This window comes from Humulus lupulus, chromosome 5, assembly GCF_963169125.1.
Source record: "Humulus lupulus chromosome 5, drHumLupu1.1, whole genome shotgun sequence".
NCBI lineage: Eukaryota > Viridiplantae > Streptophyta > Magnoliopsida > Rosales > Cannabaceae > Humulus > Humulus lupulus.
In genome coordinates, this window is record NC_084797.1 from 184,395,152 (window position 1) to 184,467,240 (window position 72,089).

The 72,089-nt window shown below is 37.4% G+C and overlaps 1 protein-coding gene across 1 annotated transcript; it reads left to right on the plus strand.

The window, feature by feature from the left end:
• The first annotated feature begins 172 nt into the window (after positions 1-172).
• On the plus strand, positions 173-1,674 carry LOC133779756 (uncharacterized). The gene is made up of 3 exons (XM_062219673.1): positions 173-728; positions 836-1,035; positions 1,132-1,674. Exons 1-3 carry the CDS (start codon positions 173-175, stop codon positions 1,672-1,674), a joined length of 1,299 nt encoding a protein of 432 aa, XP_062075657.1.
• The last annotated feature ends 70,415 nt before the right edge of the window (positions 1,675-72,089 follow it).

The following is a 72,089-nucleotide window of genomic DNA, read 5'->3' on the forward strand; positions in this document are numbered from 1 at the left end:
TGTTGTTTTAGAAAATGCTTATTCAAATGCGTCATATACATCGCCCGATATTCGAAAGGAGATTCTTTATGTATTCTTTAACAAGGTTAAGAAATAGATTCGCCAAGAAATTGGACACTCAAAATTTTGCATCATAGTAGACGAAACACGTGATGAGTCCAAAAGAGAACAAATGGCTCTTGTTTTGAGATTTGTAGATAAAGAAGGGTTCATTCGTGAAAGATTTTTTTGTGTTGTTCATGTACGTGACACTATGACATTGACTTTGAAAGAAGGTATATTTTTTGCTCTATCTCAACATAATTTAGCTATTTCTAACATACGCGGACAGGGGTACGATGGAGCTAGTAACATGAGAGGTGAATGGAATGGCTTGCAAGCTTTAATTTGTAATGAATGTCCATATGCATATTACATCCATTGTTTAGCCCATTACCTCGAACTTTCTTTAGTTGCAGCTTCTCGAGAAGTAACTTCAGTTCATCATTTTTGCTCTAACTTGGTTTTCATTATCAATATTGCTATTGCATCTTGCAAGCGTAATGATGAACTCAAGGAGGCTCAAGTTGTTGAACTTGCTACTAAGATTGCTAATGATGAAATTGAATCAGAGAGAGGGCTCAATCAAATCGGCACCTTAAAGCGAGCTGGAGATACTCGTTGGGGTTCTCATTTGGATTCTATTTCTAGCTTGCTCAAAATGTTTAATTCAACTTATGTGGTTTTGAGTAAAATTACAAATGAAAGAGTTTCATATTCTCAACGGGAGATGCAGACTTCGCTTGCAATCAATTATTATCTTTTGAGTTTGTTTTCATATTGCATCTTATGAAAGAAATTTTGGAAATTACTCGTATGCTTTGTGTAGCATTACAATGCCAATCACAAGATATTTTGAATGATATGCATCTTATTTCAAGCACAAAAAGGCTACTTAAGAACTTTCGAGATTCAGGATGGGATGCTTTCTTTATAAAGGTTAAATCATTTTGTGAGCAACATCAAGTTGATATTCCAGATATGAATGCTCAATATGTTGCAGGGCGTGGAAGATCTCGAAATCAATAAGATAAGATTAATGTTATGCATTATTATCGAGTTGATATCTTTATTACTGCACTTGATTATCAGTTGCAAAAATTAAACTATAGATTCAATGAACATTCAGTAGAGTTACTTGTTCTTAGCACTGCTTTTGATCCTAGAGATGGATTTAAATGGTTCAAGATTGATGATATTTGCAAACTTGCAAAGAAGTTCTATCCTGATGATTTCTCAGAGCAAGAGTTGGCGGTACATCTAAGAATTGAGCTTCAACATTTTGAGCTTGACATTCCAAATCATCCTGAATTGAAAAATTTATCTGGTATTCATGAATTATGCCAAGGCTTGGTGAAAAGAAAAAAAGCATCTGTATATCCTCTTATTGACAGGTTAATTAGGCTTGTTCTAACTCTTCCTGTATCAACAGCAACTACAGAGCGAGCATTTTCAATTATGAAAATTATCAAGACAAAGCTCAGAAACAAGATGGAAGACAATTTTCTAAGTGATTGCTTAACAATTTGTATTGAGAAAGAAATTGCTGCAAAATTTAGTAGTGACTCCATTATAGATGATTTTGCATCTATGAAGAATCGTCCAGTACAACTTACTTTTAATAAAAATAATTGAAGTTTTCAGGTATATATGAATTTAACATAATTATCATTTCTTCTATTAAGACCATTATAATATTATTCGAAAGGTTATAATTTTTTGTTTTCCTTTACTTTCACGTTTTATTATATACATGATATACTTGGATCTTCAAGATGAATTATTATAAATAATAATTGTATTACAATGTGATTATACTGAACAATTTTTATTATATAAACAAAATTGCCCCCATCTCGATAATTCCTGGCTTGGTCACTGTTTATTACTGTTATGTAATTCTACTCGCTTCCAATTATGAGTGATCCGACTTCTTCTTGTATGAGCGAACAAGATGTTAATTGAACCTTCACATTTCTACGTTGTTCGCCTATATTAGAGGCATATACATGAATAGGCTGACAAACTCATTTCACACATCATATTCACTAAAGAATTTTCACATATAAAAATTAACCCATCCATTTATACCTGGCATACTTGCCTTTTGATATACCCACATATTCCATACATATTTATTTCTTGTCTTATCCTTAATAATACACATGTCTACCCTTACATATATATATATATACATTATCCTACATATATAGGTAATAAATGCGAACAGATACTCATCTAAATTTTTCTATCAATGAGCGAGCATACAGTTTGGAGCAGACATAATATCATTTAAATGAGCGAACAGACAATTTGGAGCAGACATAATATTCTTTAAATGAGCAAACAAACACTTCCTTTTGCCACGACCTTTTAGATAATTATAGTGTCATGAGTGCAGCATTTATTTAGCGATTATAATACATGCCAATGATCTCCACCCAAATGGAGACTTGAAAATGAGTTTATTGCCTCCATATAAAGGTGTCGCTTCCTATTTGTAGTATGAAGGCATGAACGAATAGACATATTTAAGTAGCATGTGGCTGTTAAATGCTTTCTTGTAGCCCTTCATACACTTTACTTGTTCGCTCCATGCATAAGGAAGTTGGTTTTTAAATATCGTCTTTGCATGTCTCTCACTTATCAAGGGCGAACAGGGTATGCTTTGTACACCATACATGATCAAATCTGTTTTTTTTTTCTGTGTAAACTTTTCACAAACATACACTTTGGCTCGAAAGGTCCCAAGAAAAATTCTTTCCTCTTTTGTTCGCCTATCACAGGGGACTATTTTAGTGAACTTCCATAACTTCATATGGTCGAGCATACCTCTGTACTTCTGTTCACCTAGCCTAGCCCACGTTGAGCAAACAAGAATCCTTTTGTACTCTTTTCCTTATGCTTGTCTATTATGAGCGAGTTTACTTTCTTCTATAGAGTATAGATTCATTTGCAACTAGCTCATTCATGCATTTTAGCTCAATTATGGTTCTATTCGCCCTAGTGGTACACTTATGGGCGAACAAGCTTCATATTGTGTATATGCGAACAAAACCGTACCCTTTTCTCTCATTTTAAATTACTTGGTTTGCATGATTTATGAGGTGTCCGATTTCTTTTATGATCTTGTTAGGCCTCATTCTCCAAAGTAAATAGGAATTTGTTCGTCCTTATTTGCTTCTTATATGCAACCAGGCCCGTGTCTCCTAAAAAGTCAAGAGCTTTGAGGAAGAGGAAGGAGGTTGATTATATCGAAAAAGAGCTCGAAGAAATATTTAGTTTGGAAGGTTTCGTGACACTAAAATCCATTTGTTTTGCTAGTGATCTTTCCCATGCAATCGATAGATATGGACTTATTGGCGAGCTTGGACATAACCTCCCTGTTGATGATAAGAGAGAAGACTCCCCACCAGATGGATATACTGCTTGGAGTCCCATGCATTGCCAAGGAGGTGCTTTCCTTCCAATTTACACATATTTTGTGGAAATGTGTGATTATTTTGGAACAGCCCCATTTCAGCTTACACCGTATAGTTATTGACTATTGGTACTGCTACACATTTTATATAGAGTGTTGGATTATCCTTCGCCTGATGCTTTAGAGGTTCATTACTTATTCAACATTAGGTCTAATCATGCACCAGGTTATGAAGTATTATATCACTATAGTAGTTATTCTAGTGGAGATGTTCTCAGAAGTGGTGTTTCCAATCCTGGTCGTTATTTTAGTCAATAATTTTTCACTAATGCCATTGAGTTTGAGCATAAATCATTTCATGACATCGATAAATTTCTAGCTGTTTTCCTTTGATAAAGTTTTATGCTCGCTTCCCTTGTTGTATGCTTACTCTGCTTGCATACTTTGTTGTTTTAGGCTGCTATAGGAAACAACTCCATCCTCTGAGATTCAAGAGTGTCTTTCTCAGTTGAGGTGAATGAGTGATAAGTATAGGAATGCTTATTTCCTCATCAACGATGACAATTTGCAATTAGTTTATCTGCTTGAAGCACACCACTCATTGGATCGACTATCTCCTCCTCTGGTCCTTCAGAGTTTGACTATGTTTCCTTTTCTGAGGTTTGAGAGCCTATACATTAAGAGGGAACATAGGGGGTTCATGATCCTGTTCGCAATGATCATGTTATTGTTGTCCCATCTTCTGCTTGTGACGAGCAAGAGTCGGTGCGTTTTGATATTTTACCAACTCGCTCTGTACTGAGCAATTTTTGTTCTGCGTTGCCCAAGTGTCCATAGTTGGATTTATCGCATGTGTCTCTACCTTAAGATTCTTTTAATAATGTGGGAGCCTTTAGTTTATTCCCTGAGAATGGAGAACTACCTTTTCCTGATTGGGTGGATGAATATCTTTTGGAGAGTGATTATGTACCAATGGGAACTTCCAACGACCATGAAATATCAAGTTTGAGTTCTGATAGTCCTTCTGGTACATTTTTCTTCTTCAATGCATTGTGATTGCTACTTTTTTACTTATATTTTATCTGACCATTTTTCTTTGACAAGAGACATGAATGCTCGAGCTTTGTTTGGTGGCCCTGAAGTTATAGGTGCGAGAGCTAACAAGAAGAGAAAGCAATCAACAAACAAGGATAAAAGGACCCTTCCAGAGTCATATGATGCTTGTCGAGGCCTAAATCGGCCTCCTGTTGGGGTTACACCACCAACTGCTACAATGATTGCTAGTGAGGTCCCCATGACCAGGTCCTTAGCCTCTTCTCTGCCTACTTGTGTTCAAATTTTGGTGCCCTAATTTGAGGAGGTCGTTTAGAGTGATCATGTATAAGTAGAATAGTTGTTCTCTGGAGCTAGAGTGTTCCCAATGAGATCATTCACCATTCAATTGCAAAAATTATTCAAGTATGTATTTTCTCTCATTATTGTACTTGTTATTTCTCCACTTAGTTTTCTGTATTGATCTTAGGAATGGAAAAATGGGTCTATGGAGCGGGGCGGGGCGGGGCCCCGACCCGGCGGGGCATCATTGCCCCGGTAAAATCGGGGCAGATTTCGGGGCGAGGCTTTGACCCGCCCCGCCCCGATATGAATTCTGGCGGGTCGGGGCAGACCCGCCCCGATTACCTTTTTTATTTTTTTATTTTTTTTATTCCTAAGTAACTCGACTGATGAACCTCGACTGAAGTTCAGTCACTGAACTGAGCCCTTTTTCTCTTCTCCTCACGACTAGACCTCTACTCTTCCTCTGAAATCGCAGAGCTTGATGCCCTAACCAGAATCCCCAATTCCAACGGCCCGGTTTCGAAGGAAGAAGAGAATTTGTTGAAGAAGCTCAAGAATCCCGAAGTCGTGGAGCAAGCCCAAAACGAAACCCTTCTTCTCCAACCTTCTCCATCTTCTTTGCTAAGTTTTGGGTAATGGTGAGTGCTCTCTTCTCCATCTCCATCTTCTCCATCTTCTACTTATTTTTTCAGATGGGTATTGTATTATTTTTGCAAGAACTACACTGATTAGAATTTTCGGGTTAGATTAATATGATATTTAGATATATGGGTGATAATGATCTTTTATTATTGAAATTTTTGAGTTTGTGTGATGGGTATTTATGATTTCTTTAATTTGGGTCCATAGTTATGGTATGATTTGAATTCTGTTTTTGTGTTGATGAGGAATTTGGGTCCTCACTCTGACATATGTAGTTTTATGGCTATGAACCTCTCTTATTTCAGCTTCTAAAGGAACTAGTCTTTGGTTGATTTCTCTCAATCTTGACCCGGTTTCATCTAACTCAGTACCAACTTGTTTAGACTTCTGTAAGCTTGCCTTGAGTAACTGTCTAGCAGTTTCAAAATTCTGAGTGATTCCCAACTCAGCCATTGCCAAAAATGTGTCCTTTCTTTGAATTTTGCACCAGTTGATAGTATGAGATTCTGACAAACAGAGTCCCAAGTTAAGACTTACACACAAAAATATTCTGACAAACAGAGTAAGGTTTCTAGTCTCTACTTTTATATTTGGTGACTAAGGTTTCTTTGATTAGTTAAGCTGGGCCAAGGGTTTAGACTTTAGATATTGAAGTCTGGCTTTGGAAGATAGGTTGAGTATTATTGGGGCAAGTAATAAATATGATGATATGTTCAATGAGTTTATGCTTCAAAATGAGAACTCAGCATTCGGAGAGTTTCTGGCAGTTACATCTTTCACTAGTTTTGGCTGTAACATGATATAACAATTTAGTGAAAAGAGAAGGAAGAAAAATGCTCTATGCATATGGATGCTGAGCTTGTAATGTTGCAAAAAGATGAAGGTTGAAGTTGAAATGGAGTAGAAAAATTTAGGATGTTCATGTGCTCAGTACAGGTATCTTTCATATTCTGAACAAGACCAAGTTTGTGTTTTCTTGTGACTGGTGGTGACCCCAAGCTCATGTCATTTTCTTAATCTCACTTTATGGTCACAAATTCACAATGTTCTATGGATGGAATAAACTTATCTTTTCTGTAACAAGATGAAGGGAACATGTTGATAACATTACTTGGGCTTATCATCTCAGTTTAGTTTATTTCAATGTTAACAAACCAAATGAAGTCTCTTATTAGTGTAAACTACTTACCAGATTTCTTTGTCCACAACCTCCCAAGTCACAAGATGCTGCCAAATTTGTTTTTTACCATAGAAAATTTCTGATTTGTGTTCATCTTTTACAATATATGCTCTTAATAAGTAGTTCTTTTGTTAGGCTTGTGAATATTTAGATAATTTCTAATTGTAGTAATGATGTGAATATTTAGTTCATCTTTTGCTTGATATCAATAAAATACTTTACAAGGAATTCTTTCAAGTACTGTAATTCTCTTCCAGGGTCTATCGTCTTTACTGATATTTTGGTTTCTGTTTTAGCTTGTTAAATTATTTATTGGTGCTCTTGGCAAATTAATGTGAATATCCTCATAAGACATATTCCTCTAATAACAAGGAAGTTTGAGATTGAATAATATTATTATATGTGTTGGCTAAGTAAGGTTGGAGTTCATCACTACATTAATAGCTTACTGGAAAGCTACGGTTCCTTTTTGTTGAACAGGCCAGTGACTTGGTTTTGTAGGAGTTTGGAGAGGAAAACTCTTAATAATTTTGATTAATTATCAAAAAAAAAATATAGAGCTAGCTACAGGATTTATATATTATTAAACATGGAAACATATTGCTAATGTCATTTTATTAATTCATATAGCTTCTGCTATGTGTACTTTTGTTTTGTGTTTTGGTTGGGGTCATTGATAATAATAGGTTTCATGATGATTTTTCTACTCAGGGACTCCTGCGGATTGTGTTTCATTAGGACTGTCAGTGGCACTGTTTTCTTGGTCAAAGCCTTTACTGGTTAGAATTTATGTGTTGTAATCTTTAAGTTATATTTATACATATGTATAATATTTTTGGAGCCAAGCAGTTCCTAATTGTTATGTGGATTATGGATATAATGTAGGTTAGATCAAATACTAAACATGTCTACCCAAGATGTTATCGAATCTAATTTTGTCAATGATGTTGATTATGTTCAATCAACACATACACAAGAGGCACAATCTCTAGGAAATACAAGAGATGAAAATGAGAGTAGAAGTACTAAAAGAAAGAGAACATCTCCTGCATGGAATCATTTTACTTTGCAAAAAATTGATGGTGTACTGAAGGCAGTTTGTAACCATTGTGGGAGGAAATTAGGGGGAGAGAGTAGTAATGGGACTAAACATTTGCTTGCTCATGTGAAAAGATGCCCAGTAATAAAGGAACAACTTGCCATGAATCCTAATCCTAATGCAAGTCCTTCAGTCACAACTTACAATTTTGATCCTGAACTAGGGAGAAAAAAGTTAGCTCAAATGATCATTCTACATGAATACCCTTTATCGATGGTTGAGCATAGTGGTTTTATAGACTATTCAAATACTCTTTGCCCTATGTTTAAAATGTTGTCAAGGAATACAATTAGGTCTGATATTTTGAAAATGTACAAGGTTGAGAAGGAAAAATGTAGCCAAATTTTGGAGAAGAATAGAAGTAGAATAGCTATAACCACTGATATGTGGACTGCCAATCATCAAAAGAGAGGATATATGACTGTGACAGCTCATTTCATAGATGACTCTTGGAAGTTGCATAGTAGGATTATAAGTTTTAAGTATGTACCATGCCCACATGATGCTGTTACACTTACTGATACATTGAGTTCGTGTCTGTCTGAATGGAATATTGAAGACAAGATTAGTACAGTAACTGTGGATAATTGTACAACTAAGGATGCAATGATTCCACTTTTGAAGGAAAAATTTAATTATAACTGTTTCATTTTAAAAGGAAAGTTACTTCACATGCGTTGTTGTGCGCATATTTTGAATCTTATTGTCAAGGATGGCTTGTCTGTTATTGGTGATAGCATTGACAAGATTCGAGACAGTGTTGCTTATTGGTCGGGCACACCAAAGAGGTATGAGAAATTTGAGGACACTGCTCGTTCTCTTGAAGTGACATGTACTAAAAAGTTATCACTTGATTGTCAAACAAGGTGGAATTCAACATACTTGATGCTCAACATAGCTTTATTGTACAATAGAGTATTTGAACAATTAAAACTACGTGATTCAAGATATGTTAGATATGCGCCATCAGGAGATGATTGGATTAGAGCTCAAAAATTGTGTGACAAGTTGGAAGTGTTTCATGAGGTGACAGAGTTGTTTTCTGGAACCAAGTATCCTACAGCTAATCTTTTTTTCCCAAAGATGTGTCAAATTAAAATGAGAATTAAATCATGGATGACAGTGGATGAGCCCTTTATTAGGGACATGGCAACTCAAATGATGTCTAAGTTTCAATAGTATTGGGAAGAGATTCATGGGCTTATGACTGTGGCTGTTGTTTTGGATCCAAGATATAAGTTTATGTTGATCGAATATTATTTTCCTACCATTTATGGAAATGATCAATGTGAGATTGAAATTGAGAAGGTCCACAAGCTTTGTTATGAGCTACTAGAAGAGTACAGTTCTAAGTTTCCTAATCTTAGAGAAAGAAGTCAGCAAATGGATAGTGTATCAGCATCTTCTCAAACACAAATAGATGATCTATCTAACTTTGACACATATTTTAGAGTTGCATATGGTGTAGAGAATGTGAAGTCAGAGTTAGAACTCTATTTGGAAGAGAAATTGATACCTAGGACTGATGAGTTCTTTGATATATGCAATTATTGGAAAGTAACAGGACTTAAATATCCTGTGTTGAATATGATTGCCAAAGATATATTTGCTGTGCCTATTAGCACCGTTGCTTCGGAATCTACATTCAGTACTGGTGGTAGACATGTGGGTTCACACCGAGCAAGACTTCATCCTTCTACATTAGAAGCATTGATATGCACTCAAAATTGGTTGGTAAATGACAAAAAAGGTAAATATACTTATCTTTATATATATATATATATATAAATTCATATTTTATTGTATTATTTCAATATTAATTTGTTTTATTTTCTTTACAGAAGCGACTCCACTAGTCACCATGAATGATGAAGATAATGATGTAGATCCAACTATGGTACTTAATTAAGTTTTTAAATGTCATCAAATAAATTATTAACTTCTATTATTAATACATATATTTTTTTTTGTAGGAGCCATACATAGTTGATCTTGATGATTAAGGTAGCAGATCAATAAAGAAGATATTGATGACGCATCAAAAGTGGAGTGCTATGTTGCATATGATAGTTTTATTTTACTTTGTTCTCTTGAGAAACTCTCAAAAGTGGAGTACTATGTTGCATATGATAGTTTTGTTTTACTTTGTTCTATTGAGAAACTCTCAAAAGTGGAGTGCTATGTTGCATATGATAGTTTTATTTTATTTTGTTCTCTTGAGAAACTCTTATTATACTTGGCGAATTCTTGATTTAAATGATGATATAATGATATGATTTAATACAATTCTCTCATGTTACTTATATACATGTATAATATGTAAAATTGACATTTTATATGTGGTTTAGAATATCCTTAATTTTAAATAGATTTTAAGTATAAAATTTATAAAAAAAATTATTCTATAACTACTCTATGAAAGAATTGTAAATATTAAAAAATATGTTTTATTTAATTATCATTATTCTTGTAATTATTTTTGTAAATTATAAAATAAAAAATAAAATAAAATATTTGAAGGTGTAGTTGACAAGAAGGGTAAAAAATAAAGATTATAATAAAAAAATAATTTAAGTTTAAAGAGAATTCTAAAATTAAAATTTAATATTTCTTAAAAAAAAAAAAAAGCAAATGGGGCGGGGCAAACCCGCCCCGATTAAGACGGGGCGGGGCGGGGCAAAATATTAACGGGGCGGGGCGGGGCGGAAGCGGGGCGGGGCAGACCCGCCCCATTTACATGCCTAATTGATCTCTTTTTCTCTCTTGTAGATGATGATTACTTTGACCAACTTATCTTAGTTTATCGAGTTGTTGAAGAAGGACAAAGAGGATGCATGTCGTAGCCTTATGGTGGAAGTGGAGGTTGTTCGCGGTGAGAGAAAGACTTGTAGGGCTGAGCTTGAGCAACTCAAGAACTCCTCTTGTACTGAGATCAATCAACTGAAGGATGAGATTGGTTGACTCTAGAAGTCTCGTGCTACTGAGATCGAGTAGGATAAGGTTGATGCCGAAGCTGATCGCCTTCAGACTATTACAGAAAAATGAGATATCATGAATAACATGTGTTTTCCAAGTCTTGAAACACAACAACAGTGTTGATTTATCATTTATGAATGGCAGAGTGAAGTCATTAATAGAAGCTTGTTGAGGAGGAAAATACTTCTATTTGCACCCATTTAGTGCACCCAGCAGATGGAGATCTGACTTCAAGACTTGAAGATTTCGTGACCAACACTTTTGTTGACCCTTTAATGGCCCCGGGCGACTAGACCCATCAACCAGAACTTTTATCACTTAGTCCCTATTGCACCTCATGTTCGAATCTTTTGTATAGGAAAACTTTTGAGTAGCTTTATTTTTTGTTGTTGTAGTTTGTACTTGTACGCAAACGAACAAAACATAGCTTTTACTTGTGCACAAACGAACATACTATAGAGTGTCTTTTGTTATCTTCCTTTTGAATGTATGTGTGCGAACAACTTTATTTATCTATTCATTGTTCCCACATGACTTCTGTTCTCATTTTGCCTTTATGATTAGGCGAGCATACACACTTTTTCCTTCATTGTTAGAACGAATATAACACTATGGATAGGATGAGCATACACATTTTTTTGTCTTCTTTGACAGAACGAAGAGAACGCTATTTTGGAAAAAATTGTAGAAAATTTCTCTGTTGGGTTCTTTCTTATACCTTGTATGCCCCTCCAACTGATTGAGGAGTCTTGGTCCTTTATCACCTATTATGTTGTGCTTGGGTGTGAGTAAATGTTCTATTCGTTTGTTGTCAAGCGCAATAAGCTAACATAATTTCTTTTCCATGATAGTGGGCGAGCAAATCAATTATTTTGACACATGTTACTTTATAAAGTCTGAGTCAAAGAGTTATGTTCTTAATGTACACTATTAAGCGAACAAATTCTTACTTGAGGTTGCACCTGTTTGTTTATAGTTCACATGGTTATGCGAGCAGACCTACTCTTTATCTTTGCTCTTTGATGTTGCACATAGTTGGGTGAACAAACATATTTTGAGTGTTTCCTTTGTTCCTATTGGCTTATGGTGTACTTCTGTTCACAACTTATGAATGCCTTCAAGCAAACAAGATTGTGAATGATAAATGAGCAAAACTGAAAATGGTTTTCTTAATAAGTGGACGACAAGAATTAAAGATTTTCTTTTTTCTAGTGATCAGAGTTTAGAAGTTGTCTTCTTTTCTAATAGCGATAAGATTTTGAGGTTATCTTCTTTACTAATATCGCCCACAATTCGAAGTTATCCTCGATCAAAGTTTGATGTTGTCTTTTTTCGATGATGCTTCCAAGATGATTTTATTTACTCGACTCATGCCTGGTTCAACTAGGTTTAATTTCTTACTTAATAGCTACCTGTTAGTATTCAGGTTGTGTACCTGGTTAGGACCATGATTTTATTGCTTTGATTCTTCCCGTTAGTTTCTTAGTTTTATTGGGAATTATATTGATAATACATGTTGTTGTATTAGCTCGGCTTTCATTTCCCAACTTCACTTTTTGTACTAACTTAAATTTTTTCAAAGTTTGATCGCGTTACTTTAACTTCCAAGTACATCTATTTGTTTTGTTAATTCTTACAATCACTTTACATACTTATTTAAACATACAAGTATGATGAGCATAAAACTGCTCGAAACTCATACTCCTTTTTTCATAGGAGCATGGTAGGCTTAAAATATTACTTGAAATTTGGTTGCCTAAAAATTTGTAATATTGTGCCTTTTGATACTTGATTATCTCAACACTTTTAACTTTTTTCTAAAGTTCGAAACAACTATTTCTTAAAATTTTGTGTAGATTTATGTCGAGCTCATGGTATGGTTATATCCAACACCTATATGCCCCCCGAGTAACAAAGTTATAATTCTTGGGCTACTTTTAGTTTGGGTTTGAGCTGGTTTTATAACTCAGACTTCGAAGTTTATCTTCTTTTCTGATAACGATCAAAATTTGAAGTTAACCTTTTTTCATATTATGATCAGAATTCGAAGTTATCTTCTTTTCTGATTGTGACCTCTAGATAACTCCATTTTAGTGTTGTTTTAGGATATGTTTTTGTGGTAATCTTGAGTCTTTATGTTTGTTTTGTACAAGATTATGCTTTTGTTTGTCTAGTTGTAGGTTGATTCGCTGAATCATGAGCTAAATGCTAAAAGAAGAAAAAATGGGTGAAAATGGAGTTTTTGATGGTTGTTCGACTCAAATTGGTGCTAAGGATGAATTATAATAAGTTTTTGATGAAGGAGGGATGTCAAAAGGATAAAATCTAAAGAAAAGAAAATAGAACTAGAGTCGCGGCATGGGCTTAAGGGCCGCGAATCTAGCAAAGTCAGAGACTGAAGGGTTGCTTAAAGGAATTAGATTTGTTACACGGTCAATAGAGTCACATCGCTAGAAGAAGTCAGAGGCGAATCCAGGAGGTCCATGGAGAGGCAGACCGTGACTTAGGTTTAGAGGCTTGCGACACCTGGAGGGCTAACCAAATTTTGAAGAGCTTTAAAAAGACACGGGCCACGACCTAGGAAAGGCCAAGTTGCGACCCGCCTATGAAAAAAAGAGGAAATCGTGTTTTTTTGTTATAAATTCATAATTTAGGGTTTAATTAGAGGAAGGTCAGATTTTAATTACGAGTTTAGAGATTAAATTTGATTGTGAGACTAGTTTTTCTGCATTGTCATATTTTTTATTTCTTCTTCAAGTCTTTGAATTTTATGTTTCTGAATAATTATTTTGTTCTTTTAGTCATGTCTGATATGATCTAAACACTTTTATCTAGGGTTCAATGTTGTCACTTGGATTTCTAGTTAATCTTATTATGATATTCTATTGATTCTTCTTCTTTATTCTAATCTATATAATGTTTGCTTAATGCTAGTAAATACCTGATAAAAATTTGCTTGATTTATAATTTTGATTCAAAATTTGAAAGATGAGAATTGAATATGCTATCGTTATATAGACATAGGTTACATATTGGACGAAAGTACCTATACGGCTTGTGTAGTAATTAGGTTTCTATGCTTAATGTCTGCTATATGTTTAAGTTTATCACAAAGATGTAGAAAACATACATATAGGTTGAGATCTTATATCTTGAAAAAAAATAGGAACTGGTTTATTATAACCTGCTATTAGAATAGGAAGAAAGAAATTTAGAACTGATTAATAAAATTAAGGCTTATTAGGATATTTTCCCCCTCAACTATTCATGTTACTGAAATGTGGGACTTCTATCCAATATCGTTAAAAAATTTAATGGTTTTTTTTCCTTTTTTCTATATTCAAAAGATTGTGTAATTTTAAATTTTTAAATTTTGGGGGGCACAATGTGCTAATAGTAATAGTTCAGGGGGCAAGAATCATATTTATTCTTTATATTATAAATGAGTCATTGACGTGGCAATACCACATCGGCCACCAAACTATCACATCACCATTCCGTTAGCAAAATTGAACGGAAGTCCCACATTTCATTAATGTGAATAATTCAGGGGGAATTGTTAACAAGTTGAAAATTTTGGGGGGTACGATTTGGATTGGTAATAGTTTGGCGGGAAAAATCATAATTAGCCTAAAATTAATAGAATGAAAAGTTGATGAGGTTAACACACTAGGTTTTTAATTATTGAATCAATCTTTATTTTTACAAAGTTTATTTTAATTTTAAGTCTTAGTTTAGAAACCACTCTATTTTCAATAGCCAAATAGAAATTTAAAAGCACTTATTGGTAATGGGTTGATAGTCCTTGTGGGAACAATATTTTATTTACTATCTATATTACTTAAATCGATTACATATACTTGCGTATCATATTTTCGCGATCACCTCTATATGTAGCAGTCTTTTTTAACTAAAAGATGAGTGATCTCTTTAAACATAGGTCTTAACAACCCATCATGAGTGATTGCTTTTAGAAACAATCTTTAGTAGTGATACCTTTGAGAAGTGATCTTTGGTCAAACTTATAGCAGGTTTGGCCATACTGGGTATATCCCTTATCGACCAGAATATGCCCTTGAGATTTTTCTCTGGGGTTCGGCTCGCAAATTGAAATTTGAGGAGCATTTACATTCATCCTCCTTCAAATTTAGGTTTACTTTTCTTTTGTCTCCTTGATGGGAGATCAACTTTGTAAATCTCGAGCTAGAGAAGGGTATCAGATTGAATGTTGAGGGACAAACAAATAATTCAATGGAAGCTAACAAACTTTTTTTAGTGAGTTTATATGCTTTGACATGTTCGATTCTTGTTCGCACCTTAAAAATAACCTTGGGCTAACAATTCATTTATTGCCCTTGCTCCATTAGTCTGTTAGCATTGTGTTTTCATGGGTAAACGAACAGAGTCTTGGTTATAGCGCACACAATTTTTTTTATTTTGTTAGTTCCTTGATAAGGTTAATGAGTGAAAAAACTTCTTTTGTGGTTGTTGTGCAGAGTATGTCTTCATCCAATAAGCGAGCAAGCTTATTCTTTGTTTGTGTTCACTCTCTTGTACATTGTTGAACGAACTAGCTTATTTGTAACTTCCATGTGTCTGTTCATTTAGGATGTACATAGATAGGTGATCAAACTTGTCCTGACCACTAAAATTCATTCTACTCATTTTCTTTTTGCAGACATATGCAAACAAGTGAAAATACATTTCAAGCTCTTTTATTTTTTTGTTCGTTTTGTATAAGGAATCACGGGCGAGCTGCTTTGCTTTGAAGGAATTCTGACTTTTTCTTATTTTCTTGTTTGCTTAGCGTATGCTACAATGGGTGAAAATGTTATTTGATTCTTCCTTTTATTGTGTTCTCTCTTTACGTTTGTACAAGTACGTCTTGAGCCTCACATCATGGTTTTTCAATTTTGATTGCACCACTTGAGTTTGTTCGCATTGTTTTTTCATAGGTAACGAACAGAGTTTGATGGTGGCTTTGAAATGGTTCTGAGCATATTCGTCTTTCCCTATTCACCTACCCCAGGCTATTGAGAGCGAACATGAGTTTTTGTAGATATATGACTCGGAGATGACCTATCAATATAGCTCGTATGAAGTGCATCGAGTGGGTTTCTAAGAAAATAACTTTGTTGACAATGTAGAAATAATTTTAATTTTAATTTTACATATCACATTGTATAGATTTGATTCAAGTATATATGCTTATGATTTTTTTTTAATTTTTATTATGATTTAATTAAAAAATTATGTGTATTTGAATATATATTTTAATTTTTTTATTAACATTCTAGCTAGGTTGATTATATATAATTATGTTAAATTAAATTTTTTAAATGATTTTAAAAATTAGAGATATATGAAAAGTTATATGTTTTTGTTGATTATTGAGTTTTTAATGACTTAGTTGTTAGAGTTTATAAGTCTAAGCTCTATATATACCACATTTTATGTTTAGGTTAATTAGTGGCTCATTGGAACTTTTTTTATTTGTTTAGTAATCATTTATTTATTAATTAATTTTAATTTTGTAGGTTGAGGTTTTGTTGGAGTGTGATTTTATAGTGATGTTTGCCCAAAATTTCTATTTCACACACACATTTGAGGTAATCAAGTTTCTAAAATTACAAGAATAAATTATATATTGTTAGATATTTAGTGATATTTTATTTATTATTTAATTATTTGTTGTATATTTAATAGAAAAGTGGATTGCTAAGTGAAGTAATTTTGCTAGCTTGGATTATTAATTGCAAAATATACATATATATTCTCTTACTTCTACTTTTAATATTATCAAACAAATGTTAGAGGAGTTTGAATATCTTAAATATTCATCAACAATGGAGTAGGATCTGAGATTAAAATTGTGTGTTGCGGTGATAACACAAGGTTGAGAACTTGTGTGTTTAAGTGAAGTAGGTTCTGGAAAATTTGGTTGTGTGTTGCGGAGCTATAAGAAAGAAACTTATTGTATGTTGTTTGAATTGTTTGTTTTTCTATTCACATGCAGATGGTTAAGTCACTATTATAGGGGAAATGCTGCCTGATTTTATCTAGGATTATGTATTTTTTTCTTGTATTTAAATTATGGTGTACTTGCTTAATTGATTTTATTAAAACGATAGATGATTAGGTTAATAATATAGGGGGAATGCTGCCCAAATTTACTACATGATGAGGATGTTGAAGGATTTGATTGAACATATGAGTCCAAGACATCACTTGAGAACGGTATTATTAATTAAAGTTTACAAATTATTATTGAAACCATATATAAAATTGTAATCAAATAATTAATTTATATATATATTGCTTTATATTTTTTGCATCTAACAAGTACACCATATATAGAGGCACAAATTGATGAATTGCAACAAGAATGGGTGACAGATTTAATGACCCAAAATTGCTAATAGGGTTTAGTGCCTTGATTAGCATGTCGGGAGGGCATAATTGGATATATATATATATACATATGTGTGTGTGTGTGTGTGTTGTGTTTAATTGATTAAATGTGTGACTATGTGGTATGCATAATTTATATGATTATGTGGATATATTATAAGGATGTTTATGAGTATTAGTTATGCATGTGGGCCCTTTACAGTTTATAAGGCATATTTGTAATTTTGGCTCTTAAGGGCATAAATGTGATTATATATGATAAATGGTTGAGACCACATTATTATGTGGATATATTTACAGTACATGGCTCGAGACGATCCTAGTGAGCGGAATAGCGAAATAATCACAGCGGGGTTTAATACCCAGCTCGGGGGGAGCCTAGGGGTATTTTGGGAATTTAGAGAATATTTTGGGATATATTGAGTAATGAATAAGTATTTGGTAATTATTTGGACACAACGAGATTAATTGGAAATTTGTAGGATGACTCGAGGAGTTAGTGGGAATCGGGATAAATGACCATTATACCCTCGGAGGCAATAGGAAGGGTTGTGCTAACTAGGGGGCATTTTAGTCATTGTTTAGATTAAGGGTGAGTTCAGCTAACACTATAAGAGTAATCAGAACCCACTGAAAACATTAGGAAGACCTCAATCACCCTCTCCCTTTCCTCTTACATGATTTCCCTCTCCCTCTCTTGTGTTTGAAGAAGTCTTGATGAACTGAAGGATAGAACCAGGGATTTCAGCTTGGAGATTAGGGAAAAACTGAGGTTAAGACTCTAAGGGATAGCTCAGGAACAACAACAGCAACATTAAGGTATGGAATTTTTTCTAGATTCTGTTAAGAATTCAGGTTTTAAGATCAATTGGTTTAGGTTCTTGAGTGATGAATTTTTGATGGTGGGATTGGTAGTTTCAGTAGAGTTTTCTATGATATATTATGTGTAACGACCCCAAATTCGCTAATGAGGCTTAAGGGCCTTGATTAGTGTGTCGGGATGGCATAATTGGGTTAAATGTGGTTTGCATGAATATATTGATTTAAATGCATAATTATATGATTAATAGTGCTTGTATGACTATATTGGTATTAATGTGATATGTATATATGGTAATTGTGAGAACCACATTATTATGTGGGTAGGTCTGCAGAGCACGACTCAAGGCGATCCTAGGGCTAGTTAGCGGGGAAAAGTCACAATAGGGCTTAACAGTTGACTTTGGATAAGTCAGGAGTATATTAGGTATCGGGTAGCTATTTAGACTATCAGGTTATGAAAATAAATATATGGAGATATATTTGAGGTTAGGAAGTCTAGGCGGGAATATTGGGAGATTTTATCGTTTTGCCATTGGGGACGTTTCCGGCACCCCGAGCCTCGGGAGAGACTTAACGTGATAAGACTAAGCTAAAGCTTTAGAGAAACATTAGATAGAAAATTAAACCGACCCTTTTGCTCCTTCATAGCTCTACTCTCTCCCAAAGGAAAACATAAGAAAACAGAGGTAAATTGCTGGAATTCAGCTGAAGTTTAGTGGATTGAAGAAGTGATTTAGAGGCTTAGCTCAAGAATCAATGAAGAACTAAACCAGGGCTAAGGTAAGCATTGAATTTCCTTTTCTGTGGTTAGAAATTCTGGGTTTTGGCTGGGTATTGAGGTGATTGTGGTTTTGATGTTTAAGAGCAGAATTAAGGAGGAAAGCTTGGGAATTAGCTTGGATTTGGCTTGGAGAAGTGGTTCAGCAGAAGAGGTAAGTCTCAATTCATGATTTAGAGGTTTTAATTTGCATTTGAATGGTTGGTTTGAGTGTTTGTAGTTCTTGAGTTTCAGAGATTGGAAATGGGATTTTAGTGGGTTTTTGGGTTATATTTCTGTTGGGATGTGTTGTTAGAAACATGATAAAGGTGTTGTGATTAAAGGATTTTGAATTGGGGAGCTTTGGGATGGCTTTGGATGAGGTTTAGATGTTGGTAATGGTGGGTTTTCTGGGCACAAAGGGAAGGGTCACGGCTCTGTTCTAGAGCGCTGCGTCCCTAGGATGAAGATGAGCCAAGGAGGCTCGGCCAAGGGTGAGTGCCGCGGCGCCCAATGCAAGGGTCGCAGCGCGTGTCTTCTTTCAAGGAGGCCCTTGGTTCTGTTTTAAGGGCAGGGCCGCAGCCCTTGGGTGCACACTTAAACATTTGGGGATCTTAGGCTTGGGAATGTGGTCTAGAATGCTCGGGATCGATTTCACCACCGTGCTTGGTGGAACTCGGATTCCCAGAAGTTAGTTTTGTATCCGGAAACCCTAATTTGAATATTAATGGAACCCTATACCTTGGTTGTGACTAGGGGATAAAAGCTTAGGCTCGGGAACGGATCGTGCTTGAGGAGCGTTGCTCGTAATCAGTAACCGCAAAGATTAAAGGTAAGAAAACTGCACCTGGTTGAATATATGTAATGGGACTAAGGGTTCCCTATTGTGTATGCTTGAAAAGATGGTATTATGCCATGCAAGCTATTTAGTGAATTGACGGCCTAAGGGTGCCAAGGGTTACACTAGCGCATAGGGCGCGGCTTGGCCACTGGTAGCCAAGGACAGCTTAATATGCACTGAGCTCGGTTTAAGCAGGCCGGAGTCAGTGGGGTAAACAGAGGGTGCGGCCTAAGTTGTCGGCCCTAATTATTATGTGATGTGAATGTTATAAGTGTTTGATTTCATCCATGATTCTGAATATATGTTGAATGATTAATGTGAATTGTATGATGAGAGTTCATGCTTAGTGAGTTTACTGTCTGTTATTACTGTTTGTGTTGCACATGTTTTCTTGCTGGGCCTTGGCTGACGGGTGCTATGTGGTGCAGGTAAAGGCAAGGGCAAGCTTGATTAGCCTTGATTGGAGAGCTCTGCGAGCGGAATGTACATGGCCGGTTGCTCAGCCGCCACGGTTGAGGTTTAGGCAGGGACGCGAGACCCAAAGATTGTCCATTTTGCCTTAGTATGGCTAAAAGTTGTTTGTATTATTTTGGAAGTCTGTAATCCATCTTTTAAACTCTGTTTCTTTTGGGATCCCGTGTATATAACTGTTTAATTATATAAAATGAAACTTTTGAGACCAAAACCTTTTTAACCCTAGCTTATACATGTTCAGTGACCCGATTTAAAATTAATGACTGGATTAGCAAGTCTTGCACCTTTATAAGTACACAGTGTAGCGGTCTTGGCTATCCAGGGCCTTACAACTTGGTATCAGAGCGTCCTAGGTTTAAGGGTTCCTGAAGACAGGCTGGACATGTACATTCGCTGCTAAAGACAAGCTCAAATCAGGGTTCGGTAATGTGTATATGTGTTTATGTGCTAATGTGCCTGAAATGAGTTATGAATGCTGTTATTTACTGGATTAATAGGAAGCATGAGATGCTGATAGGGCCTGGCCCTTGACTGTTGTGTGAGAATATTGTGGCATGTTTATTAGCATCGTCGTGCATGTAAATGAATATATGGATGATTAATTGTATATTGTGCATGGATGAATGCCTGTTTTATAGCTATTGTGTAATGAGATTGGAGGCATGCTTATTAGCAGCCAGTGCATGAGAATGGATTCTTATATGTTGATTGTTTGCGATTGGTTATGTCCTATTGGTGGATCTTGGAGAAGTTTTTACCCTGACATCATGGTCTGACTGCCGAGTCGTTATTTGCAGATTGACTTGGATAGCTATGCGTTCAAGAAAATCTACACGACTAGCCGGCACTAGGTCTGGGACTGGGAGTGATGATCAAGGCCAGAATCCTCCGCCAGTCCCTGAGAACTGGCAGCAGTTAATGGCAGATATGCAGGCTTGATTACAGAGTCAGGATGAGCAGATCCGTATTCTGCAACAGCATGCTCCATCAGGGAGTGCTGCCCCTATTGTACAACCTGCAGTGGTACCAGTTGTGCAGTCTGGGAAGGTTGGAAACAGATGGGAGCCATTATATGAGTGGTTCAGGAAACAGCAACCCCAAATCTTTGAGGGTGGACCGGATCCATTGAAAGCCGAGCAATGGCTAACTATGATTACTACTATTCCAGATTTCATGAGGATAGAGGGGTATGATAGAGTGGCCTGTGCCACTTATATGTTGAGAGAGGATGCCCGCATCTGGTGGGAAGTGGCATCGCAAACCAGGGATGTTACTACCTTGAGTTGGGAAGGTTTCAGAGACTTGTTCAGTCAGAAGTACTACAATGTTGCCATCAGGGCAGCAAAGGTTAATGAGTTCGTGAGTCTGGTGCAGGGGCAATATGACTGTTACTGAATATGCCCTAAAATTTGATAGGCTTGCGAAGTTTGCACCAGATCTTGTGCCTACTAATGCTGCTAGGCAAGATCGATTTATCAGAGGGCTTAATGCTATGATAGCCCGAGATGTCAGGATCACAACGTTACCTAGAGGAATAACTTATGCCCAGGCCGTTGAGAAGGCTCTTACCACTGAGGAAGCGGAGAACAAGATATGGAGGGAAAGTGTGGTGAGGCGTGAGGGTCGTAGAGTGATGCCTCCTTATTCAGGGACAGGTAGGGGCGGAGGCCTCAGTGACTTCAAGAGAAAGGCTCCTGACACTTCGACCATTGTTGGTCCGGATAGGAGGGGTCGGGGTGGTCAGGGTGGCGGTGAGGCATGGCGGACCTATCCAGAGTGCCCGAGGTGTAGAAGACACCATCTGGGCGAGTGTCGGGCCAAGGCATGCTTTGTGTGTGGAGCAGTAGGGCATCTCAGGAAAGACTGCCCAACGGTGAAAAAAGGTGAAGCAGGGAAGGTGGATAGCTTGACTCCAGCTCGAGTATTCACCTTGACTCAGGCAGAGGCTGAGGCTAATCCCTCGGTAGTGACAGGTCAGCTGCCACGGTTGAGGTTTAGGCAGGGACGTCAGACCCAAAGATTGTCCATTTTGCCTTAGTATGGCTAACATTTGTTTGTATTATTTTGGAAGTCTGTAATCCATCTTTTAAACTCTGTTTCTTTTGGGATCCCGTGTATATAACTGTTTAATTATATAAAATGAAACTTTTGACACCAAAACCTTTTTAACCCTAGCTCATACATGTTTAGTGACACAATTTAAAATTAATGACTTGATTAGCAAGTCTTGCACCTTTATAAGTACATAGTGTAGTGGTCTTGGCTATCCAGAGCGTTACATTATGCTTAAAATATATGATTAAGAGTCCTAGAATCACTTCTGAAATTGGTTGGAGGTTGAAGCATAATTGGATGGGATTTTTGACGTTGTGGTTGGGTAAAATGCAAAGAAAACCCAGGCAATTCTGGGTTCGCGGGGGCGCGCCGCGACCCGTGTGCCCAGAATGCCCTAGGAGGGCTTGCTGACATGAGGGCGTGTTGTGACCGTAGGGTCAAGTCGCGACCCGCCTCCCCCAGATGCATGAGGCCGTGCCTCTGAATTAAGGCGCGCTGCGACCCTCAGGGTCAGGTTGCGGCCCGCCTAGACAACTTTGGCCTAGGATAGTTTTTAGGCTCGTGAAGGCTCGGGGATTCAAACCTAGGCACTCAGGACAAATTCTACTACCTGGTTTAGTAGAATTCAAGGTCTTGGAGTCTAATATTTGTTCCCTAATCATTTATTTGCATTAGAGATTGATAGTTACTTATTGTTTCGATGACTAGGATTATCGCTATGGCTCAGAACTGAGGATCGTGCTCGAGATCGCTCTTTATTCATCGCTCGGAATTCGAGGTAAGAAAACTGCACCCATGTGGTTGTGTTTAGAACTAAGGTTCCCTGTATTTGAATATGTGTAATGTATGATTGTATTGAGGTTATGCTTAATTTGAATGTACAGCCTAGGGGTGTCGGGGCTGATGATAAGCATTCTGAACGCATCTTGTTCTAAGCGAGTCGAGGTCAGATAGATAAACAGAGGGCTCTGCATAAGGGCACTGACCTTGGACATTTGTATTGCTGATTGAAATCTATGCTTGGGAATACATGTTTACCATTATTTAGCTTAATGCGTGTATCCTGTTGAATTACTGAATGATTTGAATTAAGGTTGATTGTATGCTACTACTGTTATATGTGTTTGTTGTTTATGGTTTTCTTGCTGGGCCTTGGCTCACAGGTGCAACGTGATGCGGGTAAAGTCAAAGGGAAATTCGATCAACCATGAGTTAGAGAGCTTTGGGGGCGAGTGTACATAGTCAGTTGCTCGACAACCACGGCCGAGGGAAAGTTACAGGAATAGAGCTCTAAATTGTATTTTGTCATTAGACTGGCTTTTGTTGTAATAGTTTTGGGAGTTGTAATTACCTCGTATACCCTCTTTTGGGATCCCATCTATCAAACATTTATTTTAATGAAAATTAACTGTTTATGATCAAAATCTTTAAACCCTAACCTGATAATTGACTTTAAGATCGCATTTATGTTCAAACGACTTGATTAGCAAGTCTTGCACTATTTTAAAATACATAGTGTAATGGTCTTGGTTATCCAAGGCATTACAACTTAGTATCAGAGCGATCTAGGTTTAAGGATTCCTAAAGACTGGCTGGGCATGTACACTCGCCGCTAAAGACAAGCTTGACTCAGGGTTTGGTAACAATATATATGTGATTGTATGCTTAAATGCTTAAATGAAATGTAAATGTTTTCATCTTTATGATTAATAGGGAGCGTGAGTTACTGATAGGGCTTGTCCCTTGACTGTTGTGTGATTATGGTGAGGCATGCTTATAGAATTGCTATTGCATGTGAATGAATGTTTAAATGATTGTTTGCATCTTAATTGCATATTATTGGTTGAGTTTCAATGGTGGACGAGGGAAAGGATGTTAACATGTCATCATTGCCTGACTATCGAGTCATTGATTGCAGATACACCTGGATAGTTATATGTCCAAGGTGATCAATACGACTAGCCAGCATAGGGGTGTAGGCTAGAGATGATTAGCAGGGCCAGAACTCTCCACTAGTCTCTGAGAACTAGCAATAGATACTTGTTGATATGCAAGCCAGGTTACAAAGTCAAGAAGAGCATATTCATCTTTTGAGATAGTAGGCTCCGTCAGGGAGTGCTGCACCTATTGTGCCACCTGCTGTGGCACTAGCTATACAACCACCTTAGGTTGGGAATAAGTGGGAGCCACTTTTTGAATGGTTCAAGAGACAACATCCTCCACCCCTTGAGGGAGGACCAGATCCACTGAAGGCTGAACAGTGGATGAGTATGATTACCTCCATCTTGGATTTTATGAGGGTGGAAGGTAATGACAGGGTGGCGTATGCCACCTATATGTTTAGAGAGGATGCCTGTATTTTGTGGGAGGTGGCATCACATACTCAGGATGTTTCCACTTTGAGTTGGGATGGGTTCAGAGATTTGCTCAACCAGAAGTATTACAATGTTGCCATCAGGGCAGCAAAGGTGAACAAATTCATGGGATTGGTACAGGGCAGCATGACAGTTACAGAGTATGCCTTAAATATTGATAGGCTAGCGAAGTTCGCATCAGACCTAGTGCCTACAAATGTAGCCAGACAGGACAGGTTTGTCTGAGTGCTTAATGCTATGATAGCCTGGGATGTGAGGATTACATCGGTACCTGGGCAGAGGACTTATGCCCAGGATGTCGATAAGACTCTTACCGCTGAGGAGGCAGAGAATAAGATATAGAGGGAGAATGCTGGAAGACAGGATGTTCGCAGGGCAGTGCCTCCATACACAGGCTTTGGTAGGGGCAGAGGCCCCAGTGATCTGAAGAGGAATACCCCTACACTTCGACCACTGCTGGTCTTGATAAAAGGGGTCGGGGTGCTGTGGGTGGTCACCAGGGAGGCAGTGAGACATGGAGAAGTTATCCAGAGTGTACGAGATGCAGGAAGCGCCATTCGGGTGAATTTCGGGCAAAGGCTTGTTATCTGTGTGGGGTGGTGGGACACCTTAAGAAGGATTGCCCAACAACAAAGAAAGAGGAACCAGGGAAGGTGGATAGCTTGACTCCAGCTCGAGTGTTCACCTTGACGCAGGCAGAGGCCGAGGCTAGTCCCTTGATAGTGACAGGTCAGCTTTCTAGCGCTGGCTCTTCATATACTATATTGATTGACTCTAGTGCTACACACTCTTTCGTTTCTAGTAAGGTAATTGATAGATTGTGTAGACCTAGTGAGTATAATACTGCGGGTTTCAGGACTATACTGCCTACAGGGGGACTGGTAGTTTCTAGGAGATGGATTAGAGGCTTGCCAGTGATGGTAGATAGTAGGGAACTATTAGTAGATTTGATCGAGTTGAGTATGAATGATTTTGATATGTTTCTGGGGATGGATTGGCTGGTAAGATATGGGGCTACTATAGATTGTAGGAAGAAGACGGCGACCTTTGAGACTGAGAGTGAGGACCCCTTTATTTTCGTGGGTGTCATGCATGGACCCCACATTCTCATGATATCAGCACTGAGGGCTAGATACCTATTGCAAGAGGGTTGTATAGGTTTTCTAGCTAGTGTTGTGGATACCACCAGAGTTATGTCGATGGGACTGGGTGAGACCAGATTGGTATGCTAGTTCTTGGATGTGTTTCCTGAGGATTTACCAGGACTACCACCGCATCGGAAAATTCAGTTTGTCATCGAGTTAGCGTTGGGTACAGAACCAGTGTCGAGGGCACTATATAGAATGGCTCCGGGAGAGTTAAAGGAGTTGAAGATCCAATTATAGGAGCTTCTAGACTTGGGGTTCATCAGACCTAGCTTCTCTCCATGGGGTGCTCCGGTTTTGTTTGTGAAGAAAAAGGATGGGACTCTGAGAATGTGTATGGAGTACAGGGAGTTAAACAAGTTGACCATCAAGAATAATACCCCTTACCAAGGATCGATGACCTGTTCGATCAGCTGTAGGGAAAGACGGTATTCTCAAAGATTGATCTTCGGTCTGGTTATCACCAGCTAAGGATCAAGGATGAGGATGTTCTGAAGATGACCATACGAACGAGATATGGGCATTACGAGTTTTTGGTCATGTCATTTGGTTTGACCGATGCCCCAGCAGCATTTATGGATCTGATGAATAGGGTGTTTGAGGACTTCTTGGATCAGTTTGTGATTGTCTTCATTGACGACATCTTGGTTTACTCCAGTTCAGAGGCAGCGCATAAACAACATCTCCGACAGGTATTACAGAGATTGAGAGAGTATCAGTTGTATGCCAAGTTTAATAAGTGCGAGATATGGCTACCAGAAGTGACATTCCTTGGACATATTGTTGGTGGAGATGGGATTAAGGTGGATCTAGCTAAGTAAAGGCAGTTAGGGATTGGCCGAGGCCAAGGAATGCCTCAAAGGTTAGAAGTTTCCTTGGGTTAGCGGGATATTACAGATGGTTCGTGGAGGGATTTTTGAAGATTGTAGCACCGATGACAGAATTGACACAGAAGAATCTGAAGTTCATTTAGCCAGACAAGTGTGAGAATAGTTTCCAGGAACTAAAGCGATGACTGATTTCTGCTCATGTGTTGAGTCTTCATTCGGAGGGAAGAAAGTTTATGGTATATTGTGACGCATCGAGGTTGGGGCTAGGATATGTGTTGATGCAGAATGAGAAGGTTATCGCCTATGTGTCACGACAGTTGAAGGAATATGAGCAGCAATATCCTACCCATGATCTGGCATTGGAAGAGGTGGTATTCGCACTGAAAGTTTGGCGACATTACTTGTATGGAGAAAAGTGCGAGATATACACCGATCATAAGAGGTTGAAGTATTTCTTCACCCAAAAGGACTTGAATATGAAGCAGAGACGTTGGCTGGAGTTGGTGAAGGACTATGATTGTGATATCCTTTACCACCCAGGGAAAGCCAACGTAGTGGTAGATGCGTTGAGCCGGAGGGGCCCGGGACAGTTATTTAGCTCTAAACAGGTATCAAAGGAGTTGGCAGAAGAGATGTCCAGAGCGAGGATAGAGTTGGTTGTGGGTCGGCTGGCCAATATTACTTTAAAGTCTACTCTCCTGGAGAGGATAAGAGAGGGTCAGTTGGATGACGCATAGTTGCAGGAGGTTAGAGGGAATGTCCTAGCTGGGGTAACTAAGGATTATTCTATTTCAGAGACAGTTTACTACGGTATAAGGGTTGGATTTGTGTTCTGATAGATGTGGGGTGAATATTAGACGAGAGATACCCGATGAATCTCATACTACACCATACTCACTCCATCTAGGAACCACGAAGATGAATCGGGATCTACGGACCTTATATTGGTGGACTAGGATGAAGAAGGACATAGTAGAGTACATGGACAAGTGTTTAACCTGTCAGCAGGTGAAGGCTGAGCATCAGTGACCAGCGGAGTTGCTACAGCCTTTGGGTACACCCAAGTGGAAATGGGAAGATATTATCATGGATTTTGTGGGATCTTTACCCAGGACGGTGGGACTACATGACTCGGTGTGGATGATAGTAGATAGATACACCAAGTCAACTCACTTTCTACCAGTGAGGACGACCTATACTGTGGACCAATATGCGGAGTTGTACATGAGGGACCTTGTACGTCTCCATAGGGTTCCCAAATCTATAGTATCGGACTGAGATCCCATATTTACCTCCAAGTTTTTGGGTGGTTTTGCAGAAGGCTATGGGGACTTAGTTGAAGTTTAGTACAACCTTTCATCCTCAGACAGACGGACAGTCTGAGAGGAAAATTCAGGTATTGGAAGACATGCTTAGAGCGTATGTGTTGGACTTTGAGGGGTCTTTGAGTAAGTACCTCCATTGATTGAGTTTTCATACAGAAACAGTTATTAGTCAATGATTGGAGTAGCTCCATATGAGATGTTGTATGGAAGGAGATGTAGATCGCCCATTCATTGGGATGAGATGGGTGAGAGGAATTATTTGGGACTAGAGATGGTTCAGAAGACTAACGAAGCTGATGAGAAGATCCGAGCCCGAATGCTCGCTTTGCAGAGTAGACAGAAAAGCTACGCTGATCCTAAGCGTAAGGACGTGGATTTCTAGGTAAGGGACCACGTGTTTCTACGAGTGCCACCACTGCGAGGGGTGAGGAAATTTGGGGAAAAGGGCAATTTGTGCCCTAGATTCATAGGACCTTTTGAGATCCTTGAGAAGATCGGGTAGGTAGCCTATAGATTGGCTCTGTCACCATCATTATCAAGGGTCCACAGCATATTCCACATCTCTATGCTTCGAAAGTACGTCTCAGATACGAGGGGATAGTTGTAACGACCCAAATTTGCTAATAGGGTTTAGTGTCTTGATTAGCATGTCGGGAGGGAATAATCTGATATATATATATGTATGTATGTTTAATTGATTAAATGTGTGACTCTGTAGCATTCATGATTTATATGATTATGTGGATATATTATAAGCATGTTTATGAGTATTAGTTATGCATGTGGGCCCTGTACAATTTATAAGGGCATATTTGTAATTTTGGTTGTCAAGGGCATAAATGTGATTATGTAATGCCCCGACTATTTCTAAGACATCAGATCATTAAAAACTACTATACATAACTACTAGTTTGGGATACATACATAAGAAATAACATAACTTTATTTAAAACCCAAAATATTGTACGAAATACAAAATAAAGTGTGGGTACCCATTATTGTTTACATAAAACATAAAAACATAACTGTAATAAATTGTTAAAAAAAAACTAATTGCAGAAATACATAAAAACATAAATCAAAAGACTTAAAAACAACGTCATCCTCGATCTTCCAGCAGTCCATTTAATCCATTCATCCTCAACACACATACCAAGCTGCCATGAATCTGACCCGCCTTCCAAGTTCATTTTCCTGCACCATCTGAAAAGAAAGGAATGAGCCTAATACCCAGCAAGGAAAATCTACTAAAAAAAAACATAAATGTCACAAATCATAAAACATAAGACTATATCATGAAGCATATACTATAAAACATATGACTATAAAAATGTATATCATATAGGACTACAATATTAATGGCCATTAACTCATTAACGTGGTATATGATAAAACCATCTAGGTCCTCAGTCTACTAATCAAGATAGGTGAGATCACAACTATAGTATATGGTAACCCATCTAGGTCCTCTGTCCACTAATCGAGGTAGGGTAAATCATAACTCTAAACCACGAAAATGATCTAAATTCTTAGGGCCTGCTATCTAAGCAAGTCATATGCCCAAGTGACTACAAAACATATATCATATCATAGCATAAAACATATCATAACATAAACATATAAACACATATAATCTAACCTATTTTCCTTACCAAAAACTGGGATATGGAGACAAGAACGGAATTGGAACACTGCTAAAACCAACAGTAAAAACCATGAGTTTTCTAAAGAAATATAGATGAAAAAGAGAACTAAAACATCAAGATAGAAACTTACCGAAAAACCTTAAGTTTCAAAGAACTTAAACACCTAACCAAGAATCATAACAAAGAGTTAGGATTTTAATGAAAACAAAAGAAAACTAAAGAACCATGAAGAACTGAGCTTAAGGATAAGAATACCTTGGATGAACTATGACTTTGATCTACACCTTGATACTGAAATAACACTCTATCTTACATCCCAAGTGTTTAGAAAAGCTTAGATTGGAAAAGATTTTAACCCAAAACCCAAGTGTTTTCTCTCTATAGTAACCTTAGCAGCTTGGAGGCTCTGAATAATACTTGAATGATGAGTGAAATGGTTGAGTACTAGGTCCTATTTATAGAGTTCAAGGAGTGAAACTAACCCCTTTTAAAATGAATAAATAAATGAATATAAAATGAAAAAGACTTGAATTTTTGTTCAATAGACGCCCAGAACTCGGTCAAAATCGTTCAAGAACAAGTCCAAGTGGTTAAGGCTGTGTTTGAATTTAAATCCTCAAGTTTCAAAAATATCTACCAGAGGCGATATATCGCCTACCCTGGGTGATATATCACCTGGACCTATACCCTGAGCCTTCGTGCTTTCGTTTGTCCGAAGTCGACATGTTTTTCGTATCTCTTGTAGGTGATATATCGGTGCCTATAGCTGGGATATATCAGCATACGGTTATTTATCAAACACGTATTTGCACTCTTTCAGCATATTTTGAACTGATTAAACAACTTTGACTGAGTAAAAAATGTGATCCTAGTAGCTGCTTTAAGGTTCTAGAGCTTCTAGATCTTTCTTTTAATTAAACTATTCATAAAAAAAATACTTAAATCCTTAATAAACATGCTTGTGACAAGTGTCACGTTCTTATTAATTCTATCTAAACCGTAGGTTATAATAAACAATATTTCTAAGACTAGCAATATTAATCAAACCTTATGTTATAGTTAATATTTCTAAACTATAGGTTAAACTTATAAAATCCATAATTGTTGCTATGAGTTTCCAACTAAATCCCGTCTTGAATCAAAATCCACGGAAACTAACATACTACAAGCTACTACTACTACTACTACTACTATCTAGCTAAGTAAAATTCTGAGACACTACAATTCTTCCCTACTTAAAAGAATTTCGTCCCCAAAATTTACTTACCAAACAATTCTAGATACCATGCTAGGATGTCTTCCTCCAACTCCCACATTGCCTCCCCTTCTGAACTATTACACCATAGGACCTTGACTATCGAAATACTCTTAGATCGTAATTCCTTCACCCCTCTATCTAGGATGCTAACCGGTCATTCCTCGTAACTCATGTCTTTCTAGAGTGCTATCATATCGTACTTGAGGATGTGAGATGGGTCTGACACATATCTACACATCATCGAGATGTGAAACACATTGTGGCTATCTGCTAGAGCTGGCGGTAGGGCTAATCTATATGCAACTGCTCCCACCTTGTCCAATATCTCAAAAGGACCTATAAACCAGGGACTAAGTTTTCCTCTCTTCCCAAACCGCTTCACACCTTTCATAGGAGATATATTTACGAAGACTTGATCTCCGACTTTGAATTCCACATCTCATTGCTTGGCATCTGCATAACTTTTCTATCAACTCTAAGCAGTGAGCATACACTTTCTAATCAGCGCCATTCCATCCTGAGCCTCTCTAACAGCTTCAGGTCCAAGAAGTTGTCTTTCTCCAACCTCGTCTCAATATAACGTCGATCGACACTTCCTTCCATAAAGTAACTCATAGGGTGCCATACCGATCATTGCCTGGTAGCTATTGTTGTAGGAGAACTCTATTAGTGGCAAATACTTACTCCATGATCCTCCGAAGTCTAGTACACAAGTGCGTAACATATCTTCTAAAATTTGTATAGTACGCTCGAACTGACCATCAATCTGAGGATGAAATGTCGTACTGAGACTTAACTTGGTACCCATGGCTTGCTGCAAGCTTCCCCAAAATCTCGATGTAAACACCGATCCTCTATCTGATACTATGGTCTTCCATGCAGTCATACTATTTTCTGAACATAAATGTCTGCATACTGGTCTACCGTGTACGTAGTCTTGATAAGCAGGAAGTGAGCTAACTTGGTTAGTCTATCTACCACTACCCAAGTGGAGTCGTGCTGCTTATTTGTTCGTGGTAATCCTGTCACGAAGTCTATGGCTATGTCTTCCCACTTCCATTCTGGAATACTAAGCGGTTGCAATAAGCCTGCAGGTCGCTGATGTTCCGCTTTCACTTGTTAGCATACTAAGCATTTGGACACATATTATGTTACGTCTTTCTTCATTCGCAGCCACCAATACAGTGCCTTAAGGTCGTGAATCATCTTGGTCGACCCCAGGTGAATTGAGTATGGGGTATTGTGTGCCTCTTCTAAAATCTTCATCTTAATTCCATGGTCATTCGGCATGCATACCCGACCCTTATATCTCAAGAAACCTTGTCCTGATATAGAGAAATATGTTCCTTTTCCTTCTTTGACTGCAGCCATATGTGTTACTAATGTGTCATCATGCCCTTGCACAATCCTTATATCTTCTAATATATTTGATTGAATGGACAAGTTAGCCAGTTGACCAATAACTACTTCTATTATGGCATTAATCAACTATTGCTGGAGCGGCTTTTCTATTTCGGATAATGGTGCTAGATATCCATAACTTTTCCGGCTTAGCACATCCACAACTACGTTTGCTTTTCCTAGGTGGTATAGGATTTCGCAGTCATAATCCTTTACTAGTTCTAACCACCTACGTTGCCTCATTTTTTGCTCCTTTTGTGTGAAGAAATACTTTAAGCTCTTGTTGTTTGTATAAATCTCACACCGTTCTCCATAAATATAATGGCGCGAAATTTTCAATGTGAAGACCACTGCTGCAACCTCCATATCGTGCATTGGATAGTGTTGCTCGTATTCCTTCAGCTGCCTTGAGGCGTAGGCTATCACTTTGTCATTTTGCATCAACACACAACCCAAACCTTGCTTTGACGCATCACAATATACTGCATACTTGTCATTGGGTGTAGGTACACAAAGTATTGGTGTTGAGCATAGCTTATCCTTGAGCAATTGCAAGCTCTCTTCACATATATCAGTCCAGTTGAACATTTTTTGTTTCTGAGTCAGGTTGGTAAGCGGAGTGGCTATCTTAGAAAAGCCTTCTACAAATCTCTGATAATAGCCTGCTAGCCCAAGAAAACTTCTAACTTTTGATGCATTCTTAGGTCTTGGCCAATCCTTCACAGCCTCTACCTTAGTTGGGTCTACAACAACTCCTTCTTTGGATACTTTATGGCCGAGGAACACTACTTGCGAAAGCCAAAATTCGCACTTCTTGAACTTGGCGTAAAGTTGATGCTCTTTCAATCGCATCATGGTCATTCTTAAATGTTCCTCGTGCTTGACTTCATCCTTGGAGTACACCAAAATATTTTCAATGAACTCTACGGCGAATTTGTCCAAGTAATCCTTGAAGACCCGATTCATTAAGTCCATAAATGATGCTGGAGCGTTGGTAAGACCAAAATACATAACTAGAAACTCGTAATGTCCATATCGAGTTCTAAAAGTTTTCTTTGGTATATCCTTTTCCCGTACCTTGAGCTGGTGATAATCGGACTGTAGATCAATCTTAGAGAACACTATCACTCCTCGGAGTTGATCAAACAAGTCATCGATTTGGGGTAGCGGGTACTTGTTCTTAATCATCACCTTGTTTAGCTCACGGTAATCTATAGAAATCTGCATGCCTCCATCCTTCTTCTTCACAAATAGAATCGGTGCTCCCCATGGTGAATGGCTTGGTCTAATGAAACCCAAGTCTAAGAGTTCTTGCAACTGCATCTTCAACTCCTTAGTTTGGTAGGTGCCATCCGATATGGTGCCTTTGAGATAGGTTTGGTTCTCGGTACTATTTCGATTGTAAAGTCAATTTCCCGAGTAGGCGGTAACCCCGGGTAAGTCGTCAGGAAATATTTCTCAAAATTCCTTCATAATGCGGACGTCTCCAACCTTTAGTGGTGTTTCTTGTACCACATCCATGACGCTTGCTAAGAATGTGTGACATCCTTTCTCGATCATCCTCTAAGCTTTGAGAGATGAGATAAGAGGTGTTCATAGTCCTGGAACCTTTCCCATAAAGCTTAGTCTCTGACCGTCAGGAGTTTCGAACATCACTTTCTTGTGTCTACAGTCAATGGTTGTGTCATGCCTTGCTAGCCAATCAATTCCCAGTATTACGTCAAAGTCTTTGATTTCTAGTTATATCAGGTCTCCTTCTAGTTATATGTCCTCGATTTTGATCGATATGCCTCGTACTATCTGTGATGATAGGACTACTTCTCCCGAAGGAAATTCTGTCACAAACCTAGTTCTAAATCTTTCACAAGGTTTGTCTAATTTCTCTGTCATTCCTAACGAGATATACGAGTGTGTTTCTCCCAAATAAAATAATACTGAACACATATTATCGAGGATAGGAATCTGACCTGTGACCACTTTGTTACTAGCTTTAGCTTCTCCCCGGGTCAAGGTGAAGACTCTGGCTGGAACCATCTTGTTTTCCATTTTCTCTTCTTGATTGAGCTGTGGACATTCCCTCTTTTGATGAACTTCCTGGCTATAATTGTAACATCCTTTGGTGTTTGTACGACACTCCCCATGATGTTTCTTTTGGCATTTGGAGCACTATGGGTATTCTACATAACCCGACCTATTGTTTCCATTGCTAGTCCGTATTCTTTTGTCATTGTCGACCTGCTTACTATCAAGATGCCTTCTCTTCTGGCCATTATTGTTGCTTTATTGATGGTTGTTGTTGTGATTCCGACCATTCTGAGGTTGATTTTGTTGCTTAGGTTCAGACTTGGTTTCCTCTTCCTTTCTAACATTTGCCTGAAGCCTCTCTACCTCTATAGCCGTTTCTAGAGCATCGCCGTAAGCAGTGGTTCTAGGGTTTGCTATCTTGACTCCTGGCTCAATTTTGGGTCTGAGTCCCCTAACAAACTTAGTGACCCTTAAAAAGTCAGTTAGCACCTACTCTGGTGCAAACTTGGCTAGTCGGTTGAACTATCGTGCATACTCTACTATTGTCAGATTGCCCTACTTAAGACTGGAGAATTCTTCCACCCTTGTGGTGATGACTGCTGAGTTATAGTACTTCTTGTAAAAGAGCTCCACAAGTCTAGTCCATGTCATGGGGGCGACGTTGTGAGTCTGCTATACTAAATCCCACCAGATTCTAGCATCCTTCTTCAAAAGAGACGAAACGTAGGATATGCGATCCGCGTTGCTGAGGTTCATGTGTGCAAGTATTGGCTCTACATTCCAGAGCCATTCTTCCACTTTGAAGGGGTTAGTTGTCCCTTCAAGTTTGGAGCGTGTTGCTTACGAAATCGCTCATAGACTGGCTCTATGCACTGAGCTGGGTAAGGCGCATAGTTCTCCATTGGCCATCCCCTATACAAACCTACTTGCTGTGGTGCCTGAACCGCTGGCTGAGGCTGCAGTTGCGGCTGAGGCTGGGGCTTAGCCTAAGGCTGCAGCTGAGTCTGTTGTCATTGTTGCTGCAGCAATTTTTACACTTGTTGATGTAACCTGAATTTCAGCGGTGTTGTCAACCGGAGGCAGTGCACTTCAATTAGCAGCAGCATTGGTAGCACGCGTTCCCCTTCTTCATACTGGAGGGGCTTTGTTAGTTTCATTGGCGATGCTGGAGGCATTTCCAGATGTGCGTGCAGACCTTCTGAGCGACATCTTCAGCAAAGTTCTAATAGTCAAGAAAAACAAGTTAAAACTTACCCTAATAGGCTCTAAGGCAAGACTTAGTCTAACCAAACATAACTCAGACCTATTAGTTATGATTTTTTATAATTAGGGTGTGTTTCTATACTTAGAAAATTAGCCATCTTTATTATTTTCTAAGTTTGTTTCAAATCATCCTATATGACTTAATTCTCAGGCTCGAAACTCGTCATTGTTCCAAAGTTAACCATATTGAGGGAGGGTTGGGATCAGTAAAATCGTTCCCACTACTATGGTCCCCTAAACTCTCAATACAGAACCCGATCCATTAATTTGTATCCACCCGCACCGAACTTGGTCATTATTTATTGAATTTATTATTTATTATGATTGTAAAAAAAACATCAAACCCATACATGTCATTCAAAAATAACAATTTTATTCATTTGGAAAAAAGGTTTTCACTAAGTACAATCATAAATGCAAAAATAAATAAATAAATAAATAAACTAAACTAACATAACTAGGGTAAATCTAAAAATCAAGATCTTCTACACCTAACCCTTCATCTAACATGTCATCATCTATTTCTTCATAATCATCATTATCTTGAGCCTCAAAACTACCTCGGGGAAGATTCATGAAGATGCTATGCTTTTGTTCATTAGTAAATTGAAATTCCAACTTAGAGGTGAACCTAAGTAAGAGAAAATAATATCTCATGGCTACCAGTAAATCATCATCATCATCATCATCATCATCATCTATAGTCTCCCATATTTCTTCTAATGTTGAAATTACATATTGCTCCGTAGCTCTCATCATAATTTGCTTAGTAGTCTGAAGGTGAACTATCTCCTTATGGAATAAGATCAGTCTTTGAGTGATTCTTTCTAACACACCAATTGTATTCCTTGGCTCTCTAATCCTTTTCAATGCCTTAATGGCTCAGATATCATGATAAGTCAAGGCTCCATCCATTCTTAACTGAAAACATAATGACTAAAACATTAGCTATAAACATAAACATAATAATCATAACATAAACACTTACATTGGCAGTTAGTTCTGGAGCTTGTGCGTGTGTATCAAGGAGAGCTTCATGCATGTGAACTTTGGTCTCTGATACCAACTGTAATGCCCCGACTATTTCTAAGACCTCAGACCATTAAAAACTATTATACATAACTATTAGTTTGGGATACATACCGAAGAAATAACATAACTTTATTTAAAACCCAAAATATTGTACGAGATACAAAATAAAGTATGGGTACCCATTATTGTTTACATAAAACATAAAAACATAACTTTAATAAATTGTTAAAAAAAAAACTAAGTGCGGAAATACATAAAAACATAAATCAAAAGACTTAAAAACAATGTCATCCTCGATCTTCCAGCAGTCCATTCAATCCATTAATCCTCAACACACATGCCAAGCCTCCACAAATCTGACCCGCCTTCCAAGTTCATTTTCTTGCACCATCTAAAAAGAAAGGAATGAGCCAAATGCCTAGCAAGGAAAATCTACTAAAAAAACATATATGTCGCAAATCATAAAACATAAGACTATATCATAAAGCATATACTATAAAACATATGACTATAAAAATGTATATCATATAGGACTACAATATTAATGGTCATTAACTCATTAACGTGGTATGTGATAAAACCATCTAGGTCATCAGTCTACTAATTGAGGTAGGTTAGATCACAACCATAGTATATGATAACCCATCTACATCCTCTGTCCACTAATCGAGGTAGGGTAAATCATAACTCTAAACCACGAAAATGATAAAAATTCTTGGGGCTTGCTGTCTAAGCAAGTCATATGCCCAAGTGACTATAAAACATATATCACATCACATATCATATCATAGCATAAAACATATCATAACATAAACATATAAACACATATAATCTAACATATTTTCCTTACCAAAAACTGGTATATGGAGACAAGAACGGGATTGGAACACTCCTAAAACCAACAGTAAAAACCATGAGTTTTCTAAAGAAATGGAGATGAAAAAGAGAACTAAACCATCAAGATAGAAACTTACCAAAAACCCTTAAGTTTCAAAGAACTTAAACACCTAACCAAGAATCATAACAAAGAGATAGGATCTGAATGAAAACAAAAGAAAATTAAAGAACCATGAAAAACTGAACTTAAGGACACTACAAAAAAAAATAGTTTTATAACACTTAAAAACTACTAACCGAAAGTATTTATAACGCTTTTAAAAACACAGACTTTTCCATAACAGTTTTCACATGTTATTTTCACTGATATAGTATATTATTCCATAACACCTCTTTAGTAGTTATAGTATTAAATTAATTACAATTCATTAGTATAACAACTTACAAATTTTTTATGTACGCTATTATAATTGATCATTTTATAACGTTTAAAATTTCTATATTATATTAACTATAACTCTTTATTATATTTGTAATATTTATTTAAAAAAATTATAAATATTTTAAAAACACAAATAATACCATTTTTTTTCTGTGTTATTTGTAACACTTCTTCTTTTGCACTTGATTTGTAATTGTATTAATTAATCGACATATGTATATTAAATATATATCACAAACTATGAGAATTATAACATTGAACATTAACTAATTCAAATCATTCACAATATTCAATTCAAACAATAACTATCACCACTTTGTAACATTCTTAGTTGAAGTTTTGAAATCTACAAAAAGATATAACAAGCTACTAATCCTTTACTTAAAAAGTGAGCAACAAAACATAATCAAATACAAACAAAGAAAGTTTGAAGATATCTCCACCCTCCAATCCATGATTCATTATGCTCTTGTTTCCATTGTGGCATCAGTTTGCTCAACTACATAAGAAATTAAAATTATTAATACTCAAACTCATACTTAATAGTGAACTATAAAAGAGTTTTCAAATTAGATAGAATTTTCTGCAAATAATTGGATATCATATCCGGACTTTTACTTATTTGATCAGTGCAGCCTTCAAAAGAAAATACAGTCTCCTATACGGGTTATGTAGAAAAAATGATACAAAGATCACAAATTATGCATTTAGATGCCAAAGTAGAAATATTTATTTTCATTGAGATATTTGTGATGGAAACCTATATTTCTAGGCAACAGTGCTTTGGAAAATTATCATAAGATAAATTTGATCAAAAAAGTAGAATCTTATATTTTTAATAACTATATATACTAACTGAAGTATCAGTTTGGTTGTGATAATCTCACCTGTATTCCCCCAATAAGCATTTCTAGGGAAGTATTCCTTATCAAATTCTTGATTATCACTCCGTGAGCAGTGGCAACTAGTTGAAAACCATGTTGGGCAATCGTGCTTGTAGCCAGAGCTTCAAGTATTGTGTCAATTTCATCAATTACAAGGCATATGATTTTCAACTGCTTCAGTCAATATGTGAACATATCAATATATGGACATGAACATCCAGAAGATGCAAAAATAACTAAATAAATATGATTCATTGAGATTCATCCATATTAATTCAAATATATAGCAAGGATGTTGATTCCAAAGAGAAGTACAATTGAAAAGACAATTGAATGTTCGTGTCACCAAATGTAGCTTTCAAAAATACTTATAAAAAATGTGTTATTGATTGATTGAAATATTTTCTTTTTCTTTACATTAGAAGGTTCATATTGACATTTCTATTATCTAAAGTCTTAAAGTCTTATAAATGGAATAGCGTAGTATTTAGAATAGGCCATGAAAAGCATGTATAAATTTTAAAAAACTGTCCTAAATTCTCCAAGATATAGTGCTCATGTTGGGGGGATTATAATATAGAAGAGATGGATCCAGCCATGATTACTCTTGGCAATTAGCTTTTTCTGCTCAATTGATAAAGAGTTACCAAGGGAGGGAAAAGTCTTAGCTTCTAATCTATCACAACAAAACTAAAAGATGACCAAACCATTAATTGATGACTTAATATCTTTGCCATATTCACTAGACATACTAGAAAGTCCCTACAATAAACCAATACAGGTGCTAGTATCATCAGTGAAATAAAAGCCATTATCCCACTTTAGTTCCTGCTCCTATTGTTTGCTTTGACATAAAAAATACAACAAAATATTTACTAGTTATAAATAATCTAAAATAATGGCCAATATTTGTTTCTGATTAGGTTGTACTAAACTTTGTTTTACATGCTTTGCCAACCTATTTTTGTTTTAATGAGAATCTTACTTGCTTACTCTCAATACAGACAAGAAAGTAGTTCTTGTAGCTACATTCTATAGAATTCGGCTACTCTTTTTATTAAAAAAAATCCATGAAACATGAAAAACATAAGTTTATCAAAATTATGATATTGTTAATTTTCATATAAGTTAACAAAATATTCTAGGCTATAGTGAAAAACAAGAGTTTTGATAATAAATTACTATATTTTATGCTTAAAGATTAATTAGCTTAAGTTATGTAGTGTTCATGATTAATTATATAAATGCTTGATTTGTCTATATTTGGAAACCCATTGATTAACTCTTAATGTATATATAGCTAAGACGATTTTAATCCTTAAATCTTCCATTTTGAACTATCCTATTGAGGATTCACTAGTAATTCTGATTCTCAACATAGTTTACTCACATTTAATAATATGGATACTAGTGACATCATGTCAATTGACGAAGACCAATTGAATATGGAAATGAGAAAAGAGAAAAAAACAAGAATTTTGTAGGTGAAATAAAGTCAGAACATGCAGGGAATTATTTTGTAGGTGAAATAAAATTTTCTTCCAATTTGAAGTTCAATTGAGCCAATTAAGTAAAAAGCAAAGAATACACACCATACATAACAAGCGAATACATGAAATAGAATTTTAATTTGAGAAACCTAGAAAAATAGAATATTAGACTAGAAAAATGAGATTTAAAAATAATGAAGACCTTATTTAAGAAATGTCGAGCATCCACAATTGATCCATTAATATAAACTCTCCTTGTTGAATTTTATCTCAGCACACACACCTCTGTCTTTGTTGTGATGTGATTGCTCCTCACTCATAACAAACTGATTCTATTAATAATGTAAATAACAAATAGAAAACAATATTTAGCCTGAATTAACAACATGAAAAACTAAAGAAAAATCAAAAGTAAATAAGGAAACTAAGTTCAACTACATGAAAATCACAAGAAAATGCAAAACTAAAGGCACTTGAAAACAAAAAAGGAAATTCAATTTTTCTTATTTTACAGTACCAAAAAGACTAATCTAAACAAGATAATCAAGGCACTAATTCTTCCATAGTAAGATAATAAAAATACCAATATTCAATCCAGTATCAAGTCAAAATACTAATTCAACCACTGTCATTTTTTTTTTCATTAATTCAATCACAATACTTTCAGCAACTATGACACCAAAATATACCAGTAAAAAGAAATCTCATTTTTTTTAAACACTTTTATACAAAATAAATCTCATTTTTTATTAGTATTAGTTTTATAACATTTACTTTATATATTAATGCTTATTTATTTAGATTCTAAAGGGTGTCATTTACATGTGTCAACTCAATTAAGTTTAAGTATACCATTAAACATGGTGCAACGTGACTGCAATAAAAATGATTTCAAAGAACTCAAAATCACATGTTAAAAAATAGCCTTAGACAAATAAAAAACTGTCGTAATTTGTCCTTCACTCAATAAATATAGGCAACATAAAGGCTAAGTCTTTCATTAAATTTCTATTATTAATTAAATAAACAACATAACTTATTATAAAATACTGCAATATAAACGAAACCCTGTAAAACTAAACTCTGAAATATTCAATAATTTGGTGTATTTAAACAAAATATAGAAACAAGGAAGACCAAAACCAGAAAAGAAAATTTTAACCATTTTCCATGCATATAAAAGAGTTAAATTGAACAGATCTTAACTCACCTCACAAAATTTGAAGCCATAACTCACAACACAATATTGAATCATTGATTAAAAAAAAAAGACACGAAAAAAAACATGTAAATAAGATCTTCCATACTAAGAATTATATATGTATGTCATTTTTAACACCTCACATTAACCTAATTCTAGTTTGAACAAACAACCATGTGCACAGAAGCAAACTATAAGGTTACACTAACTTATCATTACAACATTTTTGCAAACAGATGGTGTGCAATGTCAATATTCAGGGCAATAAAAGAAATATGCTTGAACTAAATTAGAATAACATCAGAAATCACATTTAATAAATAGAGTCATACTGAACAAGACCCAAAGTAAAGGAAAAAAATAATAATAATTTCATATCTAAAACAAATATAATCAGATTGGATTAATTAAAAGAGAGAATAGATAAATATGAGGTAGATAAACAACTACATTATTATAAAATTACTCTCTAGTAGCTAGTAAGTAACTTACATTATGATACAAAGCATCTTCACCAATTTGAAACATCAGAGCAATAGATGGACGTTTTTTGTTCTGACTTCACCACAGAAAAACCATACCCAAGTAAGGAAAAATGCTTTACACGGAAGAGTCAAACACTCAAGAAGACATGGAAGTGATTGGATATCCAATAAAACAAAAGGGTATTCTCTTAATCTCCTATATATACCCATTAAAGGCTTCAAAAAGGATAGAATCATCTTTAAGCCAACATAGTAATTGATACTAAAAACTTAGAGCAAATAACCTATAGTTTAGAAATGTGATTTATAGGGTGAGAAAGAAAATTTAGAACAAATCATGGGAGACACTCATTAAACTTTAAAACAATAACTCTTTCAATCCTTAAAAAAAATCTCTAAAAAAAAGAGACTTATAAATCTCAAATCATAACTTCAACTAACTCATGAATACAATAAAGATATGCAAGTTTCCAAATTAAAAACTGAAACAAACAAATGGAAATAAAGAAACTTTTTTCAAGGAAATCTCCATCAACTTGTAGCATAAAGTACATATCATGGCCATCATGTAAAGCCTGACATATCATTTACAGAGAAGCCTAGATATTATAGTTCTAGTCCATCATTTGTGATTTCAAAATACAAACTTAAGCAAATATACTGCCTATGTGGACTCTGGGGATTACTATGTAAACTGCCTAGATCATAAGGGAAAGGGTATAGAGAGAATTGATAGAATTGTGCTCATGGGAGAGAACCAAGCCTCTCAAAAGCTTGGGCTTCATGTAAAATTCTGTGATTGATCAAAAAAGTGAGGAATTCCTTCAGAGGAACTCATGTCTAACAAATTAAGCTATGATGGAATCAATACAATAAGGAGATGGAGCATTTCTATATGCTTTCCAAAGATTCTCTTAATGCTTACTCATACCATTTCTTCTGTTAAGGTAACAATATAGCAAGTCTTTGTGTTTACCTACATATAAAGGGAATATATGGTGAGAGCGTTTGCTCAAGTTTTTGTGTGCTTGCAAAGCTAGTAGTCCAATATATACATAACTAACAAACATATAAATATAACGTAGATAAGAAATACTAAAAACAAAGTTATTAAATTGAACACGTCTTTGAAATAATAGTAAAAAAAAAACCACTTAAATCCTTAATTGAATAAAAACAAGTAAATGTAATGCAAAATTATTGAGAAAAACTCAGTCAAATCAAAGTGGATCTAACTCTATGAGCTAGAGTTTATCTGCTTCTTCTCATGCTTCTTTTCAGATAATAGGATTACAAAAGTCCCTCTTGGTTATGTAATTGATTCCTTGAGTGTGATACATATTTAAAAAAAATATTAAATGATTATATATTAACAGTATAATAAAAATATACCTGGTGGTATAAAGTGGTGGCTGAAGTATGAGCTTTTAGAACGAAGCACTTTCAAGCAGATGAAAAAAAAAATGACCTCTGTAACAAGAGAAAATTAAAAAAAAAAAAAGGTCATGAACAAATACAAACCCCAAAACACCAAATCATACTGAAACCCAAAACATCCAATACCGAACAAAATATCAATACCAACTAAATTTAATATAATCGCTTTTCCCAAACAGTTGTGTTCCCTCTGCTCTTTCTCAGTACCCAAATCACTTTCTCACATAATCCCTCTACTAAAAACTTGTTACATTTGCATGAATGAGAGCCTGTGATATATATATATATATAAAGGCAACAGAAAGCATCAGATAACTAAAAATGACAAGAAAATGTTGAGTAAGTTATGTGACAGATTTGTAGAAATGATTCCACACAATATAAAAAATTACAAACATATATATATCATATTCAAAAGGTTTTAATGATATTAAATTGAAATCTAAAAAAAATATATATATATATACCTGTGTATGTGTGTGTGTGTGAGAGAGAGAGAGAGGGGGAGAGACAGCCGAGAGACTGAGTGTAAGAGAGTGAGGCAGATGAGGGGTGCAATGGTTTAGAATTTAGGGATAAAGATGATGAGAAAAGAGAAAACCCTTCATTTTTGTTTTTATTTTTTCTTTAGCCTTCAGAAATTTCATTTGGCACCTGTAATAATTCATTTGGCGCCTAAAGCATTCTGTGTTTTCCACTTAAAAAATTGATTTATTTGCATAAATCAATAACGCATTTTAAAATATGTAATATTTGACCATAACATTTGGTCAAATTTGTTGTAGTGGGATAAGAATACCATGAATGAACTATGACTTTGATCTACACCTCGATTCAGAAATAACACTCTCTCTTACATCCCAAGTGTTTAGAAAAGCTTAGATTGTAAAAGTTTTTACCCAAAACCCAAGTATTTTCTCTCTATAGTAACCTTAGCAACTTGGAGGCTTTGAACAATGCTTGAATGATGAGTGAAATGGTTGAGTAGTTGTTCCTATTTATAGAGTTCAAGGTGTGAAACTAACCCCTTTTAAAATGAATAAATAAATGAATATAAAATGAAAAAGATTTGAATTTTCGTTCAATAGAAGCCTAGAACTCGGTCAAAATCATTCAAGAGCAAGTCCAAGTGGTTAAGGCTGGTTTTTAATTTAAATCCTCAAGTTTTAAAAATGTCTCCCAGAGGCGATATATCGCCTACCCTGGGCGATATATCACCTGGACCTATACCCCGAGCCTTTGTGCTTTTGTTCGTGCAAAGTCGACGTGTTTTCCGTATCTACCGTAGCCGATATATCTGCCCCTATAGTTGTGATATATCGGCATACGTTGATATATCAAACACGTATTTGCACTCTTTCAACATATTTTGAGTTGATTAAACAACTTTGACTGAGTAAAAAATGTGATCCTAATAGTTGCTGGGAGGTTCTAGAGCTTCTAGATCTTTCTTTTAATTAGACTATTCATAAAAAAAAAATACTTAAATCCTTAATAAACATGCTTGTGACAAGTGTCACGTTCTTATTAATTCTATCTAGACCTTAGGTTATAATAAACAATATTTCTTGGACCAACAATATTAATCAAACCTTATGTTATAATTAATATTTCTAAACTATAGGTTAAACTTATAAAATCCATAACTGCTGCTATGAGTTTCCAACTAAATCCTGGCTTGAACCAAAATCCACGGAAACTAACATACTACAAGCTACTACTAGCTACTACTACTACTACTACTCTCTAGCTAAGTAAAATTCTGAGACACTACAGATTATGTGTGATAAATGGTTGATACCACATTATTGTGTGGATATATTTGCAGTATATGGCTCGAGATGATCCAAATGAGTGAATTAGCGAAATAATCACAGCAGGGTTTAATACTCAGCTCGGGGGGAGCCTAGGGGTATTTTGGGAATTTAGAGATTATTTTGGGATTTATTTAGTAATGAATAAGTATTTGGTAATTATTTGGATACAACGGGTGTTAGGAGTATGTCCTAAAAGCATGTAAAAGACATTTATTATTTCGATGAATAAATAAATGCAATGGTCTATTATTGTTATATTTAGATTATTAAATTATTTTTTGAATAATTTTTGTAAATATCAAAAAAATTCCATATTCATTATTGAGGATGTGATCTTGTATTAGTACGAGAGAATTAAGATCACATGAATGAATAAAAATAGTCAACAACAAATTAAAGTTATGGAATTCTTTAATTGAGGTTGTAAGTATGGTTTACTTAGTATCATGTTGATACAAATAATCTAGATTCGGATTATTGATGTGGTAAGACATCTCGGTAAAGGTGCTTTATATAATATGATTATATATGACATGGACCGATATGAATAAAAGTCTTTATCCAAAAACCATTTAATAATAACGACTTGTAATTCATATCATAACCGATGATCATTTATAGATCAACCTAAATCCTGAGTGTTCATGAACTCCTGTTCATGTTTATTAAATCTTTTGATTCATTCGTTAAGGTATCTTCATAGAATGAGGCAAATGACTTTTGTTTTGGAGGTTTAATATCATGGATGGCTAGGAACATGTATCAACAATACGGAATCTAATCTTTCCTAACGAGTCATATATTGGTTCCCTTACAGGTTAATTCTGGAATTGAATGATTTTGAGCTCAAATCTATAATTAGATTATAGATTAATTATTCACTAGTGAATTAATGGTACTTAAGGAATAAGAAGTAAATTAGAAAGGTAAAATGGTAATTCTTCCATTCTAATTTATGAACTAATTAATTAGAGGGTTGAACTATTGTAAGATGGTTATATCAATGGACAACTTAAAATAAGATTTCTATAAAAGTATATCTATAACATCAAGAGTTCAATTCTGAATTTATAGTGAAGAAATATCATAATTAATAAATTAACTATTATAATTAAAGAGTTTAATTATTTAGTTTTAATTTATTGGAGCTTAATGTTATAGGTCCATGGTCCCCGAAATGGCTCAAACAAACACTAACAAAGATAAATACAAAAATGGGCAAAATGACTTATTTGATATGTAAAATATTTTTCTATGCACTAAACATAATTATTGTATAATTATGTGTAATTAATTAATTGAGAATTAATTATTTATTTGATTTAATAAAAATATAATTAATTTTGAATTAATTTATATCTGGGAATATTTGGTATTTAAATAATGATGAAAATTGGGAAAAATCACATGCATTCCCTGGCATGTGGTGGACGTGTAGCACAGTGCACAGTCACTGTGCTACACGCACAAAAAGCTTCTAGAAGATCCTTGGTTCCACAATTTTACTTATTTAAATATTAAATAAATAATGAGATATTGTAATATAATTAAAATATTATTATTTAAACAAAATATGATAAATGATTAGTTATTTTAAATTGTTTTAAATAACTTATATTTTATTTTTAATATATTGGATATATTAAATATAGGAGATCAGTTTTTCAGAGCGATACTTTTCAGTGATAGAAAACGGATCGTGAAATCTCCCTGAGAGAAATAGAACAATGGTACAAGCATAGGTCACTGTTCTTCACAAACTTAGGTCCAAAATTTATCAGATCTCATGTGTTGAGAACATCTGATAAATAGATCTTGCCTATTGTTTTGTATGGCGAGCCCACACTTGTTCTTTGTGTGTTGAGAATATTTTGGAAGATCCTGGTGTGAGATCTCAAGGATTTTTTTCGTACAAAAAAGATAGCAGCAAGGAAGGACTTGAGGTAATTTTCTATTCATCTCTTTGATTCAATATATATATGTATGTCAAGAAGTAGATCTAGAAATCTTGTGGGGTTAAATTAACAATTTTGATTATTGTTCCGCTGCGTATAATCTCTGATTTGATCCATAAAAACAAACAACAAGATTAATTGGAAATTTGTAGGATGACTCGAGAAGTTAGCGGGAATCGGGATAAATGACCATTATACCCTTGGAGGCAATAGGAAGAGCTGTGCTAACTTGGGGGCATTTTAGTCATTGTTTAGATTAAGGGTGAGTTCAGCTAAGGCTCTAAGAGTAATCAAAACCCACTGGAAACATTAGGAAGACCTCAAACACCCTCTCCCTTTCCTCTTACACACTTTCCCTCTCCCTCTCTTGTGTTTGAAAAAGTCTTGATGAACTGAAGGATGGAACCAGGGAATTCAGCTTGGGGATTCAGGAAAAAATGAGGTTAAGACTCTGAGGGATAGCTCAGGAACAACAACAGTGTCATTAAGGTAAGGAATTTTGTCTGGTTTCTGTTAAGAATTCAGGTTTTAAGATCAATTGGTTTAGGTTCTTGAGTGATAAATTGTTGATGGTGGGATTGGTAGTTTCAGTAGAGTTTTCTGTGATATATTATGCTTAAAATATATGATTAAGAGTCCTAGACTCGCTTCTGAAATTGGTTGGAGTTGGGAGCATAATTGGATGGGATTTTTAAGGTTGTGGTTGGGTGAAATGCAGAGAAAACCCAGGAAATTCTAGGTTCGCGGGGGCGCGCCGCGACCCAACTCATGGGCACCGCGCCCTGCGTGCTTAGAATACCCTAGGAGGGCGCGTTGCGACCCTAGGGGGCAAGTCGGTGCCCACCTCCCCAGATGCATGAGATCGTGCCTTTGACTTGAGGCACACCGCGATCCTCAGGCCAGGTCACGGCCCGCCTAGACAACTTTTGCCTAGGATAGTGTTTAGGCTCGTGGAGGCTCGAGGATTCAAACCTAGGTGCTCGGGGTGAATTCTACCTCTCGATTTAGTAGAATTCGAAGTCTCGGAGGCTAATATTTGTTCCCTAAAATTTATTTAGATTAGAGATTGATAGTTACTTATTGTTGCAGTTACTAAGATTATCGCTAAGGCACGGAATTGAGGATCATGCTCGGGACCGCTCTTTATTCATCACTCGAAATTCGAGGTAAGAAAACTGCACCCATGTAGTTGTGTTTGGAATTAAGGTTCCATGTATTTGAATATATGTAATGTATGACTGTATTGAGTTTATGCTTAATGTGAATGTACGACCTAAGGGTGTTGGGGCTGATGATAAGCATTCTGAACGCAGCTCGGCCTAAGCATTCTGGACATTTGTCTTACTGATTGAAATCTATGCTTGGGAATACATGTAAACCATTATTTAGCTTAATGCTTGATCATGTTGAATTACTAAATGATTTGAATTAAGGTTGATTGTATGCTACTACTGTTATATGTGTTTGTTTTTTATGGTTTTCTTATTGGGCCTTGGCTCACGGGTGTTACATGGTACTGGTAAAGGCAAAGGGAAATTGGATCAACCATGAGTTAGAGAGCTTTGGGGCGGAGTGTACATAGTGAGCTGCTTGACCGCCACGGCCAAGGGAAAGTTACAAGAATAGAGCTCTAAATTGTATTTTGCCGTTAGACTGACTTTTGTTGTAACAGTTTTGGGAGTTGTAATTACCTCTTATACTCTGCTTTTGGGATCCCATGTACCAAATATTTGTTTTAATGAAAATTAACCGTTTATGATCAAAATCTTTTAACCCTAAACTAATAGTTGACTTTAGGATCGCATTTATGTTCAAACGACTTAATTAGCAAGTCTTGCACTATTTTAAAATACACAGTGTAATTGTCTTCGTTATCCAGGGCGCTACAACAGATGTGTTACCAATAATCCAAATTTACCAACCTCGCTATTAGGTTTTATTACTTTATACCGCTTTCTTCATATATAGTGCAATATTTGTTAAATTTGCATATGTCTAACAAATACTGCTTATCTTGTAAAACAATATTCTAAATTTTTATTAATGAAGATTTGCGATTTCATTTAAATTAATTATATCAATTTTAATTTAATTAATTATATCAATTTTAATTCAATTAATTATATTGATTTAAATTTAATTAATTATTAATTCAAACTCATTTTAATTAATTATTAAATCAATTTAAATTAATATTAAATAATTTTTAATTTACTTAATTTGTTATTTTAATTTGGAGACTTTTCAGTGTCTCCCACTAGGAGACGTGGGATGTCTCTCATGTCTCCCAATAAGAGACATTGAAAAGTCTCTCAAGGACTTTCAATGTCTCCCAATTGGAGAGGTGAGAGACATCCTACGTCTCCCAGTGGGAGACATTGAACGTCCACATTTTTTGACATCTTTCAACGTCTCCCACTGGGAGACATGGGATGTGCACCTACAATGACATCACTTACGATGTATCCCCCAGTGGGAGACATTGTAGACTTTTAATGTCTCCCAAATAAATCACAAAACCCTTATATTGTTGTAGTGTAAAGATATATAAACAAACGAACATACTCTCTTTGCTATGGGAACTTGAGTTTGAACTTGGGTGTCATGAAGCTTGCAAGATGATGTCTCTGATGGCTCAACCAATTCATCTCAGAGATGATACGATTTGAATCTTCATTATCAAGAATTTGTGTAATCTTTTTTACTCTGGTCGTTCTCCACTTGTGTATAAGGGTGACCAGAATTTTCTTTTATATCTTTCGAGCATATATGAGAGAAAAGAGATCTTATTGTCGGTGAGGAGCTTGAAACAACATGTGAACAAGCTAAAACTTGTGAATATTCTTCACTTTGAATCCTGGTCATTCCTTGTAAGCACACATGGGTGACCAGGCTTCCTTTGCTGAATAAATTGGATTGCACACTTCTTGTTCACTTTTGGTATGTATGTACAATCGAACAACCATATTTTGCAAATTTATAGGTTTCCAATTTATACCTTTTTATCCCATAAATGCGCATACACGTTTAGGTCTCCTAATAGCTGATTTATTACCCTTAATATCTTGACTAAGCCGCCACCATAGGTGGCATTCTTCTTCTGCCACTGTGGTCGTTCCTCTCGATACAACAAAATCACTGGATTTTAATTTCAACATTGGCTTTCACACACTCAAGTGAAATTGTTCTTCATGCAGATCCATGATTTTGTCTTGGAAGAATTTGGTGTTTTTGTTATGATTAGCAATTGAATCGTAGATGGAAATTGAATTGTAGATGGCTTAGGTACCATTGAACAAGTTTATTTTCCCAATTCTTGAGCAATTTGGGGGGTTTTCTCTAGATAATTTCGTCAAAGTCTTTATTTATAGACTTCCTCAGCTTAAATATTTTCCTCTTGAATCTGCTCTCTCAATGAAACTACCGAAATGTTGACACGATTTTTTGTCAACTTGAGAACATTAGAGCATGGTGTTGATGCAACGATTTTGTTCTTTCTATTTCTGGAAGTACTCTCTATAAGCTCGTTGATTCTCTGATCTTCTCCAATCAAGCTTGGATTTCCAATGATTGTTGAACTGCCTGGAGGTACCTGCAATAAAGACACTCTGATGCTTAAGTTAGATATATCCCCAAATGAATACTTATAGGCACTATTTATAAGACTAACTAGTGAAAATTCTAAACTCACAGGAACTCCCTGATTGGTCATTTACATAACAAAATTTCCCGCCAAGATGCCTTCTTACAGACCCGAACCTCAAAGGCTAGATCGGCAACTTGCCATTGTTCTATGGCTTCTGTGCATTTCCTCCTCTTACCAAGTAAAATGCACCGTTTCACTTATCTCGAAAAGGAAAGATGTTTGGGCCGAACATTTTGGGCCCAACAATTGCCCCTCTGCCCAGGACTCGAAAATCCACAAATGAAAGCAGTTTATGCGAGTCTTGGGTCGTCTCTTCGAAATCCCACAATTTTGCCCAAATATCTAAATTTCAACTTACCCTTTTGTAATCTGACATAATCATCTTGTAATCTGACACATGTCATTTCACATTTAATTAACCTACAAAGCTTTACTGCGCTTATTCACAAATGATCCACATTCTGCAAACAAAAATTACCCCTTTGGTTGCTCCCTCATCCCACGCTTTCTCATTTGCTTCGAGACTTTCCTCAAAGAGAAATTGAAATCTCCTGATAGCTCGTCACCAGAATCAATCCAGGTAAAATCGAAAGTGTCTTCACAAAAATCTTCAGGCATAGTGAATAGGAATGGGTACCAGTGTGTTTTTTATTGTCTTCGCATGTCCTGCGATATCCCTAATGATGTCTCATTCCGAATGCTTTCTGATTCAAAGATTAGGGATACGAGATTCAGAGATGTGGTAAAGCTAGGATAAATTGTACTAAGTTTGAAGCACATCGAATGGTTGCATTTTCCATTCCTGATTTGCTAGTTCAAAAATTTTCCACATCAAAAGCTCATATGTCGTGATTTCTCCCAAACATCGTACAAGCTATCGTTGGGGCTCATATGATTGGTTCCTTGCACAACGCTGATATTTTTGCAGAGGACATCTACGCTTCCTTCACTAAATCCAATAGCAGAGTCGTTGAGAATAAACCTTGGTAGATGTTCTACCTTTCTCCGAAAAAATTCTGAACCTTTTTCACTGATTTTGATAACTTCCACAAGAAGTGGGATGAATACTTCTTCACTGTCGGCGAAGAGTGGTATCCAAAGTATTTTCCCAAGGAATTCTTTCCTCTTGCCAAAACCTTCATTGTAGCTTCAAAATTTCTTTTGCATTTTTTCTTTTGTATATATATACATATATATTTTTTAATGTCGTTGAAACTTCTAATTAGCTTAACCAGCTACTCTACATATTCTGAATTTCCCAATCGCTGCAAGTTTCACGTGGCCTCATATCAGTATGAGTTCTAGTAGGCAGGCTTACTTAACATAGACGGGACTTCTCCATGGATCAAAGGATTTCGTTATTAGTATCGGGGAGTTCTCAGTCCCAACTACATGCAGATTATGACTCGTCTACGTACAAAACAAGGTTGACAGAAGTGTCATTCGAGTCAGGGCTCTTTGGGGTGACAGACTTGAAGTTGAACTCATGGATATCTGTATGAGATATTTAAAGGATTTTTCCAGGAGGCCTCCTCCCTCTTACGCTCTTAAGTTAAATGAAGCTGAGTTCTATAGGGCGTTTTCTGAGACTTAACAAGCGTGCGTCAAATATCAGGCTACTCCAGAGCTGAGAACAAGAGGTAGTTCAAAGCCATCTCATTCCCCAGACACCTCTCCTGATAAATCATCTTTTGCAACATCATGTAGGTCAACTCACTTGAAGAAAGGATCATTGTCTCAAAGTTCAAGTGGCACGAAGCTTGTTGCTTCCATAGCTACCACGTGTACGGATCTACATCAGGCTACTCTGCATGCTTCTAGAGGGAAGCGCTCTGCTTCTGCTTCATGTAAGAGGTGTCTCTTAGATGATGCCTTTGGCAATGACGGCAGCACTTTGAGTAGTGCCTCTTGCCTAATCAATGTGAGTCAAGCCATTGCCACTGTGCTTCAAGGCTTGAATCCTTGTGATTCTAATGCTACATCCAGTGACGCTCCCCAAATATCAGAACCTACACAAGTTGTGGCTGACCATTCTAGGCCAAATGTTTCAACCTCTACTCATGCTCTTTTTTGCTTCCATCATTTCCACTGGATTCGAATTTTTAGGTCAAAACGAGTGGGTTAGATATTGTCTCACATAAGATGGTAGGGCCAGTTACAGAAGAAGGAATGTCCCTTTCTCAGGCTCTGTCAGAGCCGTTTATTTCAAGTTTTATCTATCCAAACATATATTTTGGATCAGCTCAGTTCTTATGTTGTGCAAACACCTTCTTTTGTGCCCAGTGATCTTGGTAAATACGGGGATGAGGTGCCAACTTCTCGCCCTCCTATCCCACGTTATCTTTACTTGAGGTTTACTGTTGTTGCGTCTGATAGTGTATTTTTAGCTATGTCTGTGATGGAGGTATTTGTTTCACCTGTTACACTTGTGGCAAGAGTGGCTGGCAAGGATGCAATAATAAGAAGCGAATTGCGCCAATAAGGGTAGAAGCATCTGAATATGGGGAAGCTTCTTCGGTTGAGTTTTTGGAAGAGATGTTGCGCATTAGCTGATCACCTTACCTATTGAGGCATTCAGGGCACTAGATGCACAAGGAGATTTGCTACAACATGCATCGGAACATATCTGGATGGAGAGTTCTGTTTGTATTTAGATTGGAAATAGTTGATATATGGTTTTGATGTTTGATTGTTCATGTAAATTGTGTGTTATCTATTGTAGAGCTATGTGTGCGCATCTGCGACCAGGCAGAATTATGCGACGGAAATGGCGATGGCAAACAATGCAAAGCTGGTAGAGCAGACGGATGGAGAGAGAGCGTGGAGAAAGGAAGAAAGCTGAGGAAAGGTGTGGTGTTCTATCAGAGACCATAAAGAAGTTGACAATCAAGTTGATGGAGGCAAAAGCGAGAACTACTACAATGGAAACAAAATTTGTGTCATCTCTTAAGCTTGAACTAGAGTGGGACAAGCTAAAGAGAGATCTAGTGACTATGACGAATAACATGATGGAGAAGCAACAGTTGTGTTAGAAGCGTGAAAAGCATGTGGAGAAATTGATCAAGGAGGTTGATGGGATGCATGATGATGTTCGAAATGCGCAAATGGAAAGGGATGAGGTGGAGGCTAGAAATAAGGAGTTGAAAAAGAAGGTACAGGGGTTGGAACTTGGTGTGAGTAACTTGCAAAAGCAGAAGTTGGAAGTAGAGCGATTATTGAGTGATAATAAGAAAACAGTAGAGGAGAATGAGTGACGCATGGAGGAGTTAAGGAAGGTAATCAACATAAATAGTCTTAAGTGTTGGTCGTGTTATATATAGTATGTGTTATGATATTTCCCAATCATCAGCCGCCGTTAGTAGTGTGATGACACTTTGTTTATTGTGCGCAGGAATCAGAGGACACAAAAATAGAAGCGACCAAGTTGCGTATCAAGGATCGGGATATTATAGAGCGTAAGTGTAACGCCCTACTACCTTAGAGCCGTTACTAAGTGAGTTTAAAACAGAAATTGTGCATTTAATTGACTCAAGTGGTTTCTAAAACCAAAAGTGTGAATAAACCAGAGTTTAAGGCTGTACTCTTTGAAAATGTTTAGTTTCATTAAAAACGTTAATTATAAAACATCTGGGATCCCAAAATAAGGTTTACAAAATATTTACAACTCAAAATAGATTTACACTTGATCAGCTATCAAAAGAATGGTTAAATACAGCCATAAACAAAATGCCCCCAACCAAAGCAGTCGGGCAGGCCGAACATGTACGCGCCGCCCCCACGCTCTCCATACTCATGGCCGGTTGACTGATTCCTTGCTTTTACCTGCCACACGGAGCACCCGTGAGCCGAAGCCCAGCAAGAAAACCCAAATAACACATAACATATGCAAAGTAAATAGCTGGCAATAATTCACTGATACATAGGAAAACCACCATAATAAACAAGTACGGCCATGCCGCTCCCAAGGCCTTACCAAAGCCTGGAGTTTCGGTTCTCACCGCGAGGATAACTCATGTATCCCTTGGGTCCCACCCTGAATATAAGCATCCCATGTGCTGTGTTACTTTCGGCCCACGGCCGCCCCGGCCTATGCCGTACCCGGCCTCTGCCGCTCGTTTCATCATAATAACACATATAGTACATTCAAAATAAACATTCACACACATCATGGTTCATTTAAGTTTAAGCATTTGCACGTAATACAATCCGGGGCCACGCCCTACAATCACACAGTGGGGCCATGCCCTAAACTCGGGTGTTACGGTTTTCTTACCTGTATCCCGTGCTTTCCAAAGTACCACGGTCACGAGCACGGTCCACAAGCACGAGCCTCTCCCAAAATCCTAGTCACAACACACAAAAGACACTTTTAACAACCTTAAATGAGCTTCCAAGCCAAGTTCTAGTACTCGGAACGTTGAAATTCACCAAACATGGTAAAAGGCTCAACCCCGAGCACCCTAGGTTAAATTCCCAAGCCTAAAATCCTAAAATCCCTTAAGCGCCGCGGCATAGGCCACCCATGCCGCGGCATGGCCCCCAAACAGAACCCTCAAAGGCCCAAAAACAGGTAAGGGCTGCGGCATTGCTTGGGCCATGCCGCGGCCCGCCCTTCTCCATCAGCATACCACTTCTTCGAAGGGTCGCGGCTCACAAAGAACCATGCCGCGGCTCGACCCTTCGAACCCAGAAAAACCCACCATTTTACTCTCTAATCCTCACCTTAAACCATCCCAAACACATATCTCAACCACAAAACTCAATTCCAAACTTTACATGAACAATCTAACACCCTATAAACACTAGAATCAATTCAAAACATCAACACACCCAAGATCCACTCCTATGATTTCAAATTTCAGCAACTAACCCCAAAACCCCACAATGTTTAGCTTAGGCATTTAAATTCCTTAAATCAAAACAAAAATCCATACTTAGATATGTATAAAACCTTTACCTCAAATGAAGAATCCACACAAGTCCTTGATCCCCTCCTAGACTCCCACTTCTCCTTCTCTTCTTCTTCTTCTTCTTGCTTGCCCTAGCCTTTCTCTCCTCTTCTTTTCCTTCTCTTCTAATTTTATCAAGACACTCAAATGCCCAATACTCCAAACCGTGCCCCTCTATATCCCAGCTGCCTTTTGTCTATTACCCTTTCCAAAAGACCATTTTACCCCTTCTTAATAATCCTTCCTAACTAAACCTTCAAGGGCACTTAAGTCTTTACACTTCTATTTCAATTCTATCACTTTCCATCTTAAAACTTGTTACCTACCACAGTTACAAATGGTTACCCAAGTTACCCAATAACCAATAACCAACCACTCATTCTCAACTCAACTTATAAGATTACCAAAGTACCCCTAGGCTTTACCTGAGCCGGGTACAACATCCCGTTGTGACTTTTAGACTAAATGGCTCACTAGGACCGTCTCGATGCGTGCATCCTGATAAAAACATCGCACTCACATGGCACCATTCACATAGTACAATTATCACAGATATGCCCAAACATGGCCAGATTACAATCATGCTCATTCTAAGACAATCAGGTCTACATGCATACTAATTCACATAGTCGTGCATCTCAATTAATTAACTAATCACATAACGTGCAATAAATCGTAATCATGCATTAAGCTCATTAAAGTCACACACAAAATCCCATCATGCCCTCCAGGCACACTTCCCCAGGCCCTTAAGCCTAAACACTGAATTTGGGTCGTTACAGTAAGTTTATCAAAATAGCTGAGGTGGATATGGCAAAGTATTTGGATATGGCACTGTGTAACACAAAGCAGACTCCTGAGGAAAAATGGGCCAAGTTGGAAAAGTATTATGCAAGTGTCGGCATCAAGATTGGAGAGTATGATGTGGAGGCCTATCTCAACAAACTTGGAGATTGAAAAATAAAGTATCCATAAGATCATATGGACAAGCTAAAATAGAAAAGGGATATGATGAGGTCGCTATATCTAGCGCACGATGATCCTACTAAAGAGGAGGATGCAGCAAAAGAGATGGTCGTTGTTGTAGACGTAGGTATTCAACAAGGCGGCCAAGTGGTGCGGAGGTCTCCTCTGTTGCAAAAGCGATTGTGCCAGAGGCGAGCAAGCAAGGTGCCTTAAAAAACATTTCGTAGGAAGCATAAGTACTAATTTTTTAGTAACTCTTTATCAGACAATTGGGTGACATTTTGAAATTGTAAATTGAATTTTTACAATATTAATGGTTGTATGTGATTAGTTGTATGCGTGCTAGTGTGTTTTCCTTTCGTTAATCGCATATATTTTGAAATGTTCAGTTCGTAGGATACGTTGATCATGTTACGATAGAAAGGTGCATAGGTCGTTTAGATCATTTTCTCAAAGGTACATTGGGAGGCCATATAGATGGTGGGAGATGATGCCCAGTTAAGTGATGTTTGTGAAGTTAATAGTTTAGTTTGATTTGCAATAAAGTGTAGCCTCTAATGGTGATTGTTTTACAGGTGAGCACCGAGATTGGATAAAAGTGCCTTTTATAAGCGTATCTTTTTGGGGCACGTGTGGTTATATTCCACTTGGGTGTTGTCAATGCTCGTAAATAGGAGAATTCCTTACTATATATCGTGTGAGCGCTATGGGTTAGGACATTCAAATTTGGAGAGTGCGATGGCGGAATATCTTCGGTGTATTAAGTAGGACTGATGCCACATTCGACTAGCATTTTTGGCAGAGTAGAACGTTGATGTGCATTTATTAGGGTTGTTAATGTGTCAATTACTGAGTAGAGTGTTAGGAAGTCTATACGTAATTTTATATAATGAATGTAATTTATCAAGTAATAGTGATTACAAAGTAATTTTCTAAATTAAAAAAAAATGTGTTAAACTACAAATTGTCCCTTGCGAACTTGGAGGAGTCCATAGCCTCTTTTCCTGGTGAACTTGGACTAAAACGAGCGGAGCAAGCATTAGAGCTACCACGGTAGTCCCAAAACGCATGCGTGCTCGTGACCATATGAAAGTGCAGAGGGGCTGATGCTCTATCATTTGCATGAGGCTATGGCCTATCCCCGAATGTACACTAGGCGCGAACATGGGGGTAGGTGTTGAGATTGAGCCGAGAGGGATGGTGATGGTGCGCAAATCTTTCCATTGCACTCATACCATATCATATGTGGTGTCATTTGTTGGGGCGAGCCATCTTAGGGAAGGAGAGTGACCCTAAGGGAGGTGGCATTCTCAATAAATATGCAAGGGAGGCACAACTAGAGTGTTGGGAAAGTTCCTCCCATTCTTTGATTGTCAAACCAGTTTTGGCAAAACTAAATAAGCTCCAAAGTGGCAAACCTAAGGGCTCTAGAGTAGTACCCAAGGCAGACTAGGCCATGTATGTAGGGTTTTTCAAAGTGGTGGTTGCGCCACTTAGTGTCCTTCCTTATTGAATGATTGGTCATTAGGCTTTGGCTTTGATAGAAGCCACCCTTGCAATTATTGGAGAAAAGGTAGAAAAGGCTAGGGGTGTGAGTAACACCACTTCAACTGCACTAGGACAACTAGGTTCCGCATAGTCAGGGAAGACTAGACTGCGGAATGGCTTGCCCTAGTTCTCTACTGCATTAATCAGGGAAGATTAGACTGCATGGGCCTCAGCTTATTTTCGTGATGCGAAGGAAAATTCCATCTGAGACGGCAGTGATAGTTAGGTGATGGCATGAATGATACTATTTAGTTTAGAAGTTTGGGTGTTATTTTTATGATGTTTGAGTGATATATATATATATATATGAATAAGTCCTTTATATAAGGTGTTGTAGGTGAGATTTTACGCATGTGAAAAATAAGTAGCAGAATTAGGTGTATGAAAATCAGAATTTTGGTGACTTGTTGTGGAATTCAGTAATAGTCATCACAGAACTGATATTTGTAGTAGTAAAATCTGAGTGATGTTATAGTTGTTCACGTGATTACACTATGTATATATGTAATAAAATATTCCTTACATGGCTAAGGTCAAGGTAAAGGTTGTGTGATTACTGTTCATTGTTAAAGTTTTGAGCAGAGGCTATTTTAGTACGGAGGGTGGGAAGGCCCACTTCAGTTGGTATGATAGCCTTTATCCCATACACCATAGAATAAGGTGACTCTCTTGTAGAGGCTCGTGTAGTTGTTTTGTAGGCCCAAAATACTTCAGGCAACTCTTCTAACCATGCACCCTTTTTATCTTCCAAATTCTTCTTAATATTGCTAAGATGACTTTATTATAAGCTTCTGCTTGCCCATTGCCTTGTGGAATGGTGAAAGAGGCCAAGATTAGCTTGATATGCATCATGCACAGAGTTCTTGCACCTTTGCATTATGGAAAGGTGTTCCGTTGTCTACCACTATCTCCTAGGGAATACCGAACTTGCATATGATGTGCTTCCATGTAAAGGTCATCGTGTCTATTTTGCTTACAGTACTATAAGCCTCTGCGGCTAGCAGATTTCTTCTTCCTGCCTCTGTAATCTATTTTGCTTATCAGCAAGCACTTGATGCCAGTTCTCTGGACCTGGCAAAGGGGTCTGACCCTGATTATCATTCTTGACCTGTATTTCTTGGCTGACTAATGGATTTGACTGTCCGGGAAGCATACTTCCAAATTTATCTCTCTATGTAGTTAACAACTCAGCCTATTAGGTAGCAATAACAATACTTCTTGTTGCCCATGCAGTCCAAGACCAAACAAACAAGCATTCACACATTAGTCAAGGGCCAAGCCCTATCAGAATATCTCATGCTCCCTAATAAGGCAGGCAAATAAGGCATTTATATCCTATTTAAGCAGTTAAACACATAACTACATAAATAGTTACCCAAACCCTGAATCGAGCTTGTCTTTAGTGGTGAGTGTATATGCCCAGCTCGTGTTCAGGAACCCTTCAACCTTGGCAGCTTTGATACCAAGTTGTAACGCCCTGGGTAGCCAAGACCATTACACTGTGTATTTTAAATAATGTTGGATTTGCTAATCAAGTCATTTGGACAAAAACGTGTAACTAAAAGTAATTAATGGGTTGAGGTTAAAAAATATGGTCGAAGGAATATTTACTTTCATCAAAAGTTTAAGTTCATACATAGGATCCCAAAATAAACATTAAAAAGTCATTTACAATCCAAAAGCGTGGTTACAACACAAGCCAACCTAAGGAGCAAAATTAGGGTTTAACCCTAGTTCCTCTGTGAATCCTCGACCATGGTGGTCGAGCAAGCTACATATGTACATGCTACCACTGAAGCTCTCCAACTCATGGTTGGTCCAGCTTCCCTTTTCCCTTACTTGCACCACATAGCACCCGTGAGTCAAGGCTCAACAAGAAAACTTAACATGCTTATAAGCAATTGATAACATATTACATAATCATAATTAGCATGCCTAGCAGTAATAATCCTACTCATGCATGCATTCAATCTAGATAAGTGACTATAGAGTCACACTAGGGCTCGTTTCCCTAGGATAAGTGACTGTAAAGTCACCTTAGAGCCCATTTTCATATCCCCTATATAACCAGCCATAGAGCTGGCCAAGCGTACTTGTCGCCCTTGACTCATAAGTCAAACATTTCAATCATGTAATATAGATAAGGGTACATTATATATTACACGTATGCACAACACAATTAATATGTCTAATAAAACAGTCCAAGCATGGTCATAACCATGTTCAATAACCGAGCCAAGCCCTAATCACATACTGGGTGCAATTTTCTTACCTCTTGTCCAAGCACTGGATAGATAAAAATGACCCTCGAGCACGATCTTGTCCCAAGCCCTAGCGGTAGCCTAGTCACAACCATAAATAATATCCTCATTACGATTCAATCCCATAAACAAACTCCAGGACCAATCTCCTACCCTCAGGACCTCCAATTCCACCCAACGGGGTGGTGGAATCATCCCCCGAGCTCCTAAATCCTTCACAAGCTCTGAAAATGAGTCTTACTTAAATTGACATAGGGGCAGGGGCGCCCAAACAAGTCAGAGAGTTCCCAGGAACTCCCACATGCATGATTAATACACCTAAACATGATATAATAGTCATATCATAATATAACTCACATAATTCATATAATCATGCATATAATCATAAACATGCAAATAATATCCATTTATGCCCTCACGGCACACTAATCAAGGCACTAAGCTTGAATAGAAAATTTGGGATATTACAAGGAACCAACATAATGTAGGAGTTAAGTAGGCTGGTGGATGGTTGGGGAAACTTTCTGACATTTATCACATTTCTTGGCATAATCGCGGGCCTCTATCATCATGTAAGGTTAATAATATCCTCCTCTCAATGGTTTGTGGGCCAAACTACGTCCTCCGATGTAACGTCCCAAAATTTCTATTAAGGTTGAGTGCCTTGGTTACTGTGCCAGGAGGGCATAATCGAGCTTATATGTGGAATTAATTTAATATATGTGTGATTATGCGGAATAAATGATATGTGTGGTAATGTGGCTAGATATGCATGTTTGTGTGTGTTAAATATGCATGTGGGCCCATTTCTGTAAATTAGGGCATGTTTGCAATTTTGGCCTGTTGAGTGCATAAATGTAATTATGTATGTGTTATGAGTGAGACCCCAGTGTTACGGGGATATATTTTAGATATGTGGTCTGAGACGATCCTAGTGAGCGGATTAGCGGAATAGTCACAATGGGGTCAAATACCCGACTCGGGGTAAGCCGAGGGGTTTTTTGGGAATGTACTATGTATTCGAGGTTGACCGAGTAACGGATAGCTATTTAGCGATTATTTGGGTATACCGGGATTAATTGTGGATTTAGAGGAATACTCGAGGAATTAGCTGGAAATGTGGCAAATGATTATTCTACCCTTGGAGGCATTAAAGAACTAATATTGAGGCTAGGTGTAAAGTCCCACAAATGCTAATAAGGTTTAATGCTTTGATTAGCATGCCAGGAGGGCATAATTGGATATATGTGTGATTAGTTGGTTAAATGCGTGACTATGTGGCATGCATGATATATATGATGATATGAATATATTTATATGCATGCTTATGAGTATTAAATATGCATGTGGGCCCATTCTTGGTAATTAGGGCATATTTGTAATATTGGCTCGTTGTAGGCATAAATGTTATTATATGTGAGTAAACGATTGAGACCACATTATTATGTGGATATATTTGCAGTATACAGCTCGAGGCGATCCTAGTGAGCAGGTTAGTGGGATAGTCACAACGGGGTCCAATACCCGGCTCGAGGCGAACCTAGAGGTATTTTGGGAAGTTTAATGTATATTTGGGATTTATTGAGTAAGGGATAAGTATTTGGTAGTTAGTTGGGCATGACGAGGTTAATTGAGAATTTGTAGGATGACTCGAGGAATTAGCGGGAAGTGTGGCAAATGACGATTTTTCCCTTAGGGCCATTAAAGGATAAGAGGAAACCTAAGGGATATTTTGATCTTTTGAGGTTAGATATGGACTTAAGCAGCTGGGTGGTTTGAGAAAAGACTAGACGCTAAGGAAGAAAACAAGGAAGGAACCTCTCTCAGCTCTCTCTCTCTCCCCCTTCTATACAGTTTACCCTCCTTCTCTCTCTCTGTTTTGGTGCACTTGAAGCCTTGGTGAACCCTTGGAAAATTGTTTCAGCAACTAGGAAATTAAAGCTTGAGGCTAGGAATTCAAGCTAGGAACAACTAAGTGATCTCTGAGGATTAAAGCTTTCAACTAAGGTAAGAATTATGTCCTTTTTTAGCTGGGAATTCAGATTGTTAGGTTGAATTTAGGCTAGTTTTGAATGTTGAATGATTTCTGTTTTAGGGTAGTAATTTATGTAGGTTTTGGGGTGTTTAGTTTGGTTATGCAACTGTGATATGAACTCTAGGTTTGATTATGAGAATATGGGTTGAATTGGGTGAAGATTTATGTGTTTGGCTGGGAAAAACACAGTAGAAATGTTTGAATTTCTGGGTTCGAAGACCTGAACCACGACCATGTTCTTCAGGTGTCGCGGCCCACCTGTTTAGAGAGGCTGGTGACGCCTTTGGTTTGCCCAGATGTCGTAGAATGGAGGAGCATGTCACGGCCAATGTCCTCCAGCAGGGAGGGCCTTGCCCTCTGACCAAGTAGCGGATCGTGACCCTAAAAGGCATGTCGCGGTCCTAAATGGAAAAATAGGGGAGATTAAGGTTTTTAGCTCAGGAACTCAAATGTTAAAGCTCGGGAAGGATTTTACTACCCAATTTAGTATAATTCGAGGTCCCAGAGGCTATTATTTGATTCCAAAGCTTTTAAATTGTTTAGGATCTTATTGGTTATCCACTATCGCATTGTGACTAGGTTATACCACAAGGCTCAGGATTAGGGATCGTGCTCGGAGGTGTCATACGCTTACTGCTCAGGACCTGAGGTAAGAAAGCTGCACCCAAGTTATGATTAGGGCTTAAACCCCCTTATATGATCATGTTATGAATATGAATATACCTGTTTCTGGAATATATGGATGGGCATGCTTGTATACGCTGCCACTGACTTTGTGCTATTCATTGTGTATTGTGAATATATGTGTTTACAGGCTGGCCTAAGGGTGCCGGGGGCTGATAGCAAGCGTGCAGAATGAAACCTGGCCTAAGGGTGCCTAGGTAGGCTAAGAGACCAAGGATCTTGGCCTAAGGGCGCTAGGCCTAGATGCTATACCATAAACAGAAGTGTGGTTCACATTTAACCATTTTTATTGACTGATGATCTTGATTTACATACTTGACTGAATTGAATATTACTACTGGTTGATTATTTATATCCTATCGTTAATTGATTTTATTGATTTATATTTGTTGTTTTTATATCGTTGCCTAGTTGTGCATGCTGGTTTAAGTTTTCTTGTTGAGCCTTGGCTCACGGGTGCTATGTGGTGCAGGTAAGGAAATAGATAACGGGACCAACCATGAGTTGGAGAGCTTCAGGGGTGGTGTGTACATATATGGCCTACTCGATTACCATTGTTGAGATAGCTTGGGAGGAACTAGGGTTTAACCCTGTTTTTCTGCTTAGGACGGCTAAATTGTATCTTATTTTCCTTTTACAAGTTTGTAAACTAATTTTGGGATCTCGTGTATATACTTAATATTTTAATGAAAAATAATCATTTTGTTGACCAAATATTTTATTACTTGACCTTGACTTAGTCTTTAATTACGCATTTAAATTCAAATTACTTGCTTAGTAGGTTAAGCACTATTTTAAACACACTGTGTAGCAGTCTTGGTTATCCAAGGCGTTACACTAGGGGTGTTTTAGTCTTTTTCCCCTAACCTTAGATAGACTTAGAATATGGGGAAACTTTCAAATAACTCTAGAAATAACACTCAGCAGCTTTGGTGAGCTTGGAAGGGATATTTTACTAGGAATTTATCAAGGGAAAGCCTAGGGTCGTAATTTGCAGTGAGGGTTTTACCACTAAGGCTGGGGTTTAGGGATTGTGCTTGGGATCGCCTTCTGTTGTCAGCTTGGGACTCAAGGTAAGAAAATTGTCTATGCCCGTAGAGCTATATTGTGCTTATTGTTATGTTTATTGTTTGTAACTATTACGTCATACATGTGCTTGTGACGGAGCGGCAAAGGTTGAGATTGGTAAAGGCCAGGATCGATAAAGGCCGAAAGCGGCAACAGCCGGGAACAGCAAAGGCCGAAAGCGAAAAAGGTCAGGATCGACATTAAGCATGGTGAATGCAGGCCGCCAGGGTGAGACCCTCTAAGGGTGCTTTACTCACCCGCTCAGTTAAGACATTGAACTTAGTGCCTGGTAACGCACCCTGATTAACATAGGCCATTATTGTGAATTCCAATAGGAACTTGTAGATTGTTTGTTGTGTTTAATTAAATTTGCATTTGTTGAAATAAATTATTATATGTTGTGCTGTGAAGTTTTCTTGCTGGGCCTTGACTCATGGGTGCTCTATGGTGCAGGTAAGGGCAAAGGAAAGGCCGACCAAGGATGAGTTAGAGGGCATGGAGCGGCGCGTACATGTTTGGCCTACCTGCCTAAAACTTTCATAATTTAAATGAATGTTCAACATTTTATATTTAAATTTTATTAAACGAGTCTTTATTTTGATTAAATCACACTTTTTTGGTCCAATACCTCGATTAGTGAGCTAATGGCACATTTTCAAATCACATGGTAACTGCTCTAGGGTAGTAGGGCGTTACAACTTGGTATCAGAGCATGCTAAGGTTTATGGTTCCTAGAGATTGACCGAATATGTACGCTCATTGCAAGAGACAAGCTCGACTCAGGGTTTGTTGGTATTAAGTGAAATATTTGTCTAATTGCTTATCTAAATTGCCTTATATGCTTGTTAATATAGAGAGCATGAATGGTATAGACTTGTATCTTGGTATGCTTATTGTATGTGGCTATTGTGTTGTTTGGCCTGCTCGCAAAGTAGTTTCAGATATGATTATCATGCCTGATAGGTTAAGTCAATGACTGCAGATAGATTCAGAAGTTATGTATCCAAGGTAGTCAACTGGACCAGGCATGGGTTATATTGGGGTTATGGATGGCAGTCGTGGCCAGAATCCTCCATCTGCCCCTTGGGATTGGCAGCAGATGTTTGTTGGCATGCAAGCAAGGTTGCAAAAGCAAGAGGAAGAAATTAGGTTGTTGAGACAACGAGTTCCGTCATGGAATGCTACTCCGTATGTTTTGACAATTGTTGACTGATGATTTAGCCAACGACATGGAGTCACCAAAACGATAAAGATTTGTAAGTTGAATGAAAAAACTAAATGACACCAGGATTTATGTGGTTCGTCCCTAGATATTGATAATAACCTACTTCCACTTAGTTTTTTTATTGATGTATTATGAAACCTACGATCAGAAAAATAGGGCTTACTGAGTTTCACAAGCTCCAAAAAAGGATACAAAAGTTTGTGTATAGAAAACACTAATTCTCTCTGAATACAAACTATTCCCCTTTTTCAATGAGTCCCTTGAGTCCTATTTATAGACTCAAGGATATACATATGGGCTGTGTCTACATTTTGATTCAAGCATATTAAAATAATAAAAGAAATCATAATCTTTACATAAAAATAGGTTCAAATATCTATCTGACTTATAACTGTATTTGAACTCTGGCTTCGTTACTACAACAAGACCTGGTCGCATATGCAGCACATCTTCTGTCGTACGGTTATCTTTATTAAATCCATCAAATAACTTCTCTTCTGGTCGTTGGTCGGCCTCAATGTAATACATTTTATTAACACCCTGAGCAGTATAAATATAAGCCTTTTCATCTTTTTCAATTTTTACCCGAACCTTCTCTCTCATAAAAAATACTAAACAAAACCTTCAAGAAACCCAAAAACTCATGTGTGATCTGAGACGTCTTCGAACAACTCCAAGCAAAAATTCCTTGATTTCTCCTACAATCCATACTCCAAGTAAGTTTTTGAATCCACCCTCTCATTTTTGTATAAATTTTCATATATTCTGGTTCTGATTCACGAGTTTTCATAATTGGGTTTCTACTATTCTTGAGAAATTTCTTGGGTAACCGGGTTTAGGCTTAACATACATAGAATAAGTATGCTAGAATAGGGATTTTAGGCAGTATAAAATACTAGATAATGTTTAAAAAGTAATGAGGAGTATAGGAATATTGATTTCGGGTCCAAAATTGCAGTGAAATTTTGATTTTGAGTACTTTGGAAAAACTGGGTTTTTCCCGCCTGTTTTCGGAGTTGAAAAGTTTTTCTGAAAAATAATTTCACATCACTTTTTGATCTGTTTTTTCAAACTGTTTGCATGTTTATTGTGTTTTTATCAAGATGTTGCTGGTCGTATAAAATCTTAACTTTTATCCACGAGCACCGTTATCCTTGCTTTTCTCTTTCTTCAATCTATTGGTCGTAGATTCTCACTTCCCCTTTGCTCTTCTCAGATATTCATGCATGATCCTAGGGGAGGTGAGAGACCAATAGACGACGATCTTCTTGCTTTGCTGTTTGAGGATCAAGAACAACCCTCTTTGCCTTTTCTTGAGCCTTCGGCTTCACAATCAAACCATATGTCCTCCACATAACCAATCGAACATGGGTCATGTCAAATACACTACCCGTAGGAAAAAGAAAACAACAGATTCACCTTCTAACCAACCTGCAACCAACATTGAGGGTCCTCTAAATGACCCTCAACCTCTAAACTTTTCACCACCAGATATCCAACCCAAAGCTCGTCCTTGCGATGGACATCAAACAGAAGTAGACTGCTCTATTGCCCCTCCTAGTGTCATATCGACCAGGATGGTGGAAAAATATCACACGAAGTGCGGGCTTCTTGGGATTACCTTATATAAACCCACACCAACCAAAGGGCAAACGTGCCTAGAGGCGCCTACAGCGCCTGGTCGAGGTATCACATAGAGGCAGGGGCAATCTTGCCCTTGCATGACTTTTTCCAAGGGGTGGCCAATTATTTCGAGGTCGCCCCTTTCCAAATAACACCCTACTAATGTAGAGTAATTTCAGCACTCTATATCGTATATAACCACAAAAAATGGCTTGTGTCTACTCCACATGAGATCAACTACTTGTTCGTTCTCAAATCCAACCCCAATCAAAACAACGCGGGATTCTTTCATTTTTACCACCAGGAATCTTCTCGCACATTCCTTAGCAACATTACCCACAAGTCCAACGTAGGAAAGTACTTCCAAGAGTACTTCCTTACAACCAATCTGGTTGCCAACAACTTGGCCTTCACACGAGGAGGTAAACTTTATGTCTTTGGTCGACAGTCTTCTAGTCATTTGTTCGTCTTTTCTTGTCCTTAGTTGTTTTGTGTTGCATCTAGATCCATGGTACCGACCAGACCCTATTCCAGGAGATAAGAGCCACAACACTAGCCAGCATGACGAAAATAGGAAAAACCATCAAGGAGCTAGTTACAGAGAGCAATCTAAGGTTGATCGGCCTTTTGGAACCTCATCAGGAAGTGAGGGAATCCACCGTGGGGAGTGCCACTGGAGAGGGCACTGAAGGACAAGAAATCCCTGAGCAGTAGTAGGATGTGCTACAACCCCGGATGTGACGACCAATGGGAGTGACCATTCGAGAACCATCCACAAACACTCGAGCTGCTAATACCCCTACCCAACATGGGAGGGGAAAGTAAAAACTACCGGAATACACCAGCCCTATACTCGAATCTTCAGATGAGAACGGTATAGACTTCTCACTTCTAGATAATTTTCCATTCCCTTGTCATTTATTTGACAGGGATGGAAACTTTAAATTTACGACCAGTAGTTTTAGCTTGGACTTCTTTGAGGCAGATAATGAGTGTAGCAGTAGCCCTTTAGATAATGTAATGACTAGTAATAAAAGTTAGGGTATACTACTTAGAATTTCTCTCTACGTTATTCCTTTATTGCACCAAACTATTTCTTAACATATCTTCTCATTTGTTTTGTTTTGTAGTCATGCCATCTGACGATGCTTTCGACATGTACGGCTCCGCAGACGCTCCCTCGAGCAGGAAGAAGTCGGGCAGAAAACATCCTAGGGAAAACAATGGTGAGCCTTCCAAAAAAAGAACATGACCAAATGACCCTCCGTCTTCTACCCAGTCCAAAACTATAATGCCTCCTCCTCCTCCTCCTCCTCACAGTACCCCTCCCTCCGAGTAGGTAGGAAGATCTTTCGCTGCTAATATACTGAGCAATACCTTTAATTCTACTTACGAAAAGCTGGAAAAACTGTCCAAGCACCATCGCAGCCACGAAGCCTTTGCCAATCTTTCCCCACTGAAGCACAGACAGGTCCTTAGTCGTGGGGTTACTGAAGTCCTCAACATGAGTTTCTTCTGTATCATTTTTTAGTCGAACAACATTTCCTTTAATTGTCTCTAATAGATTCATTCTTTCCTTGTTCGCAGGGTATTCTGACCATGAGCAATGGCTGGCATCGCACTGAGGAGATCAAGGTCAATCACTCCGAGGAGATTAAGGCGGCCGAAGACAAAGTCACCAATTTAACCAAGGAGCTAAAGAGGACCTAGGAAGAGCTGGCCAAAACCATTGCTACCAATGAGAAGTTTAAGGAAGCTTCAGAGACTAACTACAAGGAAACAGCCAAGCTTCAAGAAGACCTGGAGTCCAGCATGAAGGAGGCTACTGGTTTGGTGGAACGAGTTATGCTGCTCGAGGAAAAAAATTCCCAAAACCTGGAGAGGTTCCGAGGAGCTACCTTTAACTGCTTCTACTTGTTTTGGAAGAACAATCCAAAGGAAAATTTCGACTATCTTCCCAAGAAAATGAGACAAGCTAAACTCGCGAAGTGTGCATCTCGCCAATAGGAGGAAAGGAATGCCCAGAATGCCTCGGATTCTCCTGAAATCTCTCTGGCGACAGGCATTGATGGTGCTGAAGAAGACATTGGAACATCAGTCGACCAGCAGTCTCAGCAAGACCCTCCTCCAGTTGCATAGTAACTCTTTTTTTATTTATGTAATTAAAACATTCAAACAATAGTTCGTGATGTTAAGACAATTTTTCTGCCTAAGGCAGCTTTTTCCTTTTAATTATTTTAATTACATCCGAGCAGTAATTGCTCGCGGTGTAAAGAAATTTCGTTGTGATATTATAATATACTCAAAACTATTATAACATTTGCTCGTATGACTGAACTTAGCATAACACTTTCTTAAGACTTCACAAAATTAATTAAAAATTTTGAAAATACTCTAATTGTCGTAGTATGCTTTCCCTTATTTTTCTCGTGTGTTTACATATGTCTGCTGATATGCTTTGCTCGCTTAGTATCTTATATGCCCCCGAAGTGATCGAGGAGCTCAAGGTTCTCGGTCACTTGCCATGACCGAGTCCTGTTCGAACAATACTGCTCACGTACTTTATAAAAAATTAATTAAAATATAGCAAAACAATGCTCTTAATGAGCAAATGCTTGTCATAAATATAATAATTGGCAAGAATAACTGGTTGCGCATAGTTCCTCTTATTTCTCGTAATAGAATGGAAAAAATTGTGTATGTGTGAGTGATCGAAATTGATCTTACACTTGTAAGCGACCAGTCATTAACTGACCAACCCTTGTTCACAAACTTGTAAAAAGTAAAATTAATACAAGACAACTCTTTAAAAATAATTTTTTATTGATAATACTTGTACAGGTGTTCTCCATTCCAACAGCGAGGAACGAGATCTCCATTTAAGTGAGCAAGTTTGTATGTGCCTGGTTGAAGGATTTCTTCAATTTGATAGGTACCTTCCCAATTCGGGCCGAGTACTCCAACATTCTGGTCGCGAGTGTTGAGAAAAACTCTTCTAAGTACCAAATCTCTCACGTCAAACTTTCTTTCGCGTACTTTAGAGTTAAAATATCGAGCGACCTTTTGTTGGTAAGCTGCAACTCGAAGTTGAGTATGCTTGCACCTTTCGTTGACCAAGTCCAAAGACTCCATTAATAATTGGTTATTCCTGCTCTGGTCATATGTTAGCCTTCTATGCGATGGTGGATTTAGATCAACGGGTAACATGGCTTCATACCCATAGGCCAAGGAAAATGGCGTATGGCTTCTTGCTATTCGGTGAGATGTTCTATACGACCAGAGAACTTCCGTCGATATTTCTGTCCATGCCCCCTTTGCTTCTTCAAGCCTTCTCTTAAGTGTGTCCTTTAGAGTTTTGTTAACAGCTTCAACCTGTCTGTTGGCTTATGGATGGGAAACTGACGAAAAACTCTTTGTAATACCGTGTCATTCGCAGAAATCAATGAAAAGGTCGCTGTCAAATTGCGTGCCATTATCTGAGAAATTTTTTTTCGGCAACCCATATTGACATATAATTTTTTTGACGATGAAATCCAATACTTTCTTAGTCGTTATTGTTGTGAGTGGCTCAACTTTGGCCTACTTAGTAAAGTAGTCAACAGCAACTACTACATACTTGACATTCCTTTTTTCCCATAGGCAAAGACCCGATCAGGTCAATTCCCCAGACTGCAAATGGCCATAGGATTTGCATCTGTTTAAGCTCATTTAGGGTTGCTCGTGGTATTTTGGAAAATCTTTGGCACGTATCACACTTTTTTACAAATTTCATAGAGTCTTCGATCATGGTACGCCAGAAATATCCTTGTCGTAGAATCTTTTTTGACAAACTTTGCCCCTGGCGTGATCTCCGCATAAACCTTCATGTACTTCTTGCATCAAGTTCTTAGCTTTTCCCTTGGAGGCACACCGTAGTAAAGGCATTGAGTATCCCATCTATATAAGATGCCATCAACCAAAATAAACCGAGTTGATTGTCTTTGAAGCATCCTCACCTTATTCCTATATGTCGGTAATACTCCTTGTTCGAGGTATTTAATGATGGGAGTCATCCATGTGTCTGACACTTGTACCATTACCGAGGATTCTTTCACTTGAATGCTTGGTGCCAACAACCGTTCGACCGGTACTATGCTCAAAACGTCAGCATCTTTAGTGCTTTCCAATTTGGCTAAGGCATCGGCGTTTGAATTCTGATCGCGAGGTACTTGCTGGAGAGTATACTTCTCAAACTATGCCAATAAATCCTTTTCCTTGTTCAAATAAGCAACCATCTTGAAACCCCTAGCCTGATATTCTCCCAGGATCTGATTAACTACTAGTTGGGAGCCACTATATATTTCTAGGGACTTTATATTAATATCCTTGGCTAGTCCTAATCATGCGAAAAGAGCCTCGTACTCGGCTTCATTATTGGAAGCCATAAAGTTGAATATGATCGCACAATGAAATTGATGTCCCTCGGGTGTGATTAAAATCAGCCCTGCCCCTACGCTATGCTCGTTGGAAGATCCATCTACGAACAGCTTCTAGGTAGGGCATTGATTTTAATCATCGATCTCTATCATTGGTTCGCTGGCAAGGAGTCTGGTGACTTCTGCAAGGAAATTTGCTAAGGCTTGTCCCTTTATAGTTGTTCGTGGTGCATAGGAAATTTCAAACAGTCTTAACTCAACTACCCATTTTAGTAGCCGGCCAGCGGCTTCTGGTTTTTGTAAGACTTGCCGTAGTGGCTGGTCGGTAAGCACTATGATGGGGTGAGCCTGAAAATAGGGTCGCAGCTTTCTAGACGCCAGTATCAAACAATAAGACAATTTCTCTATGGATGGATATCGTAGTTCTGCTCCTACTAGCCTTTTGCTTTCGTACTACACTGCTTTTTGAATGCGTCTTCTTCTCTGATTAAAACAGCACTAGTAGCATACTCTGTTATTGCTAAGTAGATGTACAAAGTTTCTCCTTCGATCGGTTTGGACAAAATTTGTGGTTGCGACATGTGGGCTTTTAGCACCTGAAAAGCATGCTCGCACTCTTCTATCCATTCAAATTTTTTATTACCTCTGAGTAGATTAAAAAATGGGACACACTTGTCTGTTGACTTAGATATGAATCTACTTAGGACTGCAATTCCTTTGGTTAGGCTTTGAACATCTTTAACTTTGGCAGGAGACTTCATCTCAA

What these genes read in the sequence shown, in the direction of transcription:
- LOC133779756 (XM_062219673.1), top strand. Translation starts at nt 173, where the DNA reads ATGGCTCTTGTTTTGAGATTTGTAGATAAAGAAGGGTTCATTCGTGAA. An exon ending in TTCAACTTATGTGGTTTTGA is followed by an intron (nt 729 to 835) that starts GTAAAATTACAA and finishes ATCTTATGAAAG; the next exon opens with AAATTTTGGAAATTACTCGT. An exon ending in CAGATATGAATGCTCAATAT is followed by an intron (nt 1,036 to 1,131) that starts GTTGCAGGGCGT and finishes CTTGATTATCAG; the next exon opens with TTGCAAAAATTAAACTATAG.